The following is a 60,948-nucleotide window of genomic DNA, read 5'->3' as shown; positions in this document are numbered from 1 at the left end:
GACCCACCCTGATGAGTTGTCATGTGGGCCCCACCCTACTGTTGCTGTCGGGCGGTGCATGCGTCTCGCGGTGCTGCTACCGTGCGGTGTATGCTGCTGTCGTGCGGTGCGTGCTGCAGCCGTGAGGTGCATGCTGCTACCGTGCGGTGCGTGCTGCTGCCTAGTGCTGCTGCCGTGCGGTGCGTGATGCGTGCTGCCAGGGGTGCGTGATGCGTGCTGCCAGGGGTGCGTGTTGCACGCTGTCGGGCGGTGCATGTTGCGTGTTGCCAGGCGGTACGTGTTGCATGCTGTCGGGCAGTGCGTGCTGCTATGCGGCTCTACCGGGTGGTGCCTGCTGCTGTGCGGCCTGTTGTGCGTGCTGCTGCCCATGACTGCGCCGCAATGCGTTGCTAGTTGGTGTGTCCATAACATCACACCCCTCCTGGACCACGAGCTTGTCCTCAAGCTCGAATTCCTGATACGTGGCTTGGAACTCCGCCAATGGATCAAACGGCTGCACACTATCTCTCAGTCCACCAACAGCAAGAACAACAGGGACTGCCTCGTAGCTCAGTGCATAAAGCTGGTTCAGTCCACATGGCTCAAATCGAGAAGGCATGAGTAGGTTGTCTGCACCAGCAGTTATTCGATGGGCCATTTGCACAGAGAAACCAACCCAACCCCTGATTTTGTCATGGTGTTGACTCTCAAGATGTTTGAGAAGTTGTTCCCGGTCAGGTATCCCAGTGCCCAACATGACTAGTTGAACATCCTGGTCCACCATCCAAGGAATGGACTCAGCAACGAGATCAACACCTTTCTGATGGTCAAGCCTACCAATTAACCCAATCAGAGGAACATTCTCCCAAAGAGGAAGACCAAGCTCCCTTTCTAGAGCTTCTTTGCATTGAGGCTTGCCAGTCTAAAGAGTCTCCCCAGGGTAATAGGTGTAGCCATCCGATGCCAGGTAAACATCTAACTATGGGTTCCCTTCGTTAGCATCAATCACATTCACGATGCCCTTCAGCTTCCAATCAAACTCATTTATTATTTGATGCAGACCCCAGCCACCTTCTTTAGTTTTCAGCTCCCAGGCGTAACCATGGCTTATAGTGACTACACGATCTGCTGCTCTCAAGCCAGCTACAAGGACATTGAAGTGTTCCCCACCTCCTGGGTCAAGTAGTTTTAAGTAGTTTTGTGGAAGATCCACATAACAAAAATCGCGTACTGGACCACGACCCCGGTGTGCTATGTTGTGGATCACAAGAACGCACCAGGTATGCTTACAGAAGAGAACCTCAAGAGCGGCCTCCATATCCTACCCATCCACCTTATATCTCTTGCGCACTCCTGTTTCTTGGGCTTCCGCACAGTTACCATACCGTGGTGCCACAACCATAACTCTATGTCCACGTCGAGCCAAAGCCTTCGGTAAAGCCCCAGCAACATCGCCAAGCCCACCTGTCTTCGACCAAGGAGCGCATTCTGCAGGTACAAATATAATGTTCGTGACATTGTCCTCGGCCAAAGGAGGAGACTTTACAATTTCATCCTCCGTGCGCTAATCCTTGGGAATAACTGCGGCTGTAGGGGCAGCGATTTGCTGTTCGTTGGATGCCTCTGCCCAGTTCGGACGATGACTGTTTGTGTTGGCGATTCCCTCATAACTCTCTTCTTTGTTGGAGAGGAATGCTTCCAGCCGGCGTCGCAGCTCCCGGACATCTTCCTTGACTTCACGAACCTCCATGCTGGTTTCTGCTAGCCTATGTTCCAGTTCGTTGACCTTGGATGATAGCTGCTCCATATCGCCCGTGACGTTTGGCTCTGATACCAAATGTTATGGGCCCGCGTGTAGGATCTCGTCGCGGGTCGGTCCACGGGGAGAAGCCCTGCTTTCCCTTGCGCCTTCCCTTGCGTGCAGACCCTATTGCGGAAACTGAATGGGTGATTTGTCCAAGAGACCATCCGAACTCTCCTAATGGGTGATTTGTCCAAGGGACCACCCGAATTCTCCTCACTCTTTTCTTGACTAGAAAACTGATTACTTTATTTCAACTCGTAGCTCCTTAAATAGGAGATTACAGAAGGGAATTCCTTGTTGGATTTGGCTAGGCTAGGGTAATCCAACTCAAACTCAAACTCCTAATTACCTACTCCTAATAGTAACACAACTCTTACTTAAGATAAGATAAGATAAGGATAAGATAAGATAAGGGATAAGGAATAGTGAAGCTGGCGGCGAGTTGGTGAGCAGGGCTGATGTGGTAAGATAAGTGTGGACCCACCCTGATGAGCTGTCATGTGGGCCCCGCCCTACTTCTGTTGCCGGGTGGTGCGCGCATCTCGCGGTGCTGCTGCCATGCGGTGCGTGCTACACACTACCGAGCGGTGCATGCTACGTGCTGCCAGGCGGTGCGTGCTGCGCGCTGCCAGGCGGTGCGTGCTGCATGTTGTGCGATGTCGGGCGGCGCGTGTTGCTGTGCGGCTCTGCCGGGTGGTGCCTGCTACTGTGCGGCCTGCTGTGCGTGCTGCTGCCCATGACTGCGTTGCAGTGCGCTGCCGGTTGGTGTGTTCATAACAAGATACTTGAGGTCGGCAGCAGGTTGGTGGTGAATATTGGCATGTCTCTGGCATTTGTTGCATTTTCTAACGAGCTCAATAGCATCTGCCTTCATTGTTGACCAATAATACCCTTGTCGAAGTGCTTTCTGGACAAGGGCCCTGCCTCCCAAGTGCCCGCCGCACAACCCCTCATGAGTGTCGCGGAGTACGAGCTCGACTTCGGTAGGCCGCAAGCAACGCAGATAGGGGAGCTTGTAGGATTTTTTGTACAGCCGTTCGTCTATCATGACGTATTTGGCTGTCTAGCGCAGCACCCTTCTGGTTGCATTGCAATCTGCAGGGAGGGTCCCGTGTAGCAAGAAGCTCGTGAGCGGGTCAATGCAGCTCGGCTCTGCTTGAACGATGGGAGCAACCTCCTCTGCCCCCCTGAGAATGCTAGGCCGAGACAGGTCCTCTATGTACACGGTTCTCATGGTGATGTCGCTAGTGCTGGCTAACCTGGACAGGGCATCGGCCTCAGCGTTCTCCGACCTAGGGATTTGTCTAATGAAGTGTGACTGGAAGTCGAGCAGGGCCTCTCTAACTTTGGTCAAGTAGGCAATCATGGTTGGCTCGCAAGCTTCGTACTCGCCGGTGACCTGGTTAACCATGAGCTGGGAGTCGCTGTAGATAACAATGTGCTTTGCTTTCACTTCTCTGGCTAAGGCTAGTCCAGCTATCAGTGCCTCATACTCTACTTCATTGTTAGACGTCGCGAAATCAAAGCGTAGCGCGTATTCCAGTTTCGTGCCGCTTGGGCCGTGTAGAACTATTCCGATTCCGCTGCCCTGTTGGTTCGAGGAGCCATCTACGTGAAGGATCCAGGGCTCCTCATCCCAGCTCGCGGTTGGCCGAGCTAGGAGAGATGTCACACTGGCTGCTACCTCACGGGGTTCGGACTCGACCGGCCTGGGTGCTTCGGGCTCACCCGAGCTGGGAGCCATGTGCTTAACCGGCCTGGGGACTTCGGAGCTGAACGTGCATTCGGCTATGAAATCTACTAAGGCTTGGGCCTTAATGGCAGTTCGCGGCTTGTACTGGAGGTCGTACTCGCTGAGCTCAACGGCCCACTTCGTTAATCGACCAGAGACCTCGAGCTTAAGCAATACTTGCCTCAGAGGTTTGTCGGTGAGGACAATAACAGTAGTATACGCTTGGAAGTACGGGCGAAGCTTCCGAGCTGCGATTATCAGTGCATATGCTACCTTTTCCATCTCCAGGTATCTCGTTTCTGCTCCCTGTAATACTTTACTAACATAATAGATGGGTCATTGGACCCGATCTACTTCCTTTATTAGTACCGAACTGACCACTTCGTCACTCGCCGAGAGGTACAGTTCTAAAACATCGCCCTCCTCGGGCCGGGTTAAGGTCGGCACACTAGCGAGGTATTTCTTGAGCTCGTCGAACGCGAGCTGGCAGTCTTGGGTCCATTCGAACCCTTTGCTCTTAATTGCCTTAAAGAACGGCAGACAGCGGTCCGCCGAGTTAGACATGAAGCGGCTCAGGGCGGCTATGCAGCCATTCAACCTCTGGACCTCCTTCAACTTTCGAGGTGGTCTCATATCTAAAATGGCCTTAATCTTATCCGGGTTGGCTTCGATGTCGTGCCGGTTAACGATGTACCCTAGGAACTTGCCCGAGGTCACACCAAACACACACTTGTTTGGGTTCAGTCTCATATTAAACTTACGCAGAATTTCAAAAACAGAATGCAAATCTTGTATTAATTCATGTGAGAATTGAGTTTTAACGACCATGTCGTCGACATAGCATTCTACTTTTCTGCCAATTAACGGCGCAAAAAATTTATTCACAAGCCTTTGAAAGGTTGCCCTTGCGTTTTTCAACCCGAAAGGCATAACCTTGTAACAGTATAGGCCAAATTCTGTGATGAAGGCAGTTTTTTCTTCGTCCGCTGGGTCCATCTTGATCTGGTTATAGCCCAAATAGGTGTCCAAGAAACTTAGCAACTCATGCCCTGAGGTCGCGTCCACCAATCGGTCAATTCTGGGGAGTGCGAAGCAGTCTTTTGGGCAAGCCCGGTTCAGGTCGTTGTAGTCAACGCACATGCGCCACTTGTCGTTGGCCTTCCTTACCAAGACGGAGTTGGCTACCCAGCTCGGGTAGTGGACTTTTCTTATGATGTCAGCTGCGAGGAGCTTTTCGACCTCCTCGTCGACCGCTTTCCACCGCTCTGGGGCTAGGTTGTGTTTCTTCTATCTAATGGGCCTAACTACAGGATCAATATTCAGCTTGTGAGTTATGAGTTTGGGGTCTATACCGGGCATCTGTGCCACGAACCAAGCAAAAATATCTAAATTTTGAAGTAAGAAACTTACTAGTTCGGATCGTAGTGGTTTCTGGATGGAAGCGCCAATCTGAAGCGTCTGAGTTGGGTCTGCTGTTGAGGTCGGAACTACGACTGTTTCTTCTGTGGGCGCAGCTCATTCCTCGCCTTGCACCATAGGCCGCTCTAAATCGAGATCATCGACCACCTTGGTTTTTCCCTTCAGGGCGGCGACGTAGCACTTTCGAGATTCGAGCTGGTCGCCCCGCGCTACCCCCACACTGAAGTTTGTTGGAAACTTCATATCCAAATGGTAAGTGGATACCACCGCCCGTAGGACATGAGTGATCGGTCAACCTACTATGGCATTGTAAGGGGAGGGGGTCGCGACCACCAGGAAGTCGTGCTTGAACTTGACCACGCAAGGCCATGTGCCAACTTCTACAGGTACTGTTATTTTCACCAGGGGTCAGACTTCTTCTCCCCTGAAGCCTACCAAAGGAGTGTCTGTAGGCCTCAGGTCGCCTCTCTGCAACTGAAGCTGGTCAAACGCAGCTTTGAAAAGGATGTCGGCTGAGCTGCCTGAGTCGACGAGTACGCGCCTAACCTCGAAGTCATTGATTCTTAGCTTTATTACGAGCGTGTCGTCGTGGGGGTAGTGGATCTCTCGCGCATCATCTTCTGTGAAGAAAATTGGCTCTTCTGTCCTCGGCCGCTCTGGGGGGTTCTGCTCCTCCCGGGTGGCCTCACGAACCGACGTCCGAGCTGCTGCTAAAGTGCAACCCGCAACGATCGAACCTCCCACTATCGTGTGGATGGTCCCCCAAACTGGCCTCTCCTCCAGAGGCTGCCTCTGCGGTTGTTCGGCCGGCGTGCTACTGGACTCGGGAGCCTCCTTATCGTGCTCCCCTTGCCGACCTATCTTATTACTATTATTATTATTCTGTACAAAGTTTCTTAGATATCCGCGACGGATGAGCTCCTCTATCTCGTCGCGGAGGTTTTTACAACTCTCGGTACTATGACCGTGATCTTTGTGAAAACTGCAATACAGATTCTTATTTCTTTCATTGGGATTCCCCCTCAGACGGGGTGGCCACTTCACGTATGGGGTGTCCTTGATCGCCATCAGGATTTCAGCCCGCTTCACGTTCAATGGGGTGTAATCAGCTCGGTCCGCTACAAGAGGTCGGAACAATTGGCTCGGCCTTGCCCCCTGAGCTGTGTCCTTTTTTCTTTCGGCTATCCCCTTGACTGGAAAGCTCTCCTTCCCTCTTTCTTTTTTCGGGCGCACCCTCGCCCTTTTGGTTGATCTCTTCTTCGGTGGCTATGAACCTATCCGCAAGCTTCAAAAACTCGGTTATAGTCGCTGGTTGGTTGACGACCATGTGCCATTTAAACTCTTTGTGTCGCGCCCTTCTTGGCCACTGCAAGGCGTACGGCAGGGTCCAGGCGTGGTATCTGCATACGGGCATCGTTGAACCGCTTGATATAGCTTCGGATGGATTCTCCCTCTCTCTGCACTATGCTGAGGAGACTTTCTTCAGTTCGCGGACACCACTTGCTAGTAACGAAGTGGGACGTGAAGGTTTGTGCAAACTGCGCCCAACTTCTTATCGACCCAGGTGCCAAATTCCGGTACCACGTGCGGGCTGCTCATCTAAAAGTGGTGGAGAATGCTACGCACATGCACGACTCACTGGCTCTCGCCAGGTGCATCTGTCACTGAAAGACATCTACATGATCATTCGGGTCAAACGACCCGTCATACTTGCCGAGAGGGGGGATCTTGAAGTCTTTGGGCATTGGGAGTGCCAGGAGTTCGGAAGACAGGGGGGATGAAACCGAGAGGAGGGGAGCTTTGACTTTGGTCAAGCTTACCTCTTCTTTGCCCATGAGCTCAGGCAAATCGCAAGTGATAGATCGGCGAGCCTGGCAGCGGCGTCTCTGCTTCTTGGTGGGCTCGGCGTTCGTGCTGCTCACCTCTGCGCTGTTCGGAATGGTTTGTGCAGGTAGGAAGTAGCCCGGTCTGCTGGTGATGGTTGCAGACAGAGGGGTCTTGCTTGGAGTCTGTTGCTAGGATCTCGATCCGGTTTTCAAGGATCGGGGTTTCAAACTTCAACTGCTGAGGTGATGTAGACCTGGTGAGCTGGGGTCCTCCTGACCTATCCGCCCGCGGCGAGACCAGGGTAGTCGGTCTCTCTCGTCTACCGCGGGGGGGGGGGGGGGGAGACCTGGTTTTTTGGGAGGTTTTGGGGGGGGGGGGCTCTCCTTAGCCAACGGGGTGCTTGTCCTGGCGGCGAGACTTAGCTTGCTGCGAGGCTGGGTGCCGAGGCGGGAACTGCAGTTGAAGTTGAGGTTGAGGTAGTTGGGGGAACTGCTGCTGACACTGATACTGGAAGACCAGGTGCAGTACGTGTTGTTGATAGAGTTGAAGTTGCTGGAACTGTTTTATTTGGGCCTACATGGCCCGCATGCATTGCATCATGTCTTCCAGTTGGCGCGGGCTGGCCGCTGAGGGCACAACCGAAGGTTCGGTGAACGTCGCTCCGACTGTAGCAGGGAGCGGGGTGATGACAGGTACCACCGTGAGGGGCACATTCAAGCTAGGGATTTCGTCCGCTGAGAGGGGGACGGTGAACTGTCTGATACAGACAGTAGGAAGCTGGGGTTGTTCCCTGGAGTTATCCATTTCCACGCTTCGTCCGGCGTTGCTAGAGGAAGCCATGAGCGTTGGATTGTTTCGAGGAAGAACAGAACTACGAAAACTTAGGGAGAAAGGCATTTTGAATCGTTTCCCACAGACGGCGCCAAATGATGTAGAGCAATCCGGTCATTCCTAACTGGCGCTCGCGTGGCTCCTGAGAGGTACCTGAGACGAGAGGAAAGAGGAAGAACTCCCGGGGGGTTTCCCAGTGGGAATGCTCCAATGCTTAAGTTAGTATTGTGTGCAAGAAGCGAAAGGAAAATGAAGGCTAAGAGTGCAGGTTGCGCAGATGATTCCAAGATACCTTGTTCCTTGAGAATAAGCCCCTTATAACTGAATTATGTTGCTTCAGGCCCTCTGACTTCTGACAGGGCAGGTATAACCGCCACTGTTAGTCTGCCACAGCCGTTACAGGCAAGGCTAAGGTGGCACGCGCAGGGTCGTCACTGCAGGGTACATATTTGTCAGGTGCGGGACACCTTTCTAAAGGTGGCAGGCACGGCGAGAGGGACATGCCTGTTGTCCACAGATTTGTCGGGTACGGTGGTCGAGCAGAAAGCCCTCCTGTGGTATACTGAACTACCCTGAGCCGGGCTATCCTTTGAGTGACAGGCCGCCTATAGCCGGTTGTGCCGAGCTAGCTGACCCGAGGTGCTTGGACCTTGGGGTGTCCGGAGAAGGATCGGTGCGTTCTTGCCTAGGAGTGGCCCGAGGTCCATTGGGAGGAGCTTGGGTCTTAAAAGGGGTCAGGGCGCCCCGAACCCGGGACCCCCCAAAGTGCCTTAACCCCGGGAAGGAGGTGCGGGTAAGGCGACTCCCGGTGAGTAGTTTACTTGCCGAGTTGCTGAGCTGAACTCGGTAGGACTTTCCCTCCGAATTGTGCTCACATTCGTTGCGCTGTCATGCTGAGTCACTGTTTGAGCAAAGTCACGTCCACGTGTACCCATGTTGCGAGGTCGGGCCAAATCACCCTCCATCACGAACCATGGACACCCCTATTGGCAACAAGTCATAACAAGGTTGTCCCTATCCCTGTTCCAACAAGGATCCCCATTTTTTGCCATTTTTTTTATGATTCTAACTTCATTTTATTTTTTATTTATATTTTATTCCAAAATTTGTAACAAAATAGTTATAATTTGCAATCCTATTAAAATATATCTAAATATGTCCAAACACACACACCCACAATATTCTCCCATTCCGTCAATGGTAATGGAAATTGACTCCAAATCTCCTGCCCACGAGAACTTTGCCCACCTCTACCTACAACACACTATCCCTATCCCCATGAATTGGAGACATCTCCCCTGCATAATACTATGCAGAGAATGAAATTTTCTCCATGTATAACTGCGATAAACATAAGCAGAGTTTGTATGAGCAGGAGTTCCGGACTCATAGAAATTTCCCTATCCCATCCCAACAGGGAATAACAGCCACTCCACCAAGGGAATAAAAAATAGGCATAAAAAATGATATGTAGGATCAGGGGCGGAGCTAAGTATATTGGTGGGGGTTCTTACCCTCCTAAACTTTTTTATAAAACCATGGTTACTAAGTGGAGGCTGGATTAAAAACATAATAAAGTGAATTCTTGATCCCCAAAATTTGAACTAAAATTATAAAGAATCACTCTCTAAGGGAATGATCGTGACTACAGTCTTGTTCAAGTGAATTCTTGATCCCCAAAACTTTGGGAACTAAAATTATAAAGTGAATTCTTGATCCCCAAAACTTTGGAATCGTGACTACAGTCTTGTTCAAGCTGATCTTTCCCCTGTGACGCAATGATGCTGATCTCAATCCCTGAATGCATTTTACCAAATACGAGACATGCACTTGCCAAAATAAATAAATAAATAAATAACTCTGATTAATTAAGCATCATTTTTTTCAACCAGCGGTTGAATGGCTGATTGAACCGGTTAATCTGCCACCTGGCCAGTTTCCAGGTCTATTTAGTCCCCAAATTATTCACTTGCGGAAAAAAAAATGATTCGGCCACACCCGTGGCCAGTTGAACTGTTTGAACCACTTAGTGAGTCAGAAGTTAGAGATTAATTCTCTTGGTTTTTTTGTTTATATGTTCATTATCATTAATAACAACAATAATAATAATAATAATAATAATTTATTACACTTATTTTTCAATACGATGAATGCATAATTTTTCAATACTTATCAAACATTTTTCCAACAAAAATAAAAAAAAACTAAGATAGTGAAACATTTAAAAATAAAAAAAAAATTGCATTACCTTATATGTATTTTAAAAGATCGAAGGATAGGATAAAAAACCATATAAATTTAACACCAGGAAATGAATGTTACCAAACCAACAAAATCCTTTATGGATTTTGGCTCTCATTATAAAATTAGGTTAGTGTTTCTTGAGCAATCCCAATTCTTTGTGGCAAAAATTTCCCATGCCAAATATATTAAGAACTAAAATTTTTGGCGTGCCAAAATCAATAGTAGCTCATCATATATCTAGAAGGGCATTTTGAAATGTCGACCATACCTTCTAAAGGGTTGTTGATGGCTGGTGGCCAATGGTTGGCATATTAGCATTACTGAAGATTCGTGGTTACCTGTAGCTGTTCAACTAAACTCTGCTCAACACCAACATATGCCTTTAAAGGTTGCGGGCCTAATTGACCACTCTACAATGACTTGGTGTCATGATCTGGTAAACCTATTCTTTAACACCAGTGTAACCAACCATATATATAATATCTCTCCCAAGCCCAAATGCAGAAATAGAAGATACTTTGGCTTGGACTCTAACATCACATGAAAATTATACAATAACTTCTGGGTATAAACTCCTACTAGCAGAAAAATCCTTACATTCTTCTGCCCATCTTTTCAGTGATAATATCTCATGGCATTATTTTTGAAGTTTAAAATTCATTCTACCTAAATTGCAGATTTTCATTTGGAGAATAATGCATGATGCTACTCCTGTTAAAAGAAGATTGCTACTGGTGCCTAAACACATAAATACTTCCTGCCCTATGTGTGATGAAGATGACGAATCCCTTGAACACTTGTTTCTCAAATGCCCATTGACAAAGCAAGTTTTGTTTGATGTGGACATTGCTATCAATTCTGATGTAACCAGTGACATGAGTATTGCTGATTGGCTCACAAACTAAATAAAGCTTTTCAAATCAAGGCTCATCATTGATATTGATTTACTGAAAATCATATCATTTCTATGGCATGTCTGGATTGCAAGAAATACTTTAGTATTCAATAACAGCCCATGGAATCCTCACATGATTATCCAGCATACCATTGGTTTCGCTCATCAGAACTTATTGATCACTTCTAATCATCATGGTAGCAATATGGATCCTGCAAGAAACAAATTCATTTAGCCAATGCACTCGACAAAGCCACCCCAATGGCCATTTAAAAATTAACTTTGATGGAGCCAATTCCACTCATAATTCAAGTGTGGAATTTGTAGTAAGGAATGACACGGGATCTCTCATTTCTGCACGAGCTATTCCTCTCAATCCCTTTCTTCCAATTGTTTCTGAAGCTTTATTGGAAAGTATCAAGTTTGTCATTTCCATGAGATTCTCTCACACCATCTTTGAAGGTGATAAAGAAATAGTTATTAAGCTCTTGTTGGAGGAAAACTCTCATCCTCCTTGGAGTATTTTTACTCTAATATCTAAGTTGTAGGAGTGTCCTCAATTACTTTCACTCATAGATTTGGTAACCAAGTAGCTCATCGCTTAGCTAAATTTAGGGTTGTTCATGGGCCAGGTTGGGTTGGTTTACTGAGGTTTTTCCAACCGACCCGACCTGGTCGGGTTACCTAAACTTGAAACCGAAATCGACCCAGTGTTAAGCAAAACCAACCTGGTCAGTTTGAGTCGGTTTGGGTTGGTTTCGGCTCTAAGTTCAACCATGCTTGACAGAAACTCAACTGCAATATATATGTGGGGACTGTGGCACCACAGTATGTGAGGTAGTGAACGCGGGAAAAGCCTTGTTTTTTATAAACAGGATATACCTCTAGCCCACAATTTGGACTTTGGAGAGGAAAAGAAGAGCAAAACCCATATATAATAATAATGCCTATTATAGAGGTATATATGTTATATATCTTTTCAGTAATTAAGTTTTATCTCCAAAACCACCAACCTATCCCTTTGATTATATATTCATTTTGAAGTTTAATTGTCTTAATTGGGATTTGGGTGAATTTTGTAGGGAGACTTTAGGACAATTAATTACAATCATTAATCTAGCCAATGTAATAGATTTGAAGAGGGACAATTAGTTATGGGGGCTTAATTAATTTAAACTTCATAAAGGGACAATTAATCGGTTTGGTTCTGATCGGTTTCGGTTTTCACACAAAGAAACCAAAACCAACCCAAACCATCGGTTTATGATGTTTTACAACCCGAAACCGACCGGTGCTGAAGATAACCCGGCCGACTCGGGTTGGGTCGATCCGAGTTGGTCGGTTTGGGCCTTCTTATGAACAGCGCTAGCTAAATTTTCTTTTGTCAACTTCCTCAAACCTGGTACTCTGCTCCTGAGTTTATCTCTTCTCTGTTGATGAACAAGGATGTAATTGAGATTTGAAAGTTGAATGAAGGTGCCTATGGGCTTTCAAAAAAAATACATTAATTCCGTTTATTTTTGGGCTATATACTTCGTTTATTTTCACTTTTAAGTCCTATAATAATTACTGAAAATGACCAACAATATAAGAAACATATTCCTAAAAACATTATTCTTTTTTGAACAAAACAATATTTTCGGACAATAAGTTTAAAAAATCTCATAAAAATATACATCACCAAAATTTATGTTTTTTTTAACTTGTCTTATCCCGGAAAGCCTCCCACACTACAAGAAAATTGACTTTTAGCAACGGACAAAACTGTTGCTAGAAGTACCAAAAAGGATACAAAACCGATGCCTCTTCCACCGTGGCAACAGGTTTTCACAACGGTTTCTGAAAACCATTGCTAGATCTATCATTTAGCAATGGACATTGTTTGTTGCTATAACATTATAAAAACCATTGCAAAAGTACCTATAGCAACGGACAAAACCGTGGCTAAATACATTTAAAAAAAAAAAGAAAATTAGTCCTTTTATCACAACGGTTTCTAATGAAAACCACAGCTAGAGAATGTTTATCGCAACGGTTTTTCATGAAAACCATAGCTAAAGAATATTTATCGCAATGATTTTTCATAAAAAGTGTAACTAAAAAATGTCTATTGCAATGGTTTTTCATGAAAACTATAGCTAGAAAATGTCTATCGTAATGGTTTTTCTTGGAAATCGTAGCTAGAGAATATAATAAAATTATTAAACCGTTCGACTCGATAACCAAACCCTGATCGGTTTGGTCTCCGGGTCTGTTTCAAAAACCACGATGTTATGTCATTCGAGCGTGTGACTCATACGACCCGAAAATGGAACTATTCTGGCCACCAGTTTTTGGGTCGATGATTCGATTGTCCAGTTCAAACGGATGGCCTGTTATGACAATAAAAATTAAAAACAGCCAAAAACCATTGAACGGATCAATGGGTTGACGATTCGACCACTCGGGTCAATGGGTCGTTGACCGATTCAACGATTTTTTGCTAGGGACTGGGATTGGGGTAAAACAGAACTGGTTGCCTGGACTATTCCCAATTAAAAAAAAAAATGGACAACTAGTTCTAACAACAACAATTACAAGCAAAAAATTGAGTGTGTGAGGTCCATTAAGCAGTACCATATGTGTTATGTCATTCGAGTGTGTGACTCATATGACCTGAAAACGGAATCGTTTTGGGCACCGGTTTTTGGGTCAACGGTTCGATTGTTCGGTTCGAATAGATAGCCCATTTTGACAATAAAAATAAAAAAAAATAAAAAATGATGAAAAACCATTGAATGGGTCAATGGTTCGACCACCGAGGTCAATGGGTCGTTGACCAATTCAATGATTTTTTGCTAGGGACCGAGATTAATGGAATTGGTTGCCTAGATGGTTCCCAATTAAAAAAATAAACAACGGGCAAAAACCATTTTATGAGTCAATGGGTTAATGGTTCGACCGCTTGGGTCAATGGGTCGTTGATCGATTCAATGGTTTTTGGCCAGGAACCAGGTCAACGGGTCAACGGTTCCATTCCAGCCCCTACGAAGTAGGGTCCCTTTGCTAGTTAATTATTATTGTACTTCAATATTAATGAGCTAATAATTTGTTAGTTATTAATTATATTTATTTACTTTGATAAATAAACAATTATTAATTTACTAGAAATAGTAATAAATGTTTTAAATTAATAATATATGATTATTATTTATTAATTTTAAATGCCTTATACTAAATATCTAAATGTAGCTAATAAAGATTATTGACTTTGTAATTATAGCCACGGATAATTAAAAATCCGTAGCTATTGTGTTAAATAACTTTTAACCACGGACAAACATCTCTTTACCCACGGACAAAATGACCGTAGTTATAAGTCAATTTCTACTTTTGTAACTTATAGCATCGGACATCTTAAAACGGTGGTTATAAACATCTTTTAACTACGGACAAATGGTTTTAACCACGGACAATGTATCCGTAGCTAAAGGTCACTGTTTTGCTACGGACGTGACGTCTATTTTAACTACGATTTTTATGACCGTAGAAGTCAATTTTCATGTAGTGCCACATTTCATCAATTCATTAAAGCATACTACAACAATGCTTGTTATTTCCTTAAAACAAAATTCAGATGTAAATCATCCTAATGAAATTTCATTGTTTTTCTTTTATTTTTCCCTCTATACTACTTTGTTGCTTGGAGAACAAGCGAGAAATGGAAATTTTTAGGAAAATTATTAAGGAATTTCACAAAATGCTTCAAAGATTTCTCCACTAATTTTATGATAAACCAAACACAGCCTTAATTAAGGCAAGCTTAAATTGATACATATATATTTAAAGAAAAAGACCAAAAGTGCAAGCGACATGGTAAATATTCTACAGACGCTGTATATAATCTTCTTAGCATCATGATATTTGAACCATCGGTGATCCACTCTGACCATCCAGCCAGTCAATTAATTCAGTTTCATCCCTTAACCATCTTTTATCTAAAAAAATCATTCATTTGATCAGAAAACCAAACCGTTGGTCCAAACGATTGAACCGTTAAATTTTTTTTTATCCAGTGCATAGTTTTTTTTTAATTTTTAAATATATTCTAAACTGATTCATTAATATTGAATGGTTGATCTGTTGGCCTTGAAACCGAAAACCATTCTGTCTCAAAACCTTAGTTAGTATGATGGCAACATCTTCTTCTGAAGCGGACATTATTTCAGGGTCTCCTGATATCTTGGATCAAGTTGTGGCTATTTGTAATACATTCAAGATCACATTACCTGTGACCGTGGTCGCCGAACAATTCAGCGACCTCCGGTGAAATGCAAACATGCGGGTAGGTATTTGTAATATATTCAATATATTACATCAATTGATTTTTTTTTAACACTTTTTTTATAGAAACAAAAGGTGTTATACAAGACGGCCGGGTAGCACGTCCCACAAAATCACTAAAACAAATATAAGCAGCTAAATCAATACAAAGATTGAGAGAAATGACACCACTAGACAAAGAAAGAGCGTTGTTCACCCACCATTTCACCGCTTAATTACATCCCAATACACTTGCCTGTAGCAAACTCTACCTTCCATCTTTTCGTTCTTCTGCTAGCAACTGGGGTCATTGATTTGTTCTTCAACCCTAATGTTTTCTCCGGTCTCGGTGTGCGGTGCAACCTGACTTCACAAGGCGCACATTCGGGTGGAAAGAGCTCCTCCTTTAAGCGAAGTAGATTTCTTGTGTGTGTGTGCATATTTTTTTCGAAAAAATAATGTAAAGTAGATGATGAGACAATATAACACTTATTCTTCTACTGTACAAACTTCTTGGTTGGTTTGGCCCTTAATATATGATTGAAGGATGAGTGTGAATCCTCTCAATGATTGATGGGATTGTTTGGTGGCTGACACTATATGGTGGGAAACTAGATCTGCTCCTCACATCTGGCGCCTCACACAGATGTTATCAATGCAGTGGATGTACATGTGAGGCGCCCATCTGTGAGGAGAGCAGATCCTGTCTCGTGTAAAAGGACCTTGAGAAGCTCACGAGCATTCAACATTTGGACAACGTGTCCTGGTGTTATGGCATTTTATGGCATCTTTGGCTGGCTCGTAATTCAACTGTTTTTGAGCATAAAGCCATGAACACTAGTGATAAAGTTATCATCCGTCCTGCCAAACTACAGTGGGAAGACTTTGTACGTGCTGTTTCCAAGCCCCACGAGACTGCTGCCCATCAGGCTAGGTGGACTCATCACAGGCCATCACAATGGACAAGACCCCAATTGGGAATTCGGGATATATTAAAGTTAGCTTTGGTGGGAAAAACTTTAGCTGTTGGGGGCCAACAGCCTATGCTGTTGAGAGAATTTCTGGTAATGTCACCTTATCTTGAGAATGGGTAAATTAGTAATTATATCTTAATTTATTTTTGAGTAAAATTCAAAGTATAGGTGTGAATAGGTGAACTGCCCAAAATGTGGCCAGCCCAGGAATTGTCTCAACAGCCTATGCTGTTAGGCTCCAACAGCCAAAATTAACATGCTTAAAGAAAAAAAATATTAATTTTTAAAACAAAAGAAAAACAAATTTTCTAGTATAAAAATTATATGATTTATGGAACATGTCGAATAATCAAATGAAAATATGTTTTTGAAACCAAAAATTCAAAACATGTTTTTTGTTTTAGTTTTGAGGATAAAAAAGCACGTGCACAACTAAGAACATATTTTTTATATTTTTGTTTTGAAAAACAATCTATTTTCAAACCAAATTATTTTGATTTATTTTTAGAACCAGCAATAAAAAAAAAAACTAATTCATGTTGTTATGTCACCTAAAGGTTTTACAAAAAAAAGGGATAAGTACACTTTACTCCCCCTCAGAAATCTGAAATGGCAGCCCCCTCTTAGTCTATTAGTGGCCCTGCCAATAAACCGCATCCTGCCCGTAAATTTGGCATCAATCTACGGACAGGATTCAGTCCATCCTTAGAAATCCTAACTCCACCCTAGGGTTGGACTGAACTATAAAAACCCCTTAAAAAATCACAAGCTTGACATTTTGTTAAACCTACTGGGCTCGGTCTTGACATATTTTGACCAATAAATATTTAGTAGATTTCCACTTGAGTGTCTACTGGGCCGGTAGGTCCATAGGTTAAAAAGTATTGTTGGGCCTGAAGTAAGTTGTGCGCCTTCACCATTTTGTCTGGAGTCCTGGACCCGATCTTATTAATATTATTTTTTTTTGGCAGAAAAAAAGCTTAAACTATATTATGAAATAAATTTACATCCATACCCTCTGGCTGAAACTGTCTAGCACTTCCTCATGTCACACTGAAAACGTTATACAGTTTCCGTTTGGGAGGGTTTGAGCTGGGCTAGAAGTTGTGTTTGGTGAAAATCGGGAAGTTGATCATTATGTTTGGGACATTAGAAATACGGTTGAAGTAGAAATCTATTCCAAATAATTTTTCCAGAACATAGGTGATTAACCACCACAGCTGAATCACCTCCAACGCAAAAGCCCTCTCACACGAATTCATAGGGGCATTTTTGTCTCATCAAATTTTGACAATTTTTCTTTCCTTTATGCTCTGAATGCAGAGATGTTCTGAATTCTGAATTTTAAAAATGATCAAATATCCATTTTGACCTCATATTTGAGAGTTTTTGTGTCTTTTGGATTATCATTCAAAAACAAAAAGTTGTATGATTTCACTTTAAGAAATAAGAGATAAGAGGAAACGAACAACCATTTTTCTCTTAAAGTTAAAGAATTCCTCTTAAGAGATAAGAGTTAAGAGGAAACAAATATGCCCTTACTCAAATCTAAAAAAAGAACATGTATTTCTTGACCAATAAAAATCAAAATCCCATTTACCAACTTTTCCACCCTCAAAAAAAAAAAAATGAACGCCCACATAATTTCATTATCAAAATGTCCGGGTATCTATTCCAAGTTGAAAAAAGAAAAGTAAAGGGGAACTTTTGACAAAATACAATCGGATCCATGAAAAAGCATCATTGCATCTAAACCGTTTAAGTAGGATTCAAAGGTAATGTGGTATTCGAAGATTCAACAATTGACTTGGGTCATTAAAGTCAAAACAGCCATTGATCCATAGGTGATTCAACCACTGAACTGGGCCAGCCAATTCAACCATCAAAACCAAACTCTTAATCGGGTCATCCAAGTGGTGACTAGGAGCGAGCATGGGTCGGTTCAGTTCAGTTCCATGCAGAACTTGGAACCTACCCTGTAGGGGTTGGTTCCAGGTTTTTTGAACCAGAACCTACCCTATGAAGCCTAGTTCTGGCCTTGGTGGTTCCGGGGTCTACCCATGGAACCTATTCTTTCTGTACTCTCTCCCTTCAAGAAAGAAAAAATGAAACATGTCCTTCAAAAACTTGATTTTCAACAATGATAATATATAGTTTAAAACTTATATTGTCTTTATTGATTAAATTGAGTAATTTAATATGTAGTTTATCATAATATATTAATATATGGTTGAAAATTTGTCATTATGATTTAAATTTTGTAAATATTATTTTTTATATTAGTTATTATACACATACAAATATTAAAATGAAAAGAAGTGATCAAATCACTTAAGTAACTCGATGGTCAAGTGAGACCATGGATTTTGTAACCATGAGTGCTTGAGCTCAAATCTTTACAGCAATAAAAATATTTTTGGGGTTTATTTCAAGGCAAGTTAGGTTCTAAGGCCGATTCATCGGGTTGTTCAGGTAGGGTAAACCCCTAGACCGTGGAACCGATTTACATTACTTATTATACACATACAAATATAAAAATGAAAACAAATTATCAAATCACTTAAGTAACTCGATGGTCAATTAAGACCATGACTTTTGTAACTATGAGTGCTTGAACTCAAATCTTTACATCCTTAAAAATATTTTTGGGGTTTATTTCAAGTCAAGTTTGGTTCCAAGGCCAATTCATCGGGTCGGTTTAGGTAGGGTAAACCCCTAAAGCCTAAAACCAACCTGAGTGAGGGTCGGTTTCAAGAATTTAGAACCAGACCCTACCCTGTAATAGATTGAGTAGTGTCGGTTCAATGCTGATTCGAGGTCGATTCCATTTGGTTATAGGTAAGACTTACCCATTTGCTCACCACTAGTGGTGACCACTATCAATGCAAACCTTTCTTACAACTACCCAATAAAACAGGGGGAACACTAATGATCGAATCAAAATGTAAATCAGTTAGGCCTTGTTTGCTCGCACTTCAGATTAAGTAAAACAAAAACCGAAGCAAAAGCTCACCATGATCCACATTATTCTCATTTGCACTCCCACAAATTTGTACCAGTGCAAATAAAATTGCATTGCAAATAAATGGAATCTTATTGGCAGCCAGCTCACAAAATTTAGTATGAAATTTAGATTTTAGTCATAATACCAGCAACTACAAAGAAGTGTACAAACAATAAGTTCAGAAACTCAGAGAACCATACTACAAAATTATTATTTTTGGAGCAAAACAAGAAGACTAGTTAAATGTACTCTAATAAAGGATTTGAGAAGTAAGAATCAAAAGGGTGGAGGTGGACCGGGAGGTCCAGGAGGCCCATAACCAAATGGACTGCAACAGCAACCACAAACAGCTTCCAACAACCAACAGCAGCACAGAATTTTCAACCTGAGAAGGAAAAAGAAACACACGGAAGAGCCCAAATATCAGAATATTATATTGTGTGGTTAGAAGCTCTCTGTGAGTAAAAGAAGAAATGAAGGAGACAGAGAAAGCATTGAGTATTGAGCTCTGGGATTTACAGATCTGCCAAACAGCCGCTGCAGCAACAGCATTCTCCCGGTGGAGGTGCCCAGGGACCTCCAGGCCCTGGCCCTTCACGAAACATGTTTCTTCAGAGAGAGAGAGAGATGAAGTGCTGAATTGACAGATAGAGAATTAATATAAGCAGAGAATGGATGAATTGCACTTACTAGTCCTACTAGAACTGACCAGTGAACTTTGTTGGTTGTCTCACTCAACTGTTGACTCCACCACCTAACATTCTTCAACAGAGGACCTGACGGTCTTGGTTGTTGAATTGTAAATGAACTTGATTTTGAGGCCCATTCATAATGGGCCCGCCTGCCAAGTGTGTCTGTCGAATTTTGGAAGCCCAAGCCTTGCTTATACTTGTCTGGCCCAAACTACAATGAGTCGTAATCAAACTCCTCCTGGAGTGGAGGACCAGTGCCTTGGAAGGCTAAACAACTCTTGCACACTTGTTAGCGCTGCTTGGATCTGACTTCTGGGAAAGATTTGCTAAATGCCAAATTACAAGTTTGGTAGAGAGAATGAGAACTGATCCAAAAATTTAACAAGTTTGAGTTTGAAAGAAAACCCATTTCACCCATAAAAGATTTGGATCAGGGCTAGATGGCAAATAACAAGTCTGGTAGAGACATTACACATAGAGGGCCCAGAATGGGAATTGATCCAATAATTTAAAATGTTTGGGCTTGAAAGAAAACCCATTACACACACCTATTAAATCCATGTTTTTGGGTTTAAGTAACTCGACAAGACTCCAGAAGCAACTAAACTCTACTAGAATTTGATTGGTTTGAGACCGGTTGCACCCAGCCAAATAACTACAAGCCTGAACAAATCACTCAGTTGTTCACAGAACACTTGTGTTATTTCAATCATGTCAAGATTGAGATCTGTTTCTTAAGAAGGTTTTAGCCCAAGATCGTTTGCCCCGTTTTCAGTGTAAGCTATTTAATGTTTTCTCTACTTGGATGGTTAATATCAACTATAGAAGGTTTCCATATATGGAAGGGCATAGAGATGATATGGACGGAGGGTGACCTAGCCAACCAGGTCGGTGGGCTAATTGGTGGCCCAATCCAAGGTGGTTGCCTGACATATGGGGCATATCCAAAGGGGGTTTCTTATTAACAGATCTCATTGGTGTACCTAAATACTAGGCTTTTATCCTCTGGCCAAACTGGCTGGTTGGATTAATTGATCCATCACTGAGTCCATTATAGGTCCATTTCACCAACGAGCCACTTGTCTGTAAAAACTGATGTAGGGTGATTTGGCCCGACCTCATAGCATGGGGACACGTGGACATGACCTGGCATAAGTGACAACTCGGCACGACAGCCTGGCCACAACTCGGCGTGACAAGCTCGCTAAGGCCCGACCAAATGACTTGGCAGATGTGGCAACTCGCCAGGAGGCAAGGCCCAGCTCACCCCAAGCCCTAAGGGTGGAGCGCCCCGAGCTCCCTCCGTGCAAGGGGACCCAAGCTCCCCTTGAGACCCGAGCTCCTCCCAAGGGGTTTCAAGCTCTTCCTTCCTAAGAAGGGAACACCCCGACTTTCGGCTAATTGTCCAGAGGGAGAAACACCTCGGAACAACACCATCGACACTCCTGTTCATACTTGCTTAAGGCTCACCTCCAGTGTGAGCACCTCGGCATACCTCGGCACCTTGGTGCAAGGCAATTTGGCCCAAGGTAGTTCGGTGCAAACTAGCTCGGCAACCTGTAGGGAAGATCCGCTTAACATCCGTACCTGCCGGATCTGGTGGCAGTGCCCACGTCTCTCGCCAGGCGGCGGCATGCCTGCCATCTCTGAAAAGCATGGCATGCCCGACGAGTCCGTACCCTGCAACGGCTACCTGCACCCGCCACCTCAGCCCGGGCAGTAATGGCTATGGCAGTGGCGGTTGCGCCTGATGTGGCAAAGCTCCGGTATAAGAGGACCCCGACCCTCGCGAAGCAAAGGTATTGAAGCTAGCACTTTCAGCACTCTTAACTCTCTCTGTGTTTTCTTTGAGTTTTCTCAGAGCTCTAACTTAGCCATCGGAGTGTTCCCACCGGGAGAGCTCCCCGGGAATCCTTCACATTCCTCTCTGTTTCAGGTGTCGTCTATCACAGCTAGGAGCCAAGTTTCAGCCAGCTAGGAGTGCCCAGATCATGCTGCATCATTTGGCACCGTCTGTGGGAACGCTTCAAAAGGCCTTCCTCTAAGTTCTGTGCAACTTTCTCCAAAGAACTCTGATAGCTATAAATATATAACCCTAGCAAGTGTACTAGTTATCAAGTAGTATAATAATATCGTTCCCACGGGGATTTAACAAAATAAGTAGTAGAATCTCAGTTTTCCCTAATTATTTGGACAATCGAAATTTAGGATTGAGCAAGAACTACTGAAAAATTGGAACAAAGAAAATAAAAACAAGGGTGATCACTTAATTCAATATGCAAATGATGAAATCGCTAGGGCTTTTGGTCCACCTAACCAATGTAATGAATATTGATGGGTCAAATTACCCAAGACTAATTGTTATTCCCATAAGCTGAGATTTTCACAAATTTATTTAATATTCTCTCTCGAGATATACTAAACCTATGCCCATCAGGTAACCCTTCGATCTCTCGAGTAGAGCTCTCAAGATGGAAGTGCATTAAGTCCAAGAAAACCATTAAAATCAGATGAATCATGTATATATATCTCTATATACCATTCAATTCACACGATGAATTATTCTGTCAATTATGTGAATTCCTCTCTCAATTCATTCACATAACCCACATCAATTAAGAGGTGGCCAAGCTCTTAGTTGCATTAAGAACAATAATTCATAGACTATATGGAAATCACAATCTTGGATAAATCAAGAAGATAAAAATATATTCATTAACATGGTTAGGCTTTCCATAGCCCTAGCAAGAAACAAATTAGTTCATGATGGAAGATTTAAAACAAACAAAGGGGAAGAAATAACTCTTGAATTCGCCCATGGTGTTGAGATCTTCTCTTGCCACCACCTTGTTCTTGGGGTTTCTTGAATTCTTGAACCTTTCTTGAACCCTTCTTGAACCCTTCTTGGCTGATTGCTCCTTGCTTCTTGATTCAGATCAGAAGTTGAATGATTGAATAATTCAGTGATCCAGTGATACCTCCAGCTGGTCCGCCCCCTCCTTCTTATAGATTAAAGGGGGGAGGGTGGTCTCCTCCTTTCTCTTGAAGTTGATCTTTACAACAAATAGAAAGTCCTATCCTAATTCTAACCCTATCTCTTTATCTCTTGAACTCAATCCCTTTTTCACTCTAAGATTACATCAAGAATTTAGATCTAGAAGGATTCTTCTTAGTTTCTTGTTCTTGGATTCGTAATAGACCTCCTCTGCGAATTGGGCTTCAGCCAGGCTTTTCTGCGAGTTGGGCTTCAGCTGCGGATTGGGCCTTGCTACGAAATTGCCCTGACTTCGGGCCCAGATTTGACTTCAATGCAGGCCGAATCTGCGAAATCCCAAAACATGAAAGTTGTGGATTTTTCTCTTATCTTTCCAATGGATCTTGAATCAGCCCATTCTGAGTTCGGAGAAGCGAGTTAGGCCCAGATCACTGAATGATATCGAAACAGTGAAAAATCATCCGATTTGTCTTTCTTTGCTCTTGATGCCTTCTTCCATACCTTGGACCAAAATACAAGAGATATGAGTCCAATTAGATGCTAATTTAGTATAAAAGACAGAATAATTGGGGATAAAAATATGATAAATTCTACTCTCATCAAACTCATCAGCATCACCGACACCCATGGCTTCCTCAAGCAACGTCAGACGCCAAAACACCCCTGAGAAACAACCCCAGTTTCCCACTGTCTGCATTGAACAGTTTACCGTCCCCCTCTCTGCGGACGGGGTTCCCAGTCAGAATGTGCCTTAAACAGTGGCACCCATGACTGTTCCACTTCCCTCTACAGTCGGAACAACCTTCGCTAAACCCACCATCCCACCTCCGGTGGCCAACCAAGGTCATCTTGAGGATCTGATGCAGTGCATGCGAGCCATGCAGGCTTAGATGCAATAGTTCCAGCAGCTCTAGTTTCACCAGTAGCAAGTGCTACACTAGGTTTCCCAATACTAGTATCAGCAACAGTTTCCTTCACTCCCTCCTCAGCATCCAGCTGCACAGCCAACCAAGCCCCACTGCCGAAGCGAACTTCCTTCCCGCCGAGGAGAGACCTCGGTATCGTCTCATGGGAGAAAGGAGAGACCACCTACCCCCGCCTCGTGGCCTGCAGTTAGGTCGGGGGCTTCCCAGCCAGTTAGGCCCGTATCACCTCAGCGTTCACAGTTAGAACCCTCACTTGCCGAAAACTGGTTTGAGGTGCTGACCGACGACCTGGGACAAGGTCCCTCTGTTCACAGCTACCGACGGCAGTCTGAGCCTTTCCCTGGGCCCATCGAGCTCAGTAATACCGAGGCCAGCAGCACCAATGCCGAGCCGGCCAAGAAGCAGCGAAGGCGTCGCCGAGCTCGCCGAACTGCCACCCACGATCTGTCCGAACTCAGAGGCAAGGAAGATGTAAGCTCGGGCGAGGTAAAAGCTACTCCGCTTCTTTCAGTTCCTTCCCCTCTATCACCAGAGCTCCTTGTTGTCCCCATGCCAAAGGACTTCAAGCTCCCCCCACTGGACAAGTATGACAGATCCTTCGATCCGAATGATCACGTGGATGCCTTTCAGTCCCAGATGCACCTGGCAAGAGCCAGTGAATCTTGCATGTGTGTGCCCTTCTCCACCACCTTCAAAGGGGTAGCCCGCACCTAGTACCGAAACTTCGCACCTGGTTCGATAAGAGGTTGGGCGCAGTTTGTGCAAGTCTTTACCTCCCACTTTGTCACCAGCAAGAGGTGCCCAAGAACTCAAGAGAGCCTCCTTAGCATAGTTCAGAAGGAAGGGGAGTCCATCCGAAGCTACATCAAGCGGTTCAATGACGCTTGCTTACAAATACCCGACCTGGACCCCGCAGTTTGGCTCACTGCGGCCAAGCGAGGCATCACCCACAAAGAGTTCAAGTGGCACGTGGTTGTCAATCAGCCGAAGACCGTGACCAAGTTCCTCAAGCTCGAAGATCGGTTCATAGGGACGGAGGAAGAGATCCACCAGAAGGGCGAGCAGGCCCTTGAGAAAAGAAAGAGGGAACCAGAGCCCCCAACTCAGGGTGACAGCAAGAAGAAGAAGGACCAAGCTCGGGGGGCAAAGCCAAATCATCCTTTCCGAGCTCCAACAGCAGAAAGGGACTACACACCCCTCAACGCAAAGTGGGCCGAGATCCTTATGGCGATCAAGGACGCCTCGTATGTGAAGTGACCACCTTGGCTGAAGGTCGACCCTAATGTTAGAAATAAAAATTTGTATTGTAATTTTCATAGAGATCACGGTCATAGTACCGAGAATTGTAAAAACCTCCGCGAATAGATAAAGGAACTCATCCATCGCGGATATCTGAGAAATTTTGTACAAAATAATAATAATAATAAAACAATTCGGCAGGGGAAGCAGAGTAAGGATGCTCCTGAATCCAGCAAGCAAGCAGAAAAGCCACAGAGGCAGCCTCCCGATGAGAGACCAGTCTGGGGGACTACCCATGTAATTGTCGGAGGATCAATTCTCACGGACTGCACCTCAGCTGCAGCTCGGTCATCAACTCGCGAGGCCGCTAGGGAAGAACAGAATCCCTCGAAGCGGCCAAGGATGGAGGAACCGATCTTCTTAACAGAGGACGATGCGCGAGGGGTCCATTATCCCCATGATGACGCGCTCATCATAAAGATAAAGATCAACGACTTCAAGGTCAGGTGTGTCCTCGTCAACTTGGGCAGCTCGGCGGATATTCTCTTCAAAGCATCCTTCGATCAACTTCAGCACCAGGAAGGCGACCTGAAGCCCGCAAACACTCCACTAGTGGGGTTCAGCGGAGAGGAGGTCAGGCCTTTAGGGAGAATCACTGTACCTGTGGAGATCGGCACCTGGCCTAGAGTGGTAAGGCTCAACCATGAGTTCCTTGTGGTCGCGACTCCCTCCCCGTACAACACAACAGTAGGTCGGCCCATCACCCACGAGCAGTGGTCTCCACCTACTACCTGGCGATGAAGTTCCCTACAAACTTCGTTGTCGGGGTGACGCGAGGCGAACACATTGAGTCCCGCAAGTGCTATATAGCCGCCCTCAAAGGAAAAGCTAAGGTAGCAGATGACCTCGAGCTGGAGCGAGCCGCACCCACCGAAGAGACCATCTCCATCCCGGCTTCGACAGAGGATCAAGCTCGGGTACTTCAGATCGGCGCTTCTATTGAGAAGCCTCTATGGTCTCAATGGTAAGTTTCTAACTCAAAAATTTAGATGTTTTTGCATAGTCTGCGGCAGAAATGCCCAACATAGACCCTAGCATCATAACTCATAAGCTTAATACTGATCCTGTAGTTAGGCCTGTTAGACAGAAGAAACGCAACCTAGCCCTAGAGCGATGGAGGACAGTCAACGAGGAGGTCGGTAAGCTCCTTGCAGCCAATTTTATCAGGGAAGTCCATTACCCGAGCTGGGTGGCCAACCCTGTTCTGGTGAAAAAGGCTAACGGTAAATGGCGCATGTGCGTCGACTACACCGACCTGAACCGAGCTTGTCCAAAGGACTACTTCCCACTTCCCAGGATCAACCGTCTAGTGGACGCGACCTCGGGGCATGAGTTGCTAAGCTTCCTAGACGCCTATTCGGGCTACAATCAGATCAGGATGGACCCAGCTGATGAAGAGAAAACTACCTTCATAACCGAGCTTGGCCTGTACTGTTACAAGGTCATGCCCTTCGGGTTGAAAAACGCTAGGGCCACTTTTCAAAGGCTTGTAAATAAACTGTTTGAGCCATTAATTGGTAGAAAAATAAAGTGTTATATAGACGACATGGTCGTCAAAACCCAATTTTCACATGATTTAATACAAGATTTACATTCAGTTTTTGAAATTCTGCGTAGATTTAATATGAAATTGAACCCAAACAAGTGTGTCTTTGGTGTCACCTTGGGTAAATTCCTAGGGTACATTGTTAACCGGCGCGGCATTGAAGCTAACCCGGACAAAATTAAAGCCATCCTAGAAATGAGACCACCCTAGAAACTGAAGGAGGTTCAGAAGTTAAACGGCCGGTTAGCCGCTCTGAGTTGCTTCATGTCCAAGTCAGTAGATCGCTGCCTGCCCTTCTTTAATGTCATAAAAGGCAAAGGCTTTGAATGGACCGAAGAGTGCCAGCTCACGTTCAAAGAGCTCAAAAGGCAACTCGCCAGCATCCCAGTCTTAACCCGATCCGAAGAAGGTGATGTTTTAGAGCTATACCTCTCGGCAAGTGACGAGGTGGTCAACTCGGTACTAATAAGAAAAGTAGATCGGGTCCAACGACCTGTTTATTATGTTAGTAAAGTGTTGCAGGGAGCAGAGACAAGGTACCCAGAGATAGAAAAGTTAGCCTATGCGCTGGTCATAGCAGCCCGGAAGCTTCATCCATACTTCCAAGCTCACACCATCGTTGTCCTTACCAACAAACCTCTAAGGCAAGTCTTGCTCAAGCCCGAGGTCTCGGGAAGGTTGACAAAGTGGGCTAGGGCTGTTCATAAGAATGCCCAACCCGACCAAACCGACCAACCCGGACTGACCCAACCCGAGTCAGTCGGGTTTTCATCAGTACCAGTCGGTTTCGGGTTGGGCAAATATATAAACTGATATATTGGGTCGGTTTCGGTTTTCTTGTGTGAAAAACGAAACCAACCCGACCCGAACCGAACTAGTCTTCTACTAGTTCGATAGTTCCTAGTTTGAGTAGTTTCCTACTTAACTGTAACTAGTCTTCTACTAGAACTAGAAGGCCCATTAGGCAATTACAATTAGAATAGAAAATCTATCATGGTTTCTAACTTTCTATAATCTTTTACACCAAATAGGAAACCCATTAGGCAATTACAATTAGAATTCAATTAGGTGTCCTTTTGTACATGAGCAAAACCAAAACCGACCCAAACCGACCCAACCCGACTCAAATCGACCAGGTCGGTTTGAACTATCAGTGGATCGGTTTCGGTTTCCACCTCAGGTAACCCGACCAAGTCGGGTCGGTTGGGAAAACCCCAATAAACCAACCCAACCCGACCCGTGAACACCCCTAAAGTGGGCCATCGAGCTCAGCGAGTACGGACTCTAGTACAAGCCGCGAACTTCTATCAAGGCCCAAGCCTTAGCAGATTTCGTCGCAGAATGCACCTTTAGCTCCGAAGTCCCCAGGTCGGTTGAACACGAGGCCCCCAGTGCGGGTGAGCCCGGGGTTCCCAGACCGGTTGAGCTCGAGCGCCGTGAAGTAGCAACCAACGCGGCATCTCTCCTAGTCAGGCCAAGCGCGAACTGGGACGAGGAGCCCTGGATCCTTCACGTAGATGACTCGTCAAACCAGTAGGGCAGCGGAGCTGAGATCATTCTTTACGGGCCAAGCGGTGTGAAACTGGAGTATGCACTACGCTTTGAGTTCGCAGCATCCAACAATGAAGCAAAGTACGAGGCGTTACTAGCCTGGCTGGATCTGGCGAAGGAAGTGAAAGCCAAGCACATTGTCGTCTATAGTGATTCCCAGCTCATGGTCAACCAAGTTACGAGTGAGTACGAAGCTCGCGAACCAACCATGGTAGCTTACTTAACCAAAGTGAGAGACGCCCTGCTCAACTTCCAATCACACTTCATCCGGCAACTCCCAAGATCAGAGAACACCGAGGCCGATGCCATATCCCGGTTAGCCAGCACTAGTGATAACACCATGAGAACCGTGTATATAGAGAACTTGCCTTGGCCTAGCATTCTCAAGGGGGCAGAGGAGGTCGCTCCCGTCGTTCAAGCAGAGCCAAGCTGGATTGATCCGCTCGCGAGCTTCCTGCTACACGGGACCATCCCCACAGATCGTAATGCCACCAGGAGGGTAGAGCGTCAGGCAGCAAAATACGTCATGATAGACGAACGACTGTACCAAAGATCCTACACGCTTCCCTATTTGCGCTGCCTGCGACCCTCTGAAGCCAAGCTCGTCCTCCGCGATACTCATGAGAGCCTATGCAGTGGACACTTGTAGACCTATTCATGGGCCGGGCGGCCCGACCGGGCCGCCCCCGGACGGGCTTGAACAAGTTTATGGGTCCACGGGCTTAACCTCAGGCCAAAAAGCCCGGCCCGCAATAAATTTGAGCCGGGATCGGGATTTGCCAAAATAGCCTGGCCTGACCTATACTTAAACCTAAATAAAACCCCTAGTCAAGACATCTATGCCTCTTCACATTCTTTTTTTCAGTCGACCCTTCATCTCCTCCACTCCACAGTTCTCATCCTCACACTCTCAGGCAGCCACAACCGGCGAGGCGGCGAACGTTCACCGGCGCAACAACTCCGGTGACGACGGTGAGCTCTCTCTCTCTCTCTCTTTCTTTCTCAGACGCGAACTAATCAAGTGATCATTGTCAAAATCGTAGGTCAAGCTCGCAGCTCACAGACCACAGTCACCGATTCATGGCGAAATCTCCGGCGAATACAATCACTGGCGGCGGCGGTGAGTCCTCTTTACCATTTTATTCTATAACAATCTTTAGTGTTTACTGTTTTTATAACTGTTGGTCCTGCTGAAAAGAACAAGGCAGAACCGCAGAAGTGGCTTGTTTCTTCTCTCTGTCTAGGAATAATTAATATACATAAATAATCAAATAATATTAAACAACAATATAAGAGAAATGTTGTAAATTGTAAGCCATAAAAGAGGGATGGGGTGAGAACTGAGAACTGAGAACTTGTTAGTGCTTGAACTTGTTAGTGCTTGAAGCAGAAACGTCAGGATACTCAGGACACGGTGGAGATGATGTCATGATAAACCCCACTCTAATTAAGCCCTCTCTCATTGCTGTGGTGGAACTTGGAAGGGTCATCATCAAATCTTTGAATAACAAAGATAAAAACGAAAAAAAATAATAGAAAAGTAATTAAAGATGAAACACAAAAAGGAATGGGGACCAAAGCAACCCATGCGTGTACCAGAAAGGGTCCAAAACTCCTCTCTCTAAACTTTCAAACCAAAGCAAATTGGAACACAGGAAGGAGAGAAAAACATTAACTAGACTGACCCAATAAGGTAAAAGGGAGTCCGTACTAAGGAAAGAAGAAGAAGAAGAAGGGCTGAACAGAAGCGGAGACAATAGAACTGTCGTGTGCACTAATTAGCTTTATTCATGTTTTCTATTTAAATAAAAAAAAAATATGGGCTTGTAGGTGTGTGGTAGCCAATTGGTCACTTGTAAAAGTTTGTGTGCTTTGATCCACGAATCTATGGGCCCAAAACTGTTCTTCACCCCCCATTAACATAATGGGGCATGGACATGATTGGTTTTTTTCACAGAAGGGCATATATCTATATTGTTGTCCTTAAGAGATGAATTGTTTGGATTAATCAGACTGAGACTATGAACCACGTTAGAGTTCACAGTTAAAAGCAGGGCAGCATATAGAGCATCTTCTAAACCCGTTTAATTTGACCTATCCCATTCCCATGTTTGTCCCGACCCTCTACAGGGCACGGTCCAAATAGGGAGACTAGACCAGCCCAAAAGAAAAAGAGCATTTGAGTTATGGGTACGGATGGATTTTGACATTTTTTTCCTGCATTTCACAGTTTGGAAAGATCAGCATAGAAGGCATATGCGAGAAAGAGGACTGTGACACAAAGATTGAAAAGATTTTGACAATGTTTGAGCTTACCTACCCTGTGCCTCAGCTCCTCTCCCCCACAAAAGAAGGGATTAGAACTACCGACTACCTGGGAATCAATATAATTTCATTCAGTTCTCAGATACCAATAAAATGAACTTCCTAGAAAGGCATAAACTTTTACAGAGGATGAAAAGGAAAGGTTTCTTGCCAACACAGGAAGGAATTTTCAAGTAAATTACTTTATAACTGTTGGTCCTGCTGAAAAGAACAAGGCAAAAGTGCCCTGTTTCTTCTCTCTATCTAGTTGATGCACCGACTACCTAGGAATCAATATAGTTTCATTCAATTCTCAGATACCAATAAAACGAACTTCCTAGAAAGGCAGAATTTATATTGAATTTATATTCTTTTTTAATGTAAATAAATTCTGATTTATATTGATTATTGAATTCATAATTTATATTGAATTTATATTCTTTTTTAATGTAAATAAATTCTGATTTATATTGATTATTGAATTCAGAATTTATATTGAATTTATATTCTTTTTTAATGTAAATAAATTATATTGATTATTGAATTCATAATTTATATTGAATTTATATTCTTTTTTAATGAAATAAATTCTGATTTATATTGATTATTGAATTCATAATTTATATTGAATTTATATTCTTTTTTAATGTAAATAAATTATGATTTATATTGATTATTGAATTCAGAATTTATACTGAATTTATATTCTTTTTTAATGTAAATAAATTCTGATTTATATTGATCATTGAATTCAGAATTTATATTGAATTTATATTCTTTTTTAATGTAAACAAATTCTGATTTATATTGATTATTGAATTCAGAATTTATATTGGATAATCTGCAATTGGTTTTTTTTTGCAGATTCAGAAATTATATTCTTTTTTAATGTAAACAAATTGTAGAAATTTCTTTTAGTTTTTTATTTAATATATGCTTGTCTTATTGATAAAATTAGAATTCATTATGCAGGTTATTTCATATTTAATAATTACTGTCATGTCAATGGCAAGTGAAAATGCGGCTGCTGGAGTAGATATAGTTGATGATGACAATCAAGAGTTTGACCAGACTTCCACTAAGAAAAGATTGACATCTAAGGTGTGGGAAGAAATGGAAAAGATTAATTCAGAGAAGGCACGATGTAAGCACTACATGAAAATATTACAAGGTAAGTCAAGTAAGGGAACTACTCACTTGAAGCGTCATTTAGAGCATTACCCTAGACGCAGAATTCAGGATATTAGACAATACAAAGTAACTACTCAATCAAACACTGATGGGAGTACTTCTTTGAAAAACTACAAGTTTGATCAACAAGAGTCTCGTAGGGCATTATCAATTTTTCTTGTATGTGGAAAACACCATTTTACTACTGTTGAAGAACCTGGTTTTAGATTCTTTGTTCAATCTATAAATCCTGAATTTAAAAATGTGAGTAGGCATACTGCTAAAAGAGATATCATGTCTAGTTATGTGAAAGAGAGATGGGGTGTGAAAAGTGATTTGTCTAATACACTTGGTCGGATTTGTTTAACTTCCGATAATTGGAGATCTGAGCACACTGATGATGAATTCATGTGTATAACTACTCATTGGATTGACAACAATTGGAAGTTACAGAAAAGAATTATTCGCTTTAAAGCTTTGGCACCTCCTTTTGATGGACTTTCTTTAGCAGATGAGGTGGCCATGTGCTTAAGCAAATGGAATATTGATCAGAAAATTTTTAGCATCACATTAGATAATGCTAGTTACAATGATGTGATGGCTAACTCTTTGAAATTGAGATCTTCTATACATAAATCTTTGGTGTGTGGTGGTGATTTTTTCAAAGTTCATTATTGTAGCCATATTTTGAATCTTATTGTGCAAGCTGGTTTGAATATTGTTGATGATGTTGTTTGTAAGATTTGGGATGGTGTGAAAAATATAAAGAAATCAGTTGCCTGGAAGCATAGATTTTATGAACTTGCTGAAAAAGTTTTCACTTAAACACAACTAGAAGATTGAGGTTAGATATGTGTGTGAGATGGAATTCAACTTATTTGATGCTTGAACATGCCATTTATTATAAGCAAGTCTTACAACATTTGGGGCAAAGGGATAATATTTTTAAAATGTTTATGCTTTTGGAAGAAGAATGGGGAAAAGTGGATAAGCTTCACAAGTTCTTAAAGGTTTTTTATGATGTTACTTGCATGTTTTCTGCCACTAAGTACCCTACTTCAAACATTTACTTCAAGGGAGTGTGGATGATTCATAGACATTTGATGTTAGTGAGTAAGGAACCTCAGAATTTTATGACTGGCATGGTTAAAAAAATGAAGGAGAAATTAGATAAATATTGGGCTGAATATAGTATGATTTTGTCTTGTGCTGCTATGTTGGATCCTCGTTGCAAGATTAGGTTAGTGGAGTATTGTTTTGATAAATTTTATGGAGATGAAGCTAAGGAGCATGTTAATGCTATAACTAAAACTCTTCATGATTTGTTTAATGAATACAAAGAAAAATTTTCCTCCACCTCCTTTGTTGGATCTTCTAGTCAATTTGACATGAGTGAGAGAAATGATGATGGTGATGGGTTTGAGGATTATGAGCAATTTTTGAATTCAAAAAGAAATATTCAAAGTGAAAAAACTCAATTAGACCTTTACTTGGAGGAACAAAACCTTGATATCAAAGCAGATGTTGATGTGTTGGAGTATTGGAATAAGAGTTCACTTAGGTTTCCTGAATTGGCATCAATGGCTCGAGATATTTTGGCTATTACTATTTCTACAGTGCATCCGAATCTGCATTTAGCATTGGAAAGAAGGTGATCAATCCTTGGAGAAGTTCACTTAAGTCCAACACAATTCAAGCTTTGGTTTGTCTTGAAGATTGGCTTCGTGCACAAGGCCTTGTATTAGGTAATTTTTTATTTATTGTTTATTAAAATATATGATTCATTGAATTTTTTGTAATAGATTTTTCAATTGTATGCAGGGGGATCAAGCTTGTTAGAAGAGGATGGAGAATCAAATAGTAGTGATGATGATGATGAAAATGTTGAACTTGATGATATGTTTTAGGTATTATAATAATATATATTTCCATTAATTATATGTCATTTGACATGATAACAAATTACATATGTGACATGGGTACGGAATTTATCTCTTATTTTCTTTTGTAGGATGGCTTGGAACTTGGAAGTTGGAATGTTCAATCTTGTTGGTGAATTCAAGAATGAATGGAAATGGCTAGAAGCCTAGAACATGTTTTATTTGATATGGTCATATGGGCAATGAAGTCTGTTATTTTATTTTTTAGAATGGCTTGGAACTTGAGAGTTGGAATATTCCATCTTGTTGGTGAATTCAAGAATGGATGGAGAATATGTTTTATGGATTTTGTTTGTTTTATTCAGATTATTTTTTTATGACTTTGGAGGAACATGAACTTGAAGTTATATGAATTTAGTTTTAGTGTGTGATGCTATTTGTAGGAATATGAACCTATATGATTTGCTCTTATGTGTTTTATTTCAGGTTTGCCTTGGTTGTATAGAAACAACCAAACAACAGGGAATATATTAAACAACCTTAAAGAAGGTTGTTGATTGAATTGATTCACTTGATTGTAAGAAAAAAAGAATGAAATTAAAATGGGTTATGTGATGTCCATTTGAATAAATTTTTTTATTTAAGAATGTAAAACTGTGTTTATTTAAATAGGGGAAAAATATCTGAATTAAAATAGATAATGTAGGAAAAAATTTAAATTTCTTTTATTAGGTTGGGCCCGGGCGCGGGCTCGGGCTTCGGGCTTTTTGTCAGGGCCGGGCTTGGGCCCAAGTTCTAGGCCCGTTGGTCGGGCCGGGCTCGGGCTCGGGCCTATCATTTTTCCGTTAATGAAGACTAAAAGCCCGGCCCGGCCCGGCCCATGAACAGGTCTAGACACTTGGGGGGCAGAGCCCTTGCTCAGAAAGCACTACGACAGGGGTATTACTGGCCAACGATGAAGGCAGACGCGACCGAGTTCGTCAAAAAATGCGACAAGTGTAAAAAGCACACCAACATCCACCACCGCCCTGCCGCCGACCTAAAATACCTCACTAGCCCGTGGCCATTTGCACAGTGGGGGATCGACTTACTCGGGCCATTCCCACCAGCAACAGGGCAAAGAAGATTCCTAGTAGTGGCAGTTGACTACTTCACCAAGTTGGTCGAGGTTGAACCCCTCACAACAATCACAGCCCGGAATGTGCAGAACTTATTTTGAAAGAACATAGTGTGTCATTTCGGACTACCTCAGGTACTGATCTCCGACAACAGTAAGCAGTTCGAAGACATCAAATTCCAGAACCGGTGCCAAGACATGGGAATTCAGCAGAACTTCACCTCAGTGGCGCACCTTCAGGCAAACGGTCAGGCGGAAGTCACGAACAGAGCTATCCTCCACGGACTCAAGGCACGCCTAGACCGAGCTAAGGGACTATGGGCAGACGAGCTGCCTAGCGTATTATGGGCTTATCGTACCACGGTAAAGACCGCTATAGGAGAGACCCCCTTCAACCTCACCTACGGCACCGAAGCAGTAATTCCAGCCAAGATCAAAGTTCCCTCACTGAGACTAGAAGCGTATGATGACAAAGCAAATGAAGACGAGCTACGTACCAACCTCAACTTATTTGACGAAGTACGGGACCTTGCATACATTAGGACTGCGGCCTACCAGCAAAGGGTAGCTCGGTATTACAACACCAGGGTCAGGAAGCGGACTCTCCGCGTCGGTGACCTGGTTCTCCGTAAGGTTATAGTGCCTGAGCCCGGTGTTGGTAAGCTCGGTTCGAACTGGGAAGGACCCTATCGAGTAAAGCGAGTACTCGGGGAAGTAACATACGAGCTCGAAACCCTAGAAGGGAAACAAGTACCTCGGGCATGAAATATTGTCAACCTAAGGCAGTATTACCTATAAATAACTGAGTAAACCACGAGTCACTCCTACAGCTTAAGGGCCAAAATGCCGAACTAACAAACTTTGGCATAATAACCTAGCCGCCTCTATGACACGAGAGAACTCCAAGAGTGGCTGAAGCCACTCCCCCCACCCCCCCGGCCAAGGGGCTAAAATACCGAGCTGACCAAGGAGCTCGGCACCACAATGCGTCAAGGATGCAAGTAGACCGGTATGGATTCCGCGATGCTTAGTTCACCTCGGCGTACAACCAGAAGACAGTTCGGGCATATGCCTTACTATGTTAGTCACCTCGGTGTACGTTACTAAAACCACCCCCGCGAGGCACTAGGAGACAGCTCGGGGTGGCAACTGTTGAGAAACCCTACTTCGTGCACTTAACTATGATAGCTCGGATAAAACAACTACTTTGGCGAGTAACAACACTTGGCAAAGAAAAAAGCTAATTTCATTAACAAATAGTTATGTACAATGAGCGCGACAAAAAGAGAAAAGGAAAAAGAAGCTAAAACTAAGCTCGCAGACTCGGAGTACAAAAAACAACTACTTCGGGGGCTCGTCATCTCTGCACGGGACCTCCTCAGAAGCTTCAGCCAGGTCGGTGACATCTGCCTCTTCATCACCGTCCTCCTCTTTGGAATCCGGTGATCTTGAACCCCTTACGATAGGCCTCCCCCAGAACGGCATCGAACTTGTCCGATTGGATGTAGTCCGCGACAACCTTGATCTTTGTCTCCTCTATGGCTTGAGTGAAGATCTCGATCTTCTCCTCGATGTCAGCCTTGAGGAACTCCACCTCATGCAGAAGGGCCTTCTTATTCTCCTTAAGACCTTCCGCCTCTGCTCTGAGGGCGTTCATCTCACCCCTTAGCACGCCCCTCTCACGTGCCAACTCTGCCTTGAGGGCGTCCATCTCGCCCCTCAGCACGTCCCTCTCACGTGCCAGCTCTTCCTTCTCCGCCATTAGTTCCGCGATAATGTTTTTCTGGGCCACAACGTCGCTCTCCAGCCGGTGGATTTGGCCGCGAGCTGCCCTCAGATCGGCATGGGCTGCGCGGGATGACTCCTCGGCAGTCAAAACCCACTTCAGGTTCCTCTCGGGCTGAAGAGTTAGGGCATGCACAGCGGAGTTTGCCTGACCAAAAAGGTTGGTTAGCACCGAACAGACGTATATATATATATATATAAAGAGGGGAAAAGAGAAAGAGAAGGGAGAGAACTTACCACCATTGTATGGGTAGCAGCTCGGGCTCCGAGTTGAGTAGAAGTGAGGTCGACCCAGATCGAGACTTCCTCGGCATAGACAGCCCCCTTGCTCTTCTGAAGGCTGCACTGGGGGACCAAAATGCTTCGGAATCCATTTGGGCTCCCCGAGCTGGAAACCACCGTCTCGGCTGTGCGGATGGGCTCGGTGGAGGCCTCATGACGCAGCGTGGAAGCAATGGAAACCGGAGTTGGCTATGCAAGCACCGGGCGATCGCTAGATTCTAGCAAAGAACACCGAATTCTCTAGGAGAGAGAAAAGGTGGCGAACTCAAAGAAGAGAACTAGAGGAAACTTTGAAAATCTGAAGTATGAATTTGATAAATAATTCTGGGAAATAGCAGTATTTATAATACATTGAGAAATTGTAAAATAATTAGGAAAGAACATGAATCTTGATCTTGATCTTGATCTTGATCCTCTTGAGCTGTCTTGATAAGGTCGAACCCTCTTGGAATTCTTGAGCTTGATCTTCCACCGTCCGATCTCCTTGGTAGTCCTCTATGCTTAAATCTAGGAAGTCTTTGGAAATCTTGATGATGCTTGGAGTCTTGCTAATCTTGATAGTCTTGGGAGTCTTGAGTTGTTCTTGCTTATCTTTCTTGGACTAATCTTAATAATCTTGGGTTCTTGGCTCCTTCTCTATCTTGACTTCTTGCCTTATCCTTATCCTAGAGCTACCGCCCCTAGGGGTGAGATGGGCTTTCTTGTGATGGGCCTCCATCATTCTTCCCCACTTGGAGAAAACTCAACCTCGAGTCATGATTAGGATAGGCAAGTGTGATCTCTGGCAAATACCGGTGAAGGTCAGCAACGTTGAAGGTCTTGGATATACCCATCCGATCTAGTAGGTCCACTACATAGGCATTATCATTGATCTTCTTCACGATCTTGTATGGACCATACTTCTGGGGTTTCAACTTGTTGTAAGTACCCACAGGAATTCTTTCCTTCCTTAAGAAGACCATAACCTCATCACTTACATCAAACACTTGAGACCGGCGGTGCTTATCTACGGCCATCTTGTATTTGGCGTTGGATTGCTCTAGCTTCTGCTTCACGGCCTCTTGGACAGACTGGATTTGTTCTGCCATTTGTTCTGCTGAGATACTGGCGCTGGGTACTCTGGGTAGCTTCACTAAATCCAGTGCATGGTTAGGGACCTTCATGTACACGATGGAGAATGGGGATCTGCCTGTAGAACTGTGTACTGCATTGTTGTAGGCGAACTCAGCCTGGGCTATGGCGAAGTCCCATTGTTTTGGCCTCTCCCGGCATATGCTGCAAATTAGATTCCCTATGGTCCAGTTTACCACTTCTGTCTGTGGATGGGTTGTACTGCTGAAATTAAGTGATGAATCAAACAACCTCCACAGGGTCATCCAAAAGTGACTGAGGAACCGTGTGTCACGATCTGATGTGATGGTCTTGGGTACCCCATGTAAGCGGACAATCTCCCTGAAAAATAATTTGGCTATTGTGGATGCATCTGCTGTTTTCTTGCATGGGAGGAAGTGAGCCATTTTTGAGAATCTATCAACCACCACGAAGACAGAGTTCATGTTCATTTGGGTCTTTGGCAGGCCTAGCACAAAATCCATGGACAAGTCTTCCCATATAGCAGTAGGAACGGGTAGGGGCATGTAGAGACCTGTGTTCTGGGTTTGTCCCTTAGCTGTCTGACAAACATAGCACCTGCTTACAATGATAGACACGTCCCTTCTTAATTTCGGCCAGTAATATCGCCCCCTTACTACTTCTATTGTTTTATCTCTTCCCAAGTGTCCTGCTAATCCACCCCCATGCAAATCTCTGATGATCTTTTCGCGTAGGGAGGTGCAAGGGATACACAGTTGTTCTCCTTTCATAAGGAACCCATCATAAATAAAGAAGTCCTCTGCTGGCTGCTTATTCACGCATTTCTCCCATACCTGTTGGAAGTCTTCATCCTGGGCATATAAGTCTTTCAGGCACTCAAAACCCACAATCTCAACACTGAGGGTCTTGATGAGAGCTACACGCCTGCTAAGTGCATCAGCCACTTTATTTTGCTGTCCTGCCTTGTACACAATTTTATATGGGAACTTGTCTAGGAAGGCAGACCATCTAGCATGCAAATCACTTCTTAATTGCTTTTGCCCACTAAGATATTTTAGGGCCTGGTGGTCAGTGTAGAGAACAAATTCTTTTGCAATTAAATAGTATTCCCAAGTCTTCAGGGCTCTAATCATAGCATAAAATTCTTTGTCATAGGTGGACCACCTGACGCAGTGTGGAAGCAATGGAAACCGGAGCTGGCTATGCAAGCACCGGGTGATCGCTAGTTTCTAGCGAAGAACACCGAATTCTCTAGGAGAGAGAAAAGGTGGCGAACTCAAAGAAGAGAACTAGAGGAAACTTTGAAAATCTGAAGTATGAATTTGATAAATAATTCTGGGAAATAGCAGTATTTATAATACATTGAGAAATTGTAAAATAATTAGGAAAGAACATGAATCTTGATCTTGATCTTGATCCTCTTTAGTTGTCTTGATAAGGTCGAACCCTCTTGGAATTCTTGGGCTTGATCTTCCACCGTCCGATCTCCTTGGTAGTCCTCTATGCTTAAATCTAGGAAGTCTTTGGAAATCTTGATGATGCTTGGAGTCTTGCTAATCTTGATTGTCTTGGGAGTCTTGAGTTGTTCTTGCTTATCTTTCTTGGACTAATCTTGATAATCTTGGTTTCTTGGCTCCTTCTCTATCTTGACTTCTTGCCTTATCCTTATCCTGGAGTTGCCGCCCCTAGGGGTGAGATGGGCTTTCTTGTGATGGGCCTCCATCACCTCAACTGTTGCGTCGGCAGCCCTGGTGACGACCTTAGGCTCAAAAGCTGCCTTCGTAGCAGGCTCAGCCGAGGTCTCGGGCTCCCGAGGTGGTAGGGAATTCTCCAAGTCGATGATTGGAGGAGCATCAGGGAGCTCGGGCTCAGAAGAAGGAGCCGGCGGAAGCTTGGGCTTGGGAGTAGGGGCCGGTGGGGACTCAACGCGAGCTCTCTTAGCAGCCCGCTTCTTCCTCCCCTTCATGTGGTTGAAGAGCTTATCCCCCTTCAGTTTCTCCGCTTCCATGGGACCTGTAACAAAACTCGGCATTAGTAAACTCAAAAATAAAAGAAAAGGGAGAAGGTGCAAGCCAAGTGACTAAGGTACTAAGACTACCTACCCGAGCTCAAGCCGGCCTGGATGAGCTTGCTCTCGGTGATATAATCCTTGTAACTAAACCCGAGCTCAGCCCACGATTGGAGCGTCTCCCTTGTCTTCTTATCAAGGATGATGTCGGGGTCTTGGATAACCGCCCTCCATTGAGTAGGGAAGGGCCACCTCACGTGGTTCTGGACTACGAAATAGTTCTGCTTCCAAGCCGAAATCTTGCTCGGAAGCTTGTGCAACAACTTGAAGCCCGGGCGAGGGGACAAGTAGTAGGCCCTCCTGTGCTCGGGGAGAACGCATGAAGCGCTCTTCTTTATGGTGAGAATGGAACAGAAGATGTCTAGGTTCAGGGGGAGGACGTACTCATAACAGAGGGAGATGGTCCCGACCACATTACGGACCGAGTTTGGGTGGAGCTGGTCTATTGTAACGTTGAAGTGGTTCAGGACCTCTACAATAAGTGGGTGGAAACGAAGACGGAGCCCGGCTATAAGCTGCTCCCAGAAAATCACGACCTCGTCAGGGCCGTGTTCCCATGGGAAGTTACCCGCAAGTAGACTGTAGGCATACTCCCTAGGCAGGTTGTACTGCCAGATGAGGTATCGAAGCCTCTCTAGGGTCATAGTGGAGGGGTCGAACCTATCCGGCATTCAACCTCGGTGAGAGGTGGACGCCAAGTTACCTAAGGCCTCCCGCCCCTCGGGAGACTAGACTCCAGTGGGTCACCCTGAGCCGAGGTACCCACCTCGGGCTCATCTAGTTGACTATTAAAGCTAGACATAATGAAATTGGAAGGAAAAAGGGCTAAGGTGACTCACCAAAGGAAGATGACCAAACTGGGAGAGCTGACCCGAGCTGGAGGCTTTGGACGCGAGCTCAAGACAAATGCTGAAGATTTGTGGTGAAGGAAAAATGGCCAGGACCCCTGCTATTTATAGCCACTGTACGCGGGCATCAACAGTGGAGATCGAAATGATCTGATGGTCCTCATGAATACCGGCTACGTGACCCCCGAGGCGAAATCGGTTTAGCGCGCTTTTTGATGTCTGCACGTAGACCGTACGCGACCCGGGCTGTGCCTGGTTGAGTCGAGTAGAGAACCGGTCCAACCAATGAGCTGACGGACAAGAAGGCCTAATCCCCGAGCCAAATCCACCCGGCAGATCACGGACTCCACGTGCTGGGTCAGAACCCCCACCATGGGGAGTAGGGGGCAATTGATGTAGGGTGATTTGGCCCGACCTCGTAGCACAGGGACACGTGGACATGACCTAGCATAAGTGACAACTCGGCACGATAGCCTGGCCACAACTCGGCGTGACAAGCTCGACGAGGCCCGACCGAACGACTCGGCAGATGTGGCAACTCGTCGGGAGGCAAGGCCTAGCTCACCCCAAGCCCTAAGGGTGGAGCACCCCAAGCTCCCTCCGTGCAAGGGGACCCGAGTTCCCCTTGAGACCCGAGCTCCTCCCAAGGGGTTTCGAGCTCTTCCTTCCTAAGAAGGGAACACCCCGACTTTCGGCTAAGTGTCCCAAGGGAGAAACAGCTCGGGACAACACCGTCGACACTCCTGTTCATACTTGCTTAAGGCTCGCCTCCAATGTGAGCACCTCGGCATACCTCGGCACCTCGGTGCAAGGCAGTTCAGCCCAAGGTAGTTCGGTGCAAAGTAGCCCGACAACCTGTAGGGAAGATCCACCTGACATCCGTACCTGCCGGATCTGGTGGCAGTGCCCACGTCTCTCGCCAGGCGGCGTCATGCCTGCCATCTCTAAAAAGCATGGCATGCCTGACAAGTCCGTACCCTGCAGCGGCTGCCTGCACCCACCACCTCAGCCCTGGTAGTAACGGCTATGGCAGTGGCGGTTGCGCCTGATGTGACAGAGCTCTGGTATAAGAGGACCCCGACCCTTGCGAAACATAGGTATTGAAGCTAGCACTTTCAACACTCTTAACTCTCTTTGTGTTTTCTTTGAGTTTTCCTAGAACTCTAACTTAGCCATCAGAGTGTTCCCGCTGGGAGAGCTCCCCGGGAATCCTTCACTTTCCTCTCCATTTCAAGTGCCGTCTGTCACAGGTAGGAGCCAGGTTCCAGCCAACTAGGAGTGCCCAGATCGTGCTGCATCATTCATTGATCCGGTTAATGATTTGGATTTGGTAATTTATCCAATTGAACTGTTGAACCATTCAGAGTATCAGTTATAAGTTAGATGTTGATACTTTTTTTTTTGTTTTTTAGTACTTTTAATCATTTTTATCATTAATAAAAATAATTCTTGTTTATTACACTTAATTTTTATTTAATATGATGAATATATATTATTAGAGATGTGTCTAATTCTTCTTTACAAATTTTGTCCTAATTTTTATTTAGGAAAAATCTATAATACTAAAAAGGCATAATACTGAAAGAGTTTTACCAATCAAAATCCACCTGTAAGTTTTGATAAATAATACCTGATTGGTTACCACGTTTATAATACCTGTTGATTAATACAAATTTTTTCGGATATTATATCTTTTCGGTATCATATCAACTGACAAACAGCCCTTCGGCTTTCATTCTTAAACATGGTTTTAGTGACAAAATACACTTAGGCAGTGTTTGGCATCAATGTCGTTGCTCCAAAAAATGGTAACACATCAGTGCCACGTTGGAAAAATCGGTGCTCCAAAAAACAGTAACATGTTTAGAACCGTTTTTTTATAGAAAACGGTGCTCTAAGTCAGGCCTTAGAAATTGAGAAGGCATGGTATGGGGAAATGCTGAATTCGATGTTTTCTCAATTTAGAGCTCATTGCTGCCAATGAGGACATGATGTAAACTTTCTATAATAGATATCAGTATTAAAAACATATATGGAGCACTAGTACCAATCAGAAGGTATTATTGTTGCTCAAGAAAACGTCCTGCCTAACAACAACATTTCCAAAAAAAAAAAAAAAAAAAACACCATTTTTTCAAAACACAATACTTCCAACCCACACATATACAGCACCGGTTTCAGCATCAATGCCAAATATATACTTAAAATATGGTGCCAAAATGCCGACCTAACAGGAATGCTCCAAAAATCAAACACCCATGTGTGATCATGTGCAGATGAGTTGGACATGAATAATAATAATAATCAATGAGTGCACAAACCCATCAATCTGAACCGTCCAATCAACCTATCGCCTCTTCCATCTATGGTCAAATAAACAACGTATAAGCTTCCATCTTGCTAGAGTCATTTATTCATATTATTTGTTTTTTTGGTTAATATAATAATTTGGAGAACGCATCTAAAGGAGAGCAAATCAACCCCCCACAATGTCCCCACAGCATATTCAAGCCGTGTATTAAAATCATTTATTGATGATATCAGAAGTGATGATGTCATCATTGGGAGATGTTCACAATACACAGCGGGGAAGTGAAAGTTGTGGGAAGCAATCTGGTGGGGGACTGATTTGAACTCCATCCGAAGATCTTACTGACACACACTAACTAACCCTTTAAAAATATTCTAATTTAGTTAAAATTTGATAAATAAGCACTTTTGTTTTTTAAAATATGTATTTTTAAGTAATAATTAGGGGAATATCCTTTTGTTATTATATCTTATATCTTCTTAAAAAAGAGACTTAGACTTATTCCTTTCAACTAATAGATCAATAACTTTAGAGCCCCCCCACCCACCCGCCCCAAAAGAGAAAAAAAAAAGGTATCATAAGGCTTTGTTTGATCAACATATAAAAAGTGGAAAATGTCCGCAGAAATTAACGAGGGCATTGACCTGAATCAATTATATTGTTGTATGATTCATTGATCTGTAGATACACGTGATAACATATACAAGGGAATAAACAATCATAATTTTCTTTTTAAACACATGATTTAATAGCGAATAAGCAAGGTTTGTGACTGCATTAAGAAATAACAGTTAAGGATTAAAAATATCTTTAAGTAGTGCATTTAAATGAGCTATCAAATTATCAAATTGACAATTATAAATCGGGGAGGAATCTGCTACCAATAACGCCTCATTCTCTTTTCGGGAAGTTATTTGTTCGGGTAAGTGTATTTATCCATATTCTTTTATTTTTCAGGTAAATAAGATAATGACTATTTTAGTCATAAAATTTATTATTAAAAGGGATAATTTTATTCCATTCAAGTGTTGGCAACTTCTCCTATGTGGAAAAGTTATTTACCCACCTTGAAGAAGAGTTCGGAAAAAAAAATTCATGGACCCCTATAAATTAGAAAAAAAAAAAAGAATATGGATATCTTGATCAATGGGAACCAAAATTCTATTGACCAACTTCCCACTCTCAGCATCCAAAAAACAAACATGCCCTAAAATGCTCCAAATGCTATCCTACATTGCAGAGCCACGTGGTTGCCTTCATTTGAAAAGAGTGCAAATACATGGTTTAAAATAGGAAAATTGTCTAAGACTCACCATGAGTTTTCAACATTTCCCTTAAACTCACCACAACTTTTCAAAATATCTAAAACTCACCATGTTAGTAAGTTTTTATTTTCCAAAACTCACCTTCCATTAGTGCATCGTTAATGCTTTTTAACAAAGGTGTCCATGTCAGCATAAAGAACAATTTTCATGACCAGATTACCCTTGAATGGTGAGTTAGAGGAAAAATGGTTTTCAATTTTCAATTTTCTTGTTTTTCAGTTTTCAGTTTTCTTGTTTTCTTGTTTTTTTTTCAGTTTTCAATTTTCTTGTTTTTTTTTGTATTTTTAGTGTTTTTTTATAATTTCTGTTTTTTTTACATTTTCTATTTTCTACAATCTATAAATTTTCCTGTATTTTTTGTTGTTTATTTGTAATTTCTGTGTTTTTCTATAATTTTTGGTGTTTTTTCTATATTTTTTATTATATGATTTTGTTTTTCAATTTCTATAGTTTCTATAATCTAAAAATAGTTTTTTATTTTGTTTCCAATTTCTATATTTTTTGTAATTTTTATGTTTTTATGTATTTTATATTTAAAAATATTTTTTGACCTTTTTTTCATGTCTAAATATTAAAATGGTAATATATTAACACCTATTAGTCAGTTTCACATCATGCAAGTTAGTGACATAGTGTGTTTTAGACATTTTGAAAAGTTGTGAGTTTAAGAGAAACGCTGAAAACTCATGGTGAGCTTTATAGACAATTTCCCTTAAAAATATGATATACAAGATTTTGTATTTTACATTTTTGTATTTGCATTTTTCCTAAACTGAACCATAAAAATATCTCTCTTATATATCATTCATGTGAAGATGTTCCTGATATGGTTTGTTGGAACAGTATTGGGAGGGTTTGTCAAGAGAATAGAAAGTTAAAAACATAATTGGAGATATAGCTTAGAGCCTTAGAAAGTAGGGAACATTTAAAAACCAGATTGTACTATAAATTTGCCTATTTGTTTGTTTGTTTATAGTGATCATCTAACAAGTTGGTCCACAATGACCCAAATGCACGTAATTAGTTCATGCTTTCATCTTCTTTAATTGTATAAATAAATAAATCAAAAAATGGCCTTCATCATCAACAATAAATTCACCAAATGACAAGTGCTTGATGTGAGGAGCTGCCATAAATTGCCACGTGTAAATAGGATGTGCATGATGAATAATACTTGAAGCATTTTCTTGTAAAGAAAATATTTATTATTTTCATAGTATTTGATGATTAAATTAAAATTTGAATAAAACAGATATTTTCAAAAGCATATATAAATTTTTTGCCATTATGATCTAATTTGCTATCACACAAACAATGTAACGAACTTCTGCTTGTTACTGATATGGTGCAACCTATGGAAGGACATGAGTTCATAACGTGGAGACGTGGAATGATATCCTGAGCGTTGCATGCTAGGCATTTCATTATATATATATATATATAGCTACAGCCCCCATACACATGGCCTTTTCATTTTTCTAGAAAGTTAGACAAGTGGCATTTTCTAAAAGTTAATATTACAGCCCACAATTCACTATCATCATTTTTAATTCATTCCTAAAAAATGTAGAAAATGCAAAAGTAGTTATCCACAATCACTTCTACCTACATTCTATCAATCCCAGTTGCACATTAACCCTATATGTATCATAACAAAAGAAAACTATCAATATTCTAATAATTATTGAAAAATTATTTTTTGAAATAAATATTTCTTGAAATTTTAATAATTATTTAAAATATTAATAAATATAACTTTAACATTATTGATTCCATAATATAAATTTAACATTATTGATTCCCTGTATTTAGTACGGGGTCATTCACTTGTGCATATATATAGTTTTTTTAATTTTTATGTATTTGATCCTCACAACTAGTAAACCCACCAACGAAGGAGGTCATGACTTAACATCTCTCAAGCTGTGTTTGGTTTGAAAGTTAAAAAGCTAGAAAAACCTATACAAGACTTTTATAGGTATCATTTCCCTTTCTTTTTCTACGTTTTCTTTCAAACCAAACACACAATTACTGACATTTGTAAGGCTTTTCGTCTTAAATCTTTATCTTAAACCTTAGTTTAGACTTTTGCAAAACAATATTATATGGGCCAATTTCATGCAGTCCAGAAATATTGTGAAAAACAACCCTTCTCCTCTTCTCTCTCTTCCAAGGTCTTTATACAAGAATTGGGAAAGAAAAGATAGCTTGAAACAGCTACCTTTTGGTATGATAATTGGTTAATTAAATACGGGAGCTCTCATAAATGATGTTATCCAATCTAGGTATTTTGAACTAAGGACCTAGTCAAATGATCCTGCTAATTGGGCGAGACCATGGTGGAAGGATAAAGTTCTACACCGAGACTTGGCAACCACAAGAAGAATTAAAGGTTCGAGGAATTATTCCCCGAATAGGCACTCCGACACTCAAGTCAATAAACAAACAAGGTTGGTTGGGACTAGCATATTAGAATGATGCTAGTTCCAAGCCAAAGAGATGGTGTGAAAGGGTGCTAAGTGAGTCGAGAGCTAAACTCCTTTACCTAGAGCAGGAAATGCCTATTTATAGCTAAACATCCATGTTCTGGTCGTATTAGACTTCCAGGGTTATCGGGATGAGGTCATTCGCCAAGATCTTCAGAGAGTTCCCTTTTCCTTGACGGAATCCATTGCATTGTTTGTGTGGGTCACTCTTTGATCACGCTCTTCTGTCGTGCAGTTTTGGGTGACAATACTGACTCAACCTAAAAAGGTCAGCCACAAAATCCACCACTTGGCACCCTTGGTCAACTCAACAACCACCCGAACAATAAATAAAATTGAAGATGAAGATGTGACTTGTGAAAGACTTTTGATCGTTGTTAGGTTATTGGAATTTTACTACATTCATGTATATCCCTTCTAACATCATGAACCAGTTGAACCTAGCTGTTATATTGATAACTTGGATGATTGTCTAGTCTCAAACTGTATAGTGAATGGTAAATTTTTTCTTGGCTTGATTTGGGAGTAGGAGTGTATTCGAATTATTCTTTTTTATGAGTTATTCGAGTTCCGCTCATGAAAGGCTTGATTCGGTTTGATCTAAATCAAGTTTTGAGTTGAGTTTTAGTCCAATATAGCTCGGTTCGTGAGATTCATGGGTATATGTATAATATTTTTATTCTTATATGTATAGTAATAACAATAATTAATTTTTTACAATTATTAATTTTTATATGTAAAATAAAAAATAATTTTTATTTTATAGAAAGTTTGGATCACAATGGAGCTCGAACTTACAAGCTTTTGACCTGAGCTGAATTTATGCTTGAACTCGAGCCTCATAGTTTTTTGGTGAGTCGAGCATCAATAACTAAAATATTCTGCACAGCTCAACTTGAATCTAGCCCTACTTGGCAGTTAATTAGAGACCAAATCCCTTAGGTTGTGTTTGGTTTGTACTGATGCAAAACTGTGGTAGTGCAAATGATTTGGTTGCAAGTTTTGATTTATTTTTATTTCAAATTTTACCTTTGTTTGATTGCGTTAAAAATGAAGTAAAATAAGACTTGCTTTGTAAAATCCAAAACAAAACTAAACCAAAATTTGCATTTTTTTTATTTGCACTTTCATGCATTTGTACTGGTACAAATAAAATTGTATTGCAACCAAACACAACATTAGGTTCAATTTGGAAAGAATGGAAATATAGATATATGCAGTATAAATATCCGAAATAGAATAAGGAGTGATTCAATTCAATTCAAATATCCAAAATAGAAATATCCGAATCCAACAAAATGGGATTAGACTTCAGATCGGATCAGACCATGATACAATCCATTTGCACCCGTGTTTTGCTTTCTATAACTTGGCCATGCAAATTCTGTGCAAGCTTAATTCCCACCACTCCTTAATTGGCCCCTTCTTAAATACAAGTCACAGGACCATATAATGGTAGAAAGTGATAATGAAATCTTTGTTTAGATTATTAAGGGCATGGTTTCTTCTCTATGAAGTTGAAAGTTCTTTGTTTTGGACTTTTGGGCTCAGAAAAAGGCAGGTTATATCTTCACCCTTGTAGAGACTGTTTCCAAAACTTAAAACTTAATCACCTAGGTTGCAATATAACAATCCAACCATTGCATCAAGGCTCACCCTTACTCTTCCTTTTAATAAATAGGTGACCACCCATCCACCTAACGTAAATTTTGAGGTTAAAATAAAAAACTCTCGCAAGGCTAAATTTGGAAAGAACATAAATACAAATAGATAGAGTGCAAAGCTTTGTATTTTATATTATTTTATATGTATTTATAATTTACAGTTGAAATAAATAAAAAAAGACTGAAAATGACCAAATATATTATTCGATTACCGAAAAATAGACCAGGCATAATGTCTGCATATGATATGGATGGTTTTTAAGGCTACGTTTGGTTTGACAGAAAAAAAAAATGTTCAAATACTTTCTTTTAATTTCTTGTTTCTTTCTCAAGTTATATCAACTCAAACACAGCCTTATCGAATTAATAGTAATAAATCACCTGTCTGGCATTTCATCCTTGGTACGCATTTTTGCTGGCATTCCCAGGATTCCCTTTTTATCGGTCAATCGGTCAAACCAGTGCGGATAACGTTGCCAGACTAACAGACTTGGATAGTTTATTGGGTCACGGTTTGATCGGTCCAGGGCACTCAATGTTCAATCTGCCAGGTTTTGGTCTACCAGAAAAAAATCTGTCAGGTTTTGGGAAAACGAGAAATCTTGATTTTTGTGCGTTCACCCAAACCCAAATTTTTGGTGGGTAGTGCTGAAACCATCAAACCAACCAGCAGGTAGCAGGCAACATTCCCTGCTCAACTCCCATTTTTCAACACGCCAAATTCTAGTATTTTTTCACTACACAACCTGGTTTGCAAGCTGTCTGCGTCCCATCCCAATGTAAAATTATCTATGATTATCTAGATTTGGATGATCCAAGTTAGTAAGTGGGCTGGATTTAGATCTTATAGTCTGCACCCGGTTATACAGATTTAACATTATTCAATCTGATTAAATTTTGATTATTCTATAATATTAGTGCAAGGACATGTTTTATGCACGTATATAAGATTAAAGGGTGAAAGAAAATAACTTTAATTTAACTTTTAGCACAAGTATTATAAAAGATAAAATTCATATGGTAGAATCAAATTTAAGCAATAAAATCAAGTCAAGTATTTTAAATACATATATAAATTTAATACATAAAAGTGATAATAAATTTTATATAAAAATTTATAGAAATACATATATATAATAAATTTTATATTTTATATTATATAAATTTGTTATATACAAATCAATGCCATTATTTTTCTTAATTTTTAAAAGAAATATAAAGCAGATTTGGATTAATTTTGAATTTGATTCAAGTTTAACAAGATTCAAATGATCAAATCCAATCGGAGACCCCTAGATGGATCTAATTGGATTTGGATTTGAGGTTTTACCTATCGGATTGGATTCTATTGTTTGTAATCCAATCCAAATTCACCCTGATTACAACCTTTATAAGCTATTGTCAACATAGGTGCAATGCAAAGAACTTACTTTGCTTTCATTCTTCATTTAACAAAACCTTTCTAGTGTCTTTTTTCACTATGTTCTAAATTTTGATCCATCACTAATGACACATGCAATAGCTGAAATGGTCACTTGGCATACCTATGGAGACATAGGTTCAAATCCGCATAATTGTAAGCTTTAATGCATGATATGTAATCCAAAAAAAAAAAAAAAAAAAGTCTTGCTCCATTCATCAACCCATAATAAGGAAGTGGGTCATGAACTAGATGGTTCTAACAGTAGGGTTGATGGCATGTGTCAGTTTGATTCGGTTTCATAGCAGAACCTGAAGCCTATCCTATAGGGGTTAGTTTTATGTTTTTGGAACATAGAACCTATCTTATGAAGATCAGTTCTGGCCTTGCTGGTTCTCAGGTTGATTTCAGGGTCTACCCATGGAAGTTGTTTTTTCTTTATTCCTCATTCAAAAAAATTAAAAGAAAAAACATCTTATTTAAAAACTTGATTTTCAATAAATATAATATATAATTTAGAACTTATATTATCTTAATTGATTAAATTGAATAACTTAATATGTAGATTATCATTATATGGTTCAAAACTTATAATTTAAGTTTTGTAAATATTACCTTTTGCATTACTTATTATACATATTCAAATATTAAAATGAAAATAAATGATCAAATAATTAAGTAAGTAATGTTCAAGTAAGACCATGGCCTTTGTAACCATGAGTGCTTGGGTTTAAATCTTCACATATCTAAAAGTATTTTAGGGTTTATTTCAAATCAAGTTCAGTTCTAAGGCAAATTCCACCAAAACCAACCAAGGTTGGATTATCGAATTGCTTTGAATGGGATAAACCCCTAAACCTTATAAATTATAACAGATTGGATAGGATCGATTCAAGACCAATCGAGATCGGTTCCAGATATAACCCACCCATTTCCTCACCACTAGGTATACCATTTTACTTTCTTCAAACTCTACTTGTGTTTGGTGTCATAAGCCCATTTTATACGTTTTTGGGTTTATGGAAATTTGTGCTTCAGCTCTATAAGAATTTGATCCCAAGCCAAAAGAGCATATTCTACATCTTCAATATTTGCAAGGTACACATAGGGATAAGTGGTTCTCTCTCATACAGGCATACACCACTTCAAATGGCATTTTCTTGATGGAAGTATGTCAACTAGTGTTATAATGGAATCGGACCATGACAACCATTTACACCAAGTTTTGGGCCTGCCCCTTCTTCATGTTCAAATGGCCTGGAAAGTGCATATGATACGCAGTGCGTTTCTTAAATTCAATGATGAAATTGTCATTGTGTTGTAGTTGAGATTTTCCTGTTCCACAAAAATTTAATACTTCTTTGATATGATCTTACTATGAACTACTAGTCTACTAAATAATGGAGCCATTTTTGCATTACAAACACTAATGCTAGTACTAGGGGTGCAATTTGGGTGGGCTCAGCCTGAGCCCGAACCGGCCCAACCTAGAATTTTACATGGCGGGCTTGAATTTTCAGTCCTTGGGCTGGGTTCGGGCCCAAGAAGTCAGACTTTTTTATTTTTCGGGTCAGGATCAGGCTTAGCCCTTAGGTAGCCCGAACTTGGCTCGAGCCCGACCCAATTATATACATTTATACATATATGTGTATATATGTAAATGTTGCATATATATATATATTTATTTATTTATTTATATATTTACATATTTACATATATATATATACATACATATTTGTATATATAACATTTATAGATATTTTGCATACATATTTACATACATACATAAATATATGTATATATGTTTGCATAAATATATTTATATATCTATAATTTTAGAGTGGGTTCATTGACCAACCCAAGCCTAACCTGAGTGCATCAAATTACAAGGTGGGTTAGGCTCGGGTTGGGAAAATCGGGCTTGACCTCAGGCTTGGGCATTAAACCCAAATTTTAGGGCTGAGCCTGGGTTGACCATAAACCTGGCCCAACCCGCCCGACTTGCACCCCTAGCTAGTACCTCCTTTTTGTATGTAGAGAGGAACATGTTATTCCCTTGTGATGTCTAACTTATAAATGCTATGAGTTGGTTTTAATTTGTTGTATCAAAACAACTCCTATATATACCTGACCTAGATGCATCGCATTCTACAACATATCTCCTTAAAATCTAACAAGGCCAATTCAAGCATTTGAATTTGTGATACGCGATCTAGTCTCTCCCTTCTGAAAGGCAGTTCAGATGTCGGAAAAGGTACGTGGTTGAGTCGAACTGCAAGGCAAGAAGACCAGAGTGTTCTAGGGTGCTTTACCCAGTGTGGGCACTCTGATACTTAAGTTAGCAAAGGAGATTTAGGGAGAGCCAATGGTTTGTAAGTATGAGAATACGAGAGCTAAATCGTGCATACCTTGTGAGGTTGGAGGCGAAGCCTTTATATAGGTAAGCTGTCGTGGGCTTCATGATACATGTCAGAGATCACTGGCCTGTCTAACCCGGAATTAGTTTTGCACCCGAAGATGGACTCCGAATAAGCTGATAAGGCTTATCTAGGTCCGTCTAATTCGGGCGGGATAAAGATAAGATCCGTTGATGTGTGTCGTGATCCCAAGGAGATTGAAGACAATTGTCTTGCTTCTAGAAGGAGACTATGTGGCACCTCGGTAGGTTAGTGGATGTATTGAGCTGTTTGGGCCTTGGTCTAACTGAGTGACCCAAGGTGCCCTAGGTAACTAGGACTGCTGAGGTGTCCGAGATTGCTGAAGTATCACCATGTCACCCGGTTACTCCACGTATCATCTCATTATTGGACAGGCCAAATTATCCCTCATCATGAGCCATGGCTTCCTTGAGTTTTTTGGAAGGCTGCTTCTACTTTAGCCATAAAATAAAAAGGTTATTCCTCTTGAGATTTGAGTAAGAGGACATGTGATTCTCTTATAGCTAGCCCTATATGAACTTTCGATAATATCCACTAAGCCACAAGAAGCCTTGCATTGCCTTAATTAACGAGCTAGGCTTGGGCAACTCTAGGATCATCACTTTTCTAGGTCCACCACTACCCCATCTTGTTGAAGATATGCCCAAGGTAAAAAACCTATTGTTGCCCAAATTGACATTTTTTTTCTTCTTTATAAACAACTGATGTGCCCTTAGAATGGATAATACAAGTTGAACATGAACTAAATGCTCTCTATCCATGTATGGCTATACGACACACAAGTATGTTATCAAAGAATATTAACACAAATCTCCTTAAATATATATATATATATTTTTATAAACACCATTCGGATTAAAAAGTGGAGGGGCATTAGTGAGCCCAAAAGACATCATGAGAAATTCATATAGGAATTTATCTTTGATTGTTACTTGGCTGAGGGCATAATAATCAAATACACATGCACCATGAGTCATTGTGCTTTTTTACCAAGAGTACCAATGATGAATATGGACTAGTACTATGCCAAATCATCCTAGGAGATAGAAGCTTAGATAATTAGATGCAATCTTCTCAATTTATTTCTTTTTAATTATATAAATAGATAGAGAGAGAGATAAAATGTCATTGTAATGGCTCAATATCATAAGAAGTGGTAAACTTCACTTCTATGGCATTTCACTACTATAGGATGGGTGCAATTCCTTGTAATGTCACCTTCTGACCATTTACGTGGAATTTCATGTATAGTTTATGAAAATCCTAGGTAATGAGGTCGATTGTAGTTGTGTAGCTAAGACCACTTTACATTTGTCCAAGGGAAAGTAAGCAGAAAACCATGAGTAAGGGGAGCCCTTAGAAGAATCAACTACACCCCATTACAATACCTGAGGCTCGCCAATGTTTCCTTGTTGGCAACTACTACTTTGAACCTTCCCCTTAAATTGAGTTAGAGCCTGACCTTGTATGAAAACTTGGTGCTCATGAAGTTGTGTTTACGATTAAGGATCGACCAAAGGAATCACTGATTTATATGCTCTTGATGCTTCACTTAATCTTTACGGTATGGACTGTTAGGGCTCCTAAAATGGTATGGGATAAAAAACACAGAAACAAGGGGTTTGTAGAGAAGGATCTGTCGGAGGGTCTTCAGTCTCCATCTCAACATCTTTATCTAGTTACTCCTAACAAGTAATACTTCGGGTTTAATTTCTCATTATTCTAGTTGTAACACAACTCTCCTCTCTCTTTCTCTGAGAAAAAGGGGCCAATAAATCGATTCGAGATGGATAAGAACCGGAACCACCCAATAAATCGGAACAAAACCATAGAACCAAAACCTGTGTAATCGGATCCGTTACCCACAGCCAAATCTGCCAATAGGTAGTGTTGGATTTTAATCTCATAAGAGATTAAATCCAATGGGTTTGATTGGTCAATTACAAAATACACTTTCTCTCTCTTAGTCTGGTCTGTTATAGTTTCACATAAGGTTTTTTTAGAGATTCTTCAATTTTACTGATTACAGATTCTCGCCCAAGACTCTGTTGTATTCTAAAAACAGATTTATCTGTAACCCAACAACAAACCCGATAAAACTGAATGGAAACAAATAATATTCTAAAGATAATATCTCTAGATGCGCCTCAGAACTTCTCCTCCAAAATTACAACGACTCCATTTTCCCACAGATAAAAAGATGAAACTCAATATAATCCAAATTGTCCTAAGCGGTTATTTGGCCAACCCAACCATTTGGGTAAGCCTCACGCCTCTCGAGAAAATCAAATTAGCCTCCACAAAATTGCCCCCACAACGTCTCACAGCACATACCTACCGAGTATTAGAAACATATCTCCTGATAACATCATCATTTTTAATATTATTATCAGAAGATATTTTCGATACACGGCGGAGATGTACTATGAGGAGGGCAATCTTCATTTCACGTCTGAATGACCCTTTCAATTTTCTTTCTTTATATTTTAATTGCATTCCACTCATCTTTCTCCACGTGCGTGTAACTGCACATCTCACACTCACGAAGACAGCCGGATCCGGTTGTCACTTTCAATTTTCCTTTTTCACTTGTGATTCACTAATAAAGTGTAAAATTATCCCTGACGCGGTTGTTTGTTCATTAAGAATAACAAAACCGACAGAGCAATAATTTATACAAACCTTAGTGGGACCCACTCTAATACGCGGCTGTTTGCATTGTGGTTGTTCCGTTCGTGCGCCCTCTCTCTCTCCCTCTCCCTCTCCCTCTCCCTATTTACTGTCGCTTCTCCTACCTAAATTGACCAAACTATCCGTATACCGTATTTTCTACGAACAGAGTTTACCCGAAAGGGGATGCCAAACATTATCGGTTTGACAAAATTGCCCCTCCCAGAATCTGACTTTGTCCATCCAGTGGTCGTGGACCTGATTGGTGCCTTGGTGGTGGTTAGCAGAATTATTTTGGATGGCCCACAGAAAAGTATTTTGAGCCCAATATGCTGAATTGCCGACCATGAAATATCTATGAATCCACTGGATGAGCTTTTTGTGCTTTTGCTAAGAAGCCTTCAATGGACAATGTAGAATGGCAAACATTCTTTTCTTTCTTTATTTTTTAGCTTTTAGAACCTTATAGAAAAGCAAGGAATTTTAAAAATTAAATCAGATTATCTTAGGAAGTAAATATGATTTTTTGTTATAAAAGCAAATGAATAAAGTTTATACTGTCGAAAGTGCATTTTTATTTATACCAATGTCTTATGGAAGTTGGAATTAGTCTTGCATTGATGATATTTAATTTAGGGATTTTCTTTATTTTGCCAATAAATCTTTAATTATTACATGGTACATATTCTTAATATTATAAAAAGTTTAAAAAGCTAAAAAAGATTTACTTTTTCAAATTAATCATGTATACAATCAAGGATTAAAATATTGATATGGCATCCAATACTATCATATGTATCATATCCATATCAGTGTATTCAAATATACATGATAATTTGATACACAACTATTTTATAACATTAAAAAACTAGATTAATCTTTCCCATCACTTTTTTATAAAATATAAATTAAAAAAAATAATTAAAAGCATAGAATATTGATCATAAGAATAGGCACCAATACCCAATTTTGGATATCGGGGTATTGATATTTTAATACTTGCACACAACTTTTGAACCACATAAAGGGTATTTGTCAATATGAATGATTTTTGTTTTTCAAAAAAAAAAAACATTTGTTATGTAAAAAAAATGCATTATTTTTATTTAAATAGCATTTTGTGTTTCTATCTTTTTAGGGTTATTGTGAGAAATGATTTAAGGGCCCAAGGTTTAATAATGGATATGAGTCATATGACATTGAAAGAGAAGAGAATTCATGGACCCCATATACTTGGGACAAAGCTTTGATGTTGATAATATCTTTTTAGGGCTGTTTTGCCCCTTGTTTCATTAAATAAAAAGCAAAACTAGATATTGGTTTCAATTCCAATGCATGTAATGTAGAGCTGCCTACCTTTTTGTACTTGTTCTAGCGTGAGTTTGGAAACCAACATGGTCCAGTGTACCAAATAGTAAAACTGATTGAGGATTTCAGTGTTGATGCATATGATGTGTAGCCATCTAAATTTTCTAATTCTGAAACTTAGCATAACCTGGAGCATAAAATTCAGCACCCGAAAATTTTATTTGGACAAAATTTTCATAATAGGGTTATATATCAATTGTTTAAGTTGGTTCAAGAGATTTTTGAGATCTTCTGTCAACAATACACGTTCCAACCCTCTGTCAACTTCATCTAACACCGTATATCTCATCATGAAACTGAGACCCATTATAAAAATAGGACCTATTATTAATGAAATATGTGGCGTAAGATCATATTGATAAAGGGTTGAAACATGTTTTGTTGGCAAGTGATCCAGACTCTATAACAGAAGATATAGATTTGCATTTCGGGTCTTCAATCATAATAGGTTTCTAATTAGTTTTTTCCGTTTGGGCATTATTACAAATTCACAATGGAAAAAGATTTTATTTTTTATATATGATACAGAAAACCCTAATTCTTTCATGGTCCCATTTAATTGGGATAAGGCTTGAATGATGATGATTTGATATGGAAGATATTTTGGAAAGGGAGAGAGAATTAGCACATTTATTGTCAAATTACAAAATTACCAAATTAAATGTTTGTCATTTATAATGGACAGATCTAATAAGCCCAATTAGCAATAAGGAAGTAGAGACTGGGTTTGTGAGTTTTATCATCAGGTTAGGACTTAAGACCGGGTCCACCCTGACCCAGCTCAGACCCCAACCCATTGACATATCCAAGAGAGAATTTGGTCTAAAAAGACAATCCTTTGTTAACCATGTTCTCTGGGTGGGGTGATAAGAAAACTGGTCTTTTATTATGAATGTGACATTTTAACTATAATTCATGAAAAAACAAATTCGTAGCAAAAAAATACAGGAAGTTGTAACCACCACTGGATTTGGACATCTGTTTGTGGTCCAAATGCCAAACTAAAGCATGCATGAATCACATTAAACACATTTGTACCTATTATATCATGTTTGTTCTTAGGGATGCATCTTTTCATGGGATCAGGTTTAACATTTGTTTAAATTCTTCAAATTTGATACCCAATTTGTACTTTTATCTGTCCTATACTGAGTAGTAAAAAATTAAAGGAGGCATGTGCTATTTTTCTAATAGTGATAAAAAAGGAATGGGTTCCCATTCAGTACAGGGTCCTTAATTCCTTGTGTATGAAATTGTTTTCTAGAGAAGTTTGGTATCTAATGGGGTTTATGTCAATACAAGGCCAAAAATTTATATTACTAATTATGTGTATTTAGTTAATAATTTGGCTATTGTATCTGAATCTAATGGTGACAATGAAAACCATTCTTATCCTAAATGAGGAATGTTTTACTAAAGCTTGTTTTTGTTAATGCCTTTTGTGAAGATTCTCATATTTCATTTTTTTTTTCTTTTTTATTTTCTTTTTCATGGTTTTCTTTTGATCATATATTCCCCCTTTTAAAAGGGAGAGATTAATGGGTGCATGCCAATGTAAATGGCTTTGTTAAAAAAAAACTGCCATATTGCATTTGCAAACATGGTTTAGCCTGATTTTCTTTCTTCCAGAAGTGTTGGAAGCACTTAAAATTCACAAATACATGTTTATCCATTGTTCTTTATAGGGGTTGGCAAATGGGTAGTTTTACCTAGAATCGGCATCGAATGAACTTGAGCTTGTCCTACCTAATTTGCTATGAGTAAGGTCTGGTTCCAAATTTTTAGAATCAACTCCTAGGGCGGTTTTAAGGTCTAGGGGTTTACCCTATCTGAAGTGACCTGAAGAATTGGCCTTGAAATAGATCCTAAAAAAACATCGGTGATGTGAAGACTTGAACCCGAGGATTTATGGTTACAACGGTCATAATCCCACTTAACCATTGAATCACTTAGGTGATTTGATTATTTTTTTTAATTTAATATTTGAATATATATAATAAATTATGTAAAATGCAATATATATAGTTTAAATGATAATGATAAGTTTTAAATTATATCATCATCATCATCATCATCATCATTATTATTATTATTATTATTATTATTATTATTATTATTATTATTATTATTATTATAAACCAAGTTTTTAAAGAACATGTTCCATTTTTTTGGGAGGACTAAAGAAAGAACATGTTCCATGGATAGACCCTAGAATTTATCTTGGAACCTTGCCTTTGGAACCAAACCGATGTGACCCATTGAAAACAACACAATGAAGTTTCATAATGCAAAAACACCACCATCTTATAGGCAGTGTTTGCCAACATTGCCAATATGAATACTTTCTAGTTTTTCAAAATAAAAACAGCTATCATGTTAGCAAAATGAGTAAATAGAAACACCCCCGAGAGGCTCAAAACCAAAAAGGGAGGAATCAAGGTTTAAAACTTCGATACGACACGCTCGATATCGTATTGTATCTTTGAAAAATAGATACGGTATATGCATGAAAATCGAATGTTTTATCTTTTTTTTCATGCATATCGGACCGGTAACAGACCTTATCGGGGGTGTATTAGAGGTGTATCGAGGGTGTATCGGGACATATCGGTAGCGTATTGATGAAAAAGATACGGCTAAAACTTCAAACCTCATTCTTAGAGTGCTAGATTTGCAAAAAATTGTAAGAAACAAGTGTGAATCATTAATTTTTTCAAAACTTTTTCAAATTTTGAAAAAATATGGCAAAATTTGGTAAATTTGTTCAATTTTTTTATAATATCTTGTGATTTCTTTTTTTCTTGAATGTTTAAATTTATGTTGATATACATTTCTTACATTTAAAATCATATTTTTTTTTGTGTTATTAATAAATTTATGGAAATTTCATGATGATATTTGGGAAAAATATAAATTAATAAAAAATTTAAAAATATAATTTTTCTCTACCTATAAAGACTAAATATGTTTTAGATCTATGGATTTATATATCTTATCCACAGAGCAATTGAAATTTCTTCTTTAGTATTTTTTTTATTTTTTATATTTTAGAATTAAAAAATTAAATAATAATTAATTATATTTTATCATTTGATCACAACAATTGAATATATTATAATTCTATGGATGATCTTTCATATCCACAGACCAATTGAAATTTTTTATTTAATAATTATTCTTTTTATTTTTATATTTTTATAATTGAAAAATAAATAATTAATTAATTATATTTTATCATTTGATCACAATGATTGAATATATTATAATTCTATGGATGATCTATCATAGCCACAAAGCAATTGAAATTTCTTCTTTAACAACTATTTTTTGAATATATTATATAATGCTTATTTATTTTTTATAATTTTTGAAAATAAATAATAAATAATTATTGATTTAGAAATTGTGCCAATGCATGTTTTATGGTTGGATAGGAGAACTGAGTTTTTCCCATCCCATAAAACATTAGAACTTAAGAATTATAATTTATAAATTATAGTTAAGCATATGATTTTTAATGAAATTATAATTACCTACAACATATTTCTTCATAAAACCATTAAAATATATTAATTTAATGTATATACACCTCATTGTGGTCATATATTTAGTGTTATTGATGTATTTTTATAATTTATTAAAGTATTTATAGTGTTTTCAAGCATATCTATGCGTATCTTGTTTTTTCTTTGATATGCATGCGTATCCAAAACGTATCTCGATACTTATCTTAAAATTGCCTTTCCGATACACTTGACGTTTTTGATACTTTAAGCCTTGGAAGGAATATACAAAATTGCAAATACCATTACGAGGAGAACAAAGGCTCAGTTTGGCATATTTGTATTTGTACTCCTTCCAAACTGACCCTCAAAACCAAATTGAAAGATTTCAAAACCAACCGCAGCGTTTCTATAGAAAACTGTCTATTTGAGATTCGTTTTTTTAAGTGTCATCATTTTTCAAAGGGCATTTTTGTCATTACATGTAATTCTACAAATTCTCTCCCATTTCAAATTCGAGGGTACTTCCGTAAAAAGGAGAAGTTGGAGTGACAAAAGGAAAGCGAAAGAACAACCTCCATTTTTTTGTTTTCTCATTTTTAACTTCTGCAAATTCAAAGGGTTGCTAATTTCGAACGCAAGAGATTCCAATTTTCCAAGTCCCAACCACTATAATTTCTCTCTCTTTCTCTCTCTCTCTACCTCTGTTTCTGCCAGAGCTATCCGGACCTATCACATTCAGATCTTACAGTATAAACAGAACCAGAGAAGGAACAGTGAACGACAAGCAAAATGTTACACTTCAGATCACAGGATTTTCTTCTCTTGCCTGTGTTTCTACTCATATCTTCTAGCTTCTTCTCATTCTCTCATGGAGTCTCTCAATCTTACCATCTTCAAACGGTACCCAGTACAGGTACTTTTCTATTTTACAGCTCTCGTCTCGTCGACTTAGCCTTTTACTTATCCTCTGTTTTTATCAAGATAGCTGTTTGTTGCAGTACATTTTTGTCTATTGGAACTAAAATGTTTTTTCGGGCTTTATTTATTTTTTTTAATTTCTCCTTTTTTTTCTTCTCATGTAGAAGTGATTAACGAGGAGCATAATGGTGGGTTGGTTCCATGGGGGACGAGGAGGTCTCTCGCAGAAGGAACAACTGCTGACAACTCATCTCTCATATTAGCTGAAGAGAGAAC

At 40.8% G+C, this 60,948-nt stretch overlaps 1 protein-coding gene, 1 long non-coding RNA gene and 1 pseudogene across 2 annotated transcripts in view; 1 reads left to right on the top strand and 2 right to left on the bottom strand.

Moving 5' to 3' along the window:
• Positions 1 to 307: 307 nt before the first annotated feature.
• On the bottom strand, positions 308 to 1,297 carry LOC104592656 (granule-bound starch synthase 2, chloroplastic/amyloplastic pseudogene; annotated as a pseudogene).
• A 17,826-nt stretch (positions 1,298 to 19,123) lies between these two features.
• On the bottom strand, positions 19,124 to 19,668 carry LOC104592578 (uncharacterized). Its single transcript, XR_734433.3, has 2 exons — positions 19,531 to 19,668; positions 19,124 to 19,396 (listed from the first exon to the last, which is right to left on the bottom strand). It is a non-coding gene; the product is annotated as an uncharacterized LOC104592578 (long non-coding RNA).
• A 40,663-nt stretch (positions 19,669 to 60,331) lies between these two features.
• The window catches only part of LOC104592577 (uncharacterized), an 11,049-nt gene continuing 10,432 nt past the window's right edge, over positions 60,332 to 60,948 (top strand). Inside the window, exons 1-2 of the mRNA XM_010252027.3 lie at positions 60,332 to 60,667; positions 60,837 to 60,948. The exon at positions 60,837 to 60,948 is cut by the window's right edge and continues 76 nt beyond it. Coding sequence (XP_010250329.1) covers positions 60,544 to 60,667; positions 60,837 to 60,948 — 236 coding nt within the window. The 5' untranslated portion in view covers positions 60,332 to 60,543. The remainder of the gene's footprint in view (positions 60,668 to 60,836) is intronic.

The sequence above is a fragment of the Nelumbo nucifera genome, chromosome 8, assembly GCF_055504915.1.
Source record: "Nelumbo nucifera cultivar China Antique chromosome 8, China Antique-T2T, whole genome shotgun sequence".
Lineage (NCBI taxonomy): Eukaryota > Viridiplantae > Streptophyta > Magnoliopsida > Proteales > Nelumbonaceae > Nelumbo > Nelumbo nucifera.
This window is presented reverse-complemented; position numbering and strand designations above follow the sequence as displayed.